This window comes from Ascaphus truei, chromosome 13, assembly GCF_040206685.1.
Source record: "Ascaphus truei isolate aAscTru1 chromosome 13, aAscTru1.hap1, whole genome shotgun sequence".
Classification (NCBI taxonomy): Eukaryota; Metazoa; Chordata; class Amphibia; order Anura; family Ascaphidae; genus Ascaphus; species Ascaphus truei.
Genome location: NC_134495.1, coordinates 19,194,731 through 19,266,819, shown reverse-complemented (window position 1 = coordinate 19,266,819; position 72,089 = coordinate 19,194,731). Strand labels below are relative to the sequence as shown.

General features: G+C 48.8%; 1 protein-coding gene across 1 annotated transcript; it reads left to right on the top strand.

Annotated features, from left to right (window-relative positions):
- Positions 1-12,298: 12,298 nt before the first annotated feature.
- LOC142464574 (uncharacterized) lies at positions 12,299-67,767 on the top strand. The gene is made up of 7 exons (XM_075567945.1): positions 12,299-12,371; positions 13,675-13,773; positions 25,669-25,928; positions 39,917-41,136; positions 56,654-56,801; positions 66,468-66,555; positions 67,543-67,767. Exons 1-4 carry the CDS (start codon positions 12,299-12,301, stop codon positions 40,991-40,993), a joined length of 1,509 nt encoding a protein of 502 aa, XP_075424060.1. The 3' UTR covers positions 40,994-41,136; positions 56,654-56,801; positions 66,468-66,555; positions 67,543-67,767.
- Positions 67,768-72,089: the final 4,322 nt, after the last annotated feature.

Genomic DNA, 72,089 nt, shown 5'->3' with positions numbered 1-72,089 from the left:
TCCTGAGCGTTCTATTCGAGGAGGAACTGCAAGAGATCCATCGTAGTTTCCGGGCGGCCGCAACCGGAAGCAACACCATCCGACGGCCAATCGCAGCAGACACCAGCGCCATGTAAGTGGTGAGATCGCTACTCACAACTAGGGTGGCCAGGTGGCTTCTCCAAAAAGACTAGATACAATGGTGAATGGTGCGACGCGCTCGAGACACAAACACACCTCTCCGCTCCATACTGTTTCCTCCTCTCCTGGGCCCCACCCCCAGACACCTGACACATCCTCCAGATTGGCTGCATTACCCAACAGCAGCCAATCAGGATGGAGGGAGCTGCTGAGCCCCCTAGCAACAGCGCCCTGCTCTCTCCCCACTCAGGGAAATCCCGCGGCCTCCCCAAGCCTCCCTGGATCAACATCCTTCCCATGTTTACTTATTTGGTATATCCCTGTATACCTTTCCTTTCTAAAAAGATGTCCAACCTATTTTTGAACAAATCTATTGTACCTGCCATCACAGTCTCCATGGGTAATGAATCTCACACTGTAACTGCCCTTACTGCAAAGAACCCTTTCCTTTGTTGCTGGTGAAATCTCATTTCCTCCAACCTTAAGGGATGACACCCTACTAGTGCCTGGTAGGTGGGTATAACCGTTGGAGGTAACTTCTAAGGCTAAGTCCCCACTGGCGCTGAGTGCGCTCATGCTTGGAGAGCGCTCTAAGCATGAGCGCCGGGTGTCCTGCATGTTCGCGCGGGAGGGTGGGGAGGCATTGCGGGTAGTTGAGCACGCTGGTAAGTATATATTTTTTTGTTTACCTACGTGGCGTTCGCGGCTGAGCGTGTGTGCACGCGCACGAGCCCGTGTGCACCGCGTGAGCGGGGACTTACATATATAGATATATATGTAAGTCTCCTCCACAAGCGCCGCCCACTCAGCGCTAGCGGGGACTTAGCCTTAGTCTTTGCCCTACCAGTCCAGACATTTTTACCCTATGGTGGTCTTTATGTTTTTTTCCACCCCTACAACTACAGGTTGTACTGTAAGGCAATGATTCTGATTCCCACTTTAAAAATGTCTGCCGTTTCCACACATACTATAGAAGTGCGCCAACACAAAGCAGAACGTGCCAAAATGTCCCGCCAAGTTCGACTTCGCGTAAACCCTACAAAGTCTATTAATAGCGTCCGCGCAGTATTAAAGTGGTGCGCGACAGCCCAAAAATGTACTTGACGCGGCCAGCATGGCTATTATCTATTATATTATACCCTAATAATTTACATTTACTAACACTAATTATAGATAAAAATAAAAAATACACATCATTCAGTTTTAATTTAAACTGTATAAATCAGGTATTGCACATGGCGGCCGACTTACGACGCGCATTTTACTTTTCAGCACTGAAAATTTGACACACAATAAAAAGGAAAATAGGATATTAGTGTATAGGACTGAATGGTGTATATTGCGGATGTAACCCTTTCACTGCCCGGTTTGCAGTGCATTACCCGGCCATTCTGGCAGCGAAGGGCTTTGTTAAGCATAAAAAATAAGAATATTAAAAATAATCATTTTTTTTTTTTTTTTAATCAAAAGAAATTGCATTTCGCCAACATTAAGCAGAAGGTCCCTTTGGGCCAGATTGCCTAAACAGGGCTAAGGAATAAGGCACACGAATGCCTCGTAGCTGAGCATTGCCCTACCAAATGCAGCCCTTCATGTTTCCACAAACCTGCTTACTCATATTAAGCTTATTAGGATACACAGAGACAAGATAAACCCTACTGATTTCCGCCTGGCCCTGATGTCTCGCTGGCAATTACAGAGCAGGAAAGAACAGGGCGCCAAATTACAGCTGATGTAAACCATCTATAGGCCAAATCACAATATGTTTCAGAAGCTGATAAGTAAAGTGCTCTGCAGCGTGATGGATCACATGGTGGAGAACATGCTATGCTTGTCATTTCAGTGTAACCAAGATCAGTGTGCCTGGTTACTGCAGATGTATGAAAATCGGGCCCCACTATAATAATAATAATGTAATATAATAATAATAATACTGTAATATAATAATAATAATATAATAAAGACACTTTTTTTTTTAAACTGCTACCGCAACATGTTTTTCTTACATAGCTCTGGCAGGGTAGGTGGCGCAGTACACCAGTTTTTTTTGCATGTACAATGAAACTCTGCTCCAAAGAGCTTGTAATCTATTGTCGCCGCTCGAGGCGAGCGGAGACAAAGGACTCTAGGATTGGGATCGGGTCCCTCGGCCTGTCTCGTCTGCCTATTTACACTTCTTCTACTTGGCTGGTGATGTTGGAAGAACATGGCAGATTTTGTGGGGGGTAGTGGAGTTTTATTTCTCTTTCTGTGGGTCGTGAATAGTCAGTTTGCCAGACTTGTGAATGTGGGCAAATGTTCTGCAGATCTGATGCCAACAGCAAAGCAGAACAGGTTTTCTGGGTACTCCATGTGTGGGCTAGTAAAAAACTGGTCTCTTAGCCACACGTGCAGTATGGTGCCAAAGTGCAGCTGCCTACACTTTTTCTCCTGTATAATAGATCTCTTCTTGACCTTTAAAATGCTGTTTTTGTTTTTAAAATCCGGTGCTCCGTTCAGGAGCTATACGCGATTGAAATATTAAGTGTCCGGGAAGTTAAAATGGAGCTGTCAGCAGTTTCATCTAAAGGTGACCATGGTAACCTCAGACGCTAGAGATTAAGAAAAGTGACTTCGATCACTGCCAGTTATCCCCAACCCGCGGAGTGAGTGGCGAGGTATGATCATTATTATTGCTAAAAACAGACAGGAAAAGAGTGAGCAATTCCACACGAATATTCCCAGAAAGGTTTTTTTTTTTACCAAATCTGCTGTCATCACACGTTAATTTTTTTTTAAAAAAAAACCTGCAAATTAGGTCATTTCACTGTCGTGTTACACCGTGAGCTCTATAATTATACAACTGAACACCTCTTGGGCTTTTAATTTCAATTATTCCCAATCTAGTGTAACTTTTCACAGTCCTATTTCACCGTTAGTTAGTGGGTACACCTTTAAATATATATATATATATATATATATATATATATATATATATATATATATATATATATATATATATATATATATATATATATATATATATATATATATTCTTAGCATGTTTAAAAATACATGTGGAGACATTGAAATCGGGGGGTGGCCAATTCCAATCCTCAAGGGCCACCAACAGGTCAGGTTTTCAGGGTATCCCTACTTCAGCACAGGTGGCTGAGCAACCTGTGCTGAAGCAGGGATACCCCTAATACCTGACCTGTTGGTGACCCTTGGAGGACTGGAGTTGGCCACCCCTGATTTAAATGAACGTGACGCTGGCTGAGATGGTGCACTGGTTTCTCCACCTCCACAACCGACAACATGTACGTAATTGTTTTTAAACGTTTTCATTGGTTCACGCTTGTTTTAACCTGTTTGCTGTGTGTTCCGTGACACCACTCTAGAACTGTGTCCGTTATGTTCCGCGATAAGATCGTGACATAGCCTTCACTATACCTTGGGATATAAATAAGAAAAGAGCCATCCCCTGGCTTTGGGATATAAGATAAGCCATCCCCTGGCTTTGGGATATAAGATAACCCATCCCCTGGCTTTGGGATATAAGATAACCCATCCCCTGGCTTTGGGATATAAGATAACCCATCCCCTGGCTTTGGGATATAAGATAACCCATCCCCTGGCTTTGGGATATAAGATAACCCATCCCCTGGCTTTGGGATATAAGATAAGCCATCCCCTGGCTTTGGGATATAAGATAACCCATCCCCTGGCTTTGGGATATAAGATAACCCACCCCCTGGCTTTGGGATATAAGATAACCCATCCCCTGGCTTTGGGATATAAGATAACCCATCCCCTGGCTTTGGGACACAAGATAACCCATCCCCTGGCTTTGGGATATAAGATAACCCAACCCCTGGCTTTGGGATATAAGATAAGCCATCCCATGGCTTTGGGATATAAGATAACCCATCCCCTGGCTTTGGGATATAAGATAAGCCATCCCCTGGCTTTGGGATATAAGATAAGCCATCCCCTGGCTTTGGGATATAAGATAAGCCATCCCCTGGCTTTGGGATATAAGATAACCCACCCCCTGGCTTTGGGATATAAGATAACCCATCCCCTGGCTTTGGGATATAAGATAACCCACCCCCTGGCTTTGGGATATAAGATAAGCCATCCCATGGCTTTGGGATATAAGATAAGCCATCCCCTGGCTTTGGGATATAAGATAAGCCATCCCCTGGCTTTGGGATATAAGATAAGCCATCCCCTGGCTTTGGGATATAAGATAAGCCATCCCATGGCTTTGGGATATAAGATAAGCCATCCCCTGGCTTTGGGATATAAGATAACCCATCCCCTGGCTTTGGGATATAAGATAAGCCATCCCCTGGCTTTGGGATATAAGATAACCCATCCCCTGGCTTTGGGATATAAGATAAGCCATCCCCTGGCTTTGGGATATAAGATAACCCATCCCCTGGCTTTGGGATATAAGATAAGCCATCCCATGGCTTTGGGATATAAGATAAGCCATCCCCTGGCTTTGGGATATAAGATAAGCCATCCCCTGGCTTTGGGATATAAGATAAGCCATCCCCTGGCTTTGGGATATAAGATAACCCACCCCCTGGCTTTGGGATATAAGATAAGCCATCCCCTGGCTTTGGGATATAAGATAACCCACCCCCTGGCTTTGGGATATAAGATAAGCCATCCCCTGGCTTTGGGATATAAGATAACCCACCCCCTGGCTTTGGGATATAAGATAACCCATCCCCTGGCTTTGGGATATAAGATAAGCCATCCCCTGGCTTTGGGATATAAGATAAGCCATCCCCTGGCTTTGGGATATAAGATAACCCACCCCCTGGCTTTGGGATATAAGATAAGCCATCCCCTGGCTTTGGGATATAAGATAACCCATCCCCTGGCTTTGGGATATAAGATAAGCCATCCCCTGGCTTTGGGATATAAGATAACCCATCCCCTGGCTTTGGGATATAAGATAAGCCATCCCATGGCTTTGGGATATAAGATAAGCCATCCCCTGGCTTTGGGATATAAGATAAGCCATCCCCTGGCTTTGGGATATAAGATAAGCCATCCCCTGGCTTTGGGATATAAGATAAGCCATCCCCTGGCTTTGGGATATAAGATAAGCCAGCCCCTGGCTTTGGGATATAAGAGAAACCATCCCCTGGCTTTGGGATATAAGATAACCCATCCCCTGGCTTTGGGATATAAGATAAGCCATCCCATGGCTTTGGGATATAAGATAACCCATCCCCTGGCTTTGGGATATAAGATAAGCCATCCCCTGGCTTTGGGATATAAGATAACCCACCCCCTGGCTTTGGGATATAAGATAACCCATCCCCTGGCTTTGGGATATAAGATAACCCATCCCCTGGCTTTGGGATATAAGATAACCCACCCCCTGGCTTTGGGATATAAGATAAGCCATCCCCTGGCTTTGGGATATAAGATAACCCATCCCCTGGCTTTGGGCTATAAGATAACCCATCCCCTGGCTTTGGGATATAAGATAACCCATCCCCTGGCTTTGGGATACAAGATAAGCCATCCCCTGGCTTTGGGATATAAGATAAGCCATCCCCTGGCTTTGGGATCTAAGATAAGCCATCCCCTGGCTTTGGGATATAAGATAAGCCATCCCCTGGCTTTGGGATATAAGATAAGCCATCCCCTGGCTTTGGGACACAAGAATTGTATTAGTCTCTTTGATGCAATCTTTACAGAACCCAATACATTTGCATATGTAGTATTATCTGAGGTTTCTAAATCTAAACTTGAAGATGACACAGAGATTAATACGGTGCGCCATCACTTATGCATTTGTAGTGTTACCCGAATGGTGTACATTTTGATATATGTATCAATTGTTTTTATCGCTGTTCTTTTTATCTGTACTGAAACTAATAAAAAGAACGTCTAAAAAAAAAAATGTGGAGCTACACGAAATTAGATTTATAATGCAATCGGTGAGATCTATGTGTGGCCATATTGAATTTGTGATGTCATCACTCCTGACAACTAACTCTCCGGGTCACTGTGTGCTAATTGTCCAGTCCCGGTGCTAGATTTCCATTTGCTGGTCTTGCTTTGGTATAACACAGTATACACACATTTATAGGGACAATGCCTCCTAGAACCAAAATGTATTAATATGTTTAAAGGGTCTCATTTGAGTGACCTTTTTTTCACATTAGGAGACCTTTAATTATTTTAACCACACATTAAGTAAGTTATGGTGGGTAAAAAAGTGACGTAAACCCTCCACAGTATAGCATACAGCGAATGGAAATATCACGTGTGAGCACGTTCGCATGCCTCAGGCAGGTCTGCAACCCTGCCTTTCCCTCTTATATCCTAGCATACAGTGCTTCCACTGCAGCTAGGGATTCTGGGAAATGGCATGCAAATGAGCACACAGAGTCACCTTTTGCTTCAAATCCATTTTAATATGGACCCCTATTTATTTATTTAAGAAAATATTTTTTTTGTTACTTTGTTAAGATTATTGATGCAGTGAGGCTTAATTTTCACTGGCTGTTCCCTTTTGTCTGTCACTGTGTCCAACAAGAGTTTGCACAGGCAAAGCCGCTCTCACCACCCTCCCCCTCTCTTTGGTGACTCTTTCATAAGGACAGGGTGTGCTAAAGCAAACAGCGGCACCAAAGAGATGCAATTTGTAATTCATTTCCGGGGAATCAAAAGAAGCCAAATGTTTGCTTTTAGCACGGTTACTTTAGTTTAAGGAAGCCAATTAGATTGTTGCATTGTTTACAAAAAGTTGCTTTTTTGACTACAATCGATTGCAACTTTAAAGAAGACCTGAAACCTCACTACTACAATAATGACTATCCAATGGCGTCTTGTAGGGTTGCCAGGCGGCTTCTACAAAAATACTGGACACAATGGTCAAAGGTGCAACGCGCTCGAGACACACACACACACACACACACACACTTTTCTCACCTCTCTCCAATCCATGTACCCTCCTCCCTCCGAAGCCGGTCAGGTCACTATATCCAGAGAGGTAATGCCCGACAGAAGAGGAGGGAGCTGCGGAGTCCCCAAACTGGTGCACGACCGCACCGCAGCTCAGCCCAAGGTAGAGAGGGGGGGGGGAGGAGGAAGGGGGGGGAGGGAGGGGGAGGGGGGAGGGGCAGAGAGGGGGGGAGGGGCAGAGAGGTGGGGGAGGGGCAGAGGGGGGGGAGGGGCAGAGAGGGGGGGGAGGAGCAGAGAGGGGGGGAGGGGCAGAGAGGGGGGAGGGGCAGAGAGGGGGGAGGGGCAGAGAGGGGGGGAGGGGCAGAGGGGCAGAGAGGGGGGAGGGGGGGAGGGGCAGAGAGGGAGGGAGGGGGGGAGGAGGGAGGGGGGAGGGGCAGAGAGGGGGGAGGGGCAGAGAGGGGGGGAGGGAGAGGGGGGCAAGGGGCAGAGAGTGGGGGAGGGGCAGAGAGGGGGGAGGGGCAGAGAGGGGGGAGGGGCAGAGAGGGGGGAGGGGCAGAGAGGGGGGAGGGGCAGAGAGGGGGGGAGGGGCAGAGAGGGGGGGAGGGGCAGAGAGGGGGGTAGGGGCAGAGAGGGGGGGAGGGGCAGAGAGGGGGGGAGGGGCAGAGAGGGGGGGAGGGGCAGAGAGGAGGGGGGGAGGGGCAGAGAGGAGCGGGGGAGGGGCAGAGAGGGGGGGGGAGGGGCAGAGAGGGGGGGAGGGGCAGAGAGGGGGGGGAGGGGCAGAGAGGGGGGGAGGGGCAGAGGGGGGGGGCAGAGAGGGGGGGAGGGGCAGAGAGGGGGGGAGGGGCAGAGAGGGGGGGGGAGGGGCAGAGAGGGGGGGAGGGGCAGAGAGGGGGGTTGGGGCAGAGAGGAGGGGGGGATGGGGCAGAGAGGAGGGGGGGAGGGGCAGGGAGGGGGGGGCGAGGGGCAGAGAGGGGGGGGCAAGGGCAGAGAGGGGGGGCAAGGGCAGAGAGGGGGGGCAAGGGCAGAGAGGGGGGGCGAAGGGCAGAGAGGGGGGGCGAAGGGCAGAGGGGGGGCGAAGGGCAGAGGGGGGGGGCAAAGGGCAGAGAGGGGGGGGCAAAGGGCAGAGAGGGGGGGGCGAAGGGCAGAGAGGGGGGGCGAAGGGCAGAGAGGGGGGAGGGGAGGGGGGGAGGGCAGAGAGGGGCGGGGGGAGGGGGGCGAAGGGAGGGGGCGAAGGGAGGGGAGGGGGGCGAAGGGAGGGGGCGAGGGGGAGGGGGAAGGGGGGAGGGGGGCGAAGGGGGGAGGGGAGGGGGGCAAAAGGAGGGGGCGAAGGGGCGAAGGGAGGGGGGATGGGAGGGGGAGGGGGGCAAAGGGTGGGGCCGGGGGGCAAAGGGCGGGGCCGGGGGGGCAAAGGGCGGGGCCGGGGGCAAAGGGCGGGCCGGAGGGGGCGAAGGGCGGGCCGGAGGGGGCGAAGGGCGGGGCCGGAGGGGGCGAAGGGCGGGGCCGGAGGGGGCGAAGGGTGGGGCCGGAGGGGGCGAAGGGCAGGGCCGGAGGGGGCGAAGGGCAGGGCCGGAGGGGGCGAAGGGCAGGGAGGGTGGGGGCGAAGGGCAGGGAGGGTGGGGGCGAAGGGCAGGGAGGGAGGGGGCGAAGGGCAGGGAGGGTGGGGGCGAAGGGCAGGGAGGGTGGGGGCGAAGGGCAGGGAGGGTGGGGGCGAAGGGCAGGGAGGGTGGGGGCGAAGGGCAGGGAGGGTGGGGGCGAAGGGCAGGGAGGGTGGGGGCGAAGGGCAGGGAGAGAGGGGGCGAAGGGCAGGGAGGGTGGGGGCGAAGGGCAGGGAGAGAGGGGGCGAAGGGCAGGGAGAGAGGGGGCGAAGGACAGGGAGGGTGGGGGCGAAGGACAGGGAGGGTGGGGGCGAAGGGCAGGGAGGGTGGGGGCGAAGGGCAGGGAGGGTGGGGGCGAAGGGCAGGGAGGGTGGGGGCGAAGGGCAGGGAGGGTGGGGGCGAAGGGCAGGGAGGGTGGGGGCGAAGGGCAGGGAGGGTGGGGGCGAAGGGCAGGGAGGGTGGGGGCGAAGGGCAGGGAGGGTGGGGATGGGGCGAAGGACAGGGAGGGTGGGGATGGGGCGAAGGACAGGGCCGGAGGGGGCAAAGAGCAGGGCCGGAGGGGGCGAAGAGCAGGGCCGAAGGGGGTGAAGGGCAGGGAGGGTGGGGGTGAAGGGCAGGGAGGGTGGGGGCGAAGGGCAGGGAGGGTGGGGGCAAAGGGCAGGGAGGGTGGGGGCAAAGGGCAGGGAGGGTGGGGGCGAAGGGCAGGGAGGGTGGGGGCGAAGGGCAGGGAGGGTGGGGATGGGGCGAAGGACAGGGCCGGAGGGGGCGAAGAGCAGGGCCGGAGGGGGTGAAGAGCAGGGCCGAAGGGGGTGAAAGGCAGGGCCGGAGGGGGTGAAGGGCAGGGCCGGGGGGTGAAGGGCATGGCCGGGGGGGGGGTGAAGGGCATGGCCGGGGGGGGGGTGAAGGGCATGGCCGGGGGGGGCATGGCTAGGGGGGGGGGAAGGGCAGGGCCGGGGGGTGAAGGGCCTAGCCGGGGGGGGTTGAAGGGCCGGGCCGGGGGGGTGAAGGGCCGGGGGGGTGAAGGGCTGGCCGGGGGGGGGGGGGTTAAGGGCCGGGCCGGGTGAAGGGCCGGGTGAAGGGCCAGGCCGGGGTGGGGGGGGTGAAGCGCCGGGCCGGGTGAAGCGCCGGGCCGGGGGGGGGTGGTGAAAGATCCCTTCCCCTGCGGTTACTTACCTTGCACCGGGCTGCGCTCCTCCTCAGGTTCCTCGGCGGTCTCCGTTTCCCCCGGCGAGGCGGAGCTGAGACGCTCAGGTGAGGAGGTGGTGTGGGCAGCCGGCCCGTACAGCTCCCGACTGAGAGAGCCGGAGCAGCGCTCGCAGGGATGGTGAGCTGGGGGCGCGGCCTCTAGGCCTGAAGGTGAGAGCGGCGAGAGCGTGCTCTGGGGGGGGGGGGGGGGAGCGGTCTGTGAGAGGGAGCTCCGGGAGAGAGGGTGATGTTGAGGTCCCGAGTGGTGATAGGGGGTGGTTCTGTTGTTGCGGGCCAACCGCCGGGAAGGGCGGGGGGGTCAAGGCCGGGCAGCCGTTAAGGAGTGTGGAGTGTGTGTGTGTGTGTTGAGGAGGGTGGAGTGTGTGTGTGTTGAGGAGGGTGGAGTGTGTGTGTGCGTTGAGGAGGGTGGTGTGTGTGTGTGTGTGTGAGTGTGAGTGTGTGTGTGTGTGTGTGTTTGTGTGTTTGGCCCGTCACTCCGCCACAGGCCAATGAGAGGTGTGCGGGGGCGGGCGGCCCAAGGGACCAATGAGATTTCCCCTAGGGACACCGGACATCCAGACAGGCATACAGTGCAGGCAGACAGGCATACAGTGCTTTCACTAATATAGTATAAAGACAGCGTTTCCCAAACTTTTTTTCCGTGACCCGGTTATTTTTTAACTTCTTTTTCGTGACCCACTAAAATTTTTATCACCTATACTGGCCTATAGGGCCTGCACAGACACACACACAGCCACTGATATATACACACACACACACACACACACACACACACTGATACACACAGACACACACAGCCGCTGATACACACACACAGCCACTGATACACACACACACAGCCACTGACACACGCAGCCACTGACACACACAGAGCCACTGATACACACACGCAGCCACTGACACACACAGAGCCACTGATACACACACGCAGCCACTGACACACACCCAGCCACTGACACACACGCAGCCACACAGACACTGCTACACACACACACTGATACACACACAGAGACACTGCTACACACACAGAGACACTGCTACACACACAGAGACACTGCTACACACACACACACACACACACACACACACACACTTGCACTGATACTGATACACACAGACACTGATTCACACACAGATACACACACACACACACACTCGCTCTCCCCTATACGCACACAGACAAAAACAGTGAATTACAGGCAACGACGGATGTGAGTGACTGGAGGGGGGGCCAGGGACACGTGGGTGGGAGGGGGCCAGGGACACTTGGGTGGGAGAGGGAGGGGGCCAGGGACACTTGGGTGGGAGAGGGAGGGGGCCAGGGACACTTGGGTGGGTGGGGGCCATGGACACTTGGGTGGGTGGGTGGGGGCCAGGGACACGTGGGTGGGTGGGGGCCAGGGACACTTGGGTGGGTGGGGGCCAGGGACACTTGGGTGGGTGGGTGGGGGCCAGGGACACTTGGGTGGGTGGGTGGGGGCCAGGGACACTTGGGTGGGAGGGGGCCAGGGACACTTGGGTGGGTGGGAGGGGGCCAGGGACACTTGGGTGGGTGGGAGGGGGCCAGGGACACTTGGGTGGGTGGGAGGGGGGTAGGGACACTTGGGTGGGTGGGAGGGGGCCAGGGACACTTGGGTGGGTGGGAGGGGGGTAGGGACACTTGGGTGGGTGGGAGGGGGCCAGGGACACTTGGGTGGGTGGGAGGGGGCCAGGGACACTTGGGTGGGTGGGAGGGGGCCAGGGACACTTGGGTGGGTGGGAGGGGGCCAGGGACACTTGGGTGGGTGGGAGGGGGCCAGGGACACTTGGGTGGGTGGGAGGGGGCCAGGGACACCTGGGTGGGAGGCAGTGACTGGGTGGGGTGACTTACCTTGCCGCCGGACGCTTTCCCCTGCTGCCCCCGATATCCCCTGCTGCCCGGGACGTGAGGTGGGCTTGGGGGCACGGGAGGTGGGCTCGGGAGGGGGTGCCATGGGAGGTGAGCTCGGGAAGCTGGCCGCGGGGGGAAGCACGCCGCAGTAGGTGCTTGTACTTCCACCCTCCCCCATGTAACGTGCGGGCCGCAGAGGATCTGGTACTTCCTCCTCCGTCCCACGTTGGGAGCGGGGGGGGAGGAAGGGAGCGGGCCCTGCGCAAGCGCGCGGGACCCCGGGGGAAATCGCCGCCATTGTTTTTTAACTTGAGCGGGGGGGGGGGGGGGGGAGAGACACCGCCGGCCAGCCTCGCTGCGACCCGGCAATTTTGGTGTCGTGGCCCGGTGCCGGGTCGCGACCCACCATTTGGGAAACGCTGGTATAAGATATATATATATATAGATAGATAGATAGATAGATAGATAGATAGATAGATAGATAGATAGATAGATAGGTAATAGGTAATATCTGATAGATAGGTAATATCTGTTGGACAGAAGATAGTTGGAACAATTTATGATACTGCAATTTTGATGTGTGTTGAGCATGACCCCTCATCTCTCCGACTTCTGCTTCTTCTGTGTAGTACAAGCCTGCCCTCTCCTCACCACATTGGAAGGTTAGTTATGACTGAACCTCAATACACCCAGACCTATTAAAATCCAGTAGTATGAAATCCAAGCTTTGGTGAGATCTAAATCAAACATTCCCTCCCCTCCCACCCCCCTTCTGCCAGCCTTTTCTAAGAAAAAGAATCGTATCTCTCTTTTTTTCCATTGGAACCATTGTGTTATTATCACATTACAGAGATATACGAGTGCGGCACTGAAGTCTTAAAAGATATTCATTATTTAGGAATGATTTTACAATAGGCAAGATTTAGCTGAGAGGGAGAAAAGAGGGCGAGGGAGAGAGGAGGGAGGAGAGAGGGTGGTGGAGAGAGAAGAGAAGAGAGGAGGGAGGGTGATGGGTAGAGGAGAGAGGGTGGTGGAGAGAGCAGGGGATTAGAGAGGGTGATGGAGAGAGAAGAGAGAGTGATAGAGGGAGGAGCGATAAGAGAGGGTGATGGGGAGAGGAGAGAGGGTGAAGGAGAGAGGAGAGAAGGTGGTGGAGGGAGGGGAGAGGAAAGAATGTGATGGAGAGAGGAGGGAGGAGACAGGGTGGTGGAGAGAGGAGGGAGGAGAGACGAGAGATTAGAGAGGATGATGGAGAGAGGGTGGTGGGGAGAGGAGAAAGGGTGGTGGAGAGAGCAGGGAGGAGGTGGGTGGAGGGGGATGTAAGGGGGACATACTGTTTACGCTGGTAAAATCGGAAATTCGATGTTTAAATTTTTTTTCATCGTTATGATTATACCTTTTGTTTGAAGTGTGGAAAAGCTGAAAGAAAAGCATTGTTTAAAATTGTTTTTGGAACGACTTCTTTGCTTTGTTTGAATGAATGAGGAGAGGTGTTTGTTGGGTGCTGTTTTTATTATCTTTATGAATAAAGATAAAATGTTAACCTTTTTTTTGATGCCTTTTCTCTGTCGACTCTGGCAGCTTAGGTGTTCTGCTCGAACAAGAGTTAAAAAAAAATTAAAAAATAAGCATTTTCTTCCCACTTTCTCTAAATAGAAAAAGTTGGACTGACTTGATCCAGGGCTGTCACCATGACAACCTTTTCAGGTAAGGCTCATTAGGCCTAATCCTCTAATTACTAACTACCTCGTCAACGGGGGTTATAATTAGTTCAGGGACACAGTTAACCTCTCATTAGAAATGCCTGGACGCACTTATCCTGCACACAAAACACTGACAGGCTTGGCAATTTAGCCCAGCTACAAACCGAGGCTTGCTCTTAGCTTATCTCCCGAGGGCCTAAACTGGTTCGGCCATTAGCCTGAGCGGCTGTCATAACAGTTTACCAGCGCCGCTTGTCATCAGGACCGACGCCAACCGTCGAAGTCCCCTCTCCATCAAACAAGAAGCAGGGAAACGCCAGCGAGCCGCCTGCCATCTTTGCTAAGAAACAAGGGGCTCCTTGTAAAGTTGGTGGCCATCGTTGGTGAAACTTGAGTGCGTGGCAGGCTCTAAAACCTTTCTGTGTACCAACATTGTAGTAAGCTGAGCTTTTCTAACCTGAGTCCATAGAGAATTCAGCCGTGCGGAGGCGCGCGGAGGCTGAGGGAAAGCAGTTGCTTTCCCTGGCCTTAGTCTGCACGCCGTCCGGGGGCGTGTCGGGGGGGGGGGGGGCGAGCCAGTGACGTCAAGGAGCCGGTTCGCCCAATGACGTGACCGGCCCTGCGCTCCCGTGAGCGCTTAAACGAAAAAAATATTGTCGGCTATGCCTCCGCACGCCTGCGGAAGCGTGCGCGAGCCCCTGCTAAAGCTGCTCTCATTACGGCTGCAGGGGCTCATTGACAAGCCCCAGTGCGGGTCAGCGGATAAGCGCTGACCTTGGACTCAGCCTTAGGTCGCTTCTTGAAGAAGAAACCTATAAGGTCTTGAAAGAACTGTAATGTTGGTATCCTAAAAAGGTATCAAAACCTACAATGAACCTTATAAACAAGTAAAAAAATAAATAAAAATTGTGACGTTTGATGTCTAAACGATATTAAAAGTTGTAACTAGGGGTCCTGGCGCTGAAAATAGCGCCGGAGAAGTGCCCCTCCCCCCAGGCTTCAAAGATGTAAAAAAAAAATTTGAAAAATAAAAACATTTCATGTTTTAACACTTTGCGTGCTGGAGAGATCTCAGTACCAGAGTACCACAGCCCTTCCGGCACAGTGCGGTCACGCAGATGCTTCCAATGGTGATCACGTGACGGCGGCGGCCATTTTCCTCTGCCGTTAACTCAAAGGCAGATTGCGTCCTGCAGTGCCAGACCCCATGACGAGTTAAAGGTGCATGTTTAGGTTAAAAAGCTAAAACGGTGACACATTTTGACGCAAAACCTGTCACTTTCCCGCCCCCCCTTTTATGTCTTAGCATCAATTACGGTCATTTATCAAAGTCTTTCGCCTCGGGCCAAACATATTGCACCAAATGTATTAGGGAAAAGCGTTGCCATCGAAAGCAGTGGGGTTCTCTTTTTGGGTAAACATGGTGCGTTATTTTTTTTTGGGCACGACTTATGCCCCAAGTTTGCAGCCGGGAAACTTTGATAAAGGACCACAAATTTACCCAGGTTCTGCCTTCCAGTTTTCAAAACATGCAGCATGGAAGAGGGGAAGGGGCGATACGGCAGACACTTCAAACACTTCAGGAGTAATCCGCATGCCTTTCTTTGCTTGTCTGAGTTTTGGGGAATGAACCATGCTTATTTCACTGTAACCACCCTGTGGGGACTGCTAGTCAGTATAAGGGGTTAACAGCCTTAATGGGATCACTCAGGTTATTCTCCTCCTCATCATGTGATGCAGAAGGGATGTCACTCCTTTGTATGTCTTGTGACCAGTGATGTCACCATAGGGAGTATAGAGGGTATATATAGCTCCATCCAATGTTCTAGAAACAGGTTCCTCAGAGTTCAGAGTGAAGCCACACAGTGAGTCCTGTAAATAGGTTTGTGTGTATAGTTATGTGTATTAAGGATGTCCTGTCACCATTTATTGTTTTCAGTTAAGGAACGTGCCCTATATAGTTAGAGTCCATAGTAATGGACCAAGATTGTTCTCTGGCCAGAAAAGGAGTGAGCGTGTGCTCAGCAGGGAGTTCTCAGAGTAGAAGCTCCGGAGCATAAATCGGATCGGCCCGACCGGAAGGTCCTAAAAAAACTCCACATCCGACAAGTGTAGACTAAGAATGCCGTGCGCCGAAACGGAATAGTGATCCCACAGAACAGTGTGTGTCCCCCCCCCCAACAAGGGTCCACCTCAGAGAGGGCATTATTGAAGCTATGCAGGAGATTGTCAATCTAACCAATACTAAGGGAAACCAGCCTCAGTACCTACCCAGTGTAGGAGTGAGACCTACCAGGGGAAGAAGCACCGAGTAACCATATTGTTTGACACCAGTTAGTGTGTAAAGTTCTGTCTGTCTGTTCTATGGCGAGCATTATGAACGGATGTTGAATAAAGCTCTTGATTGTACTATAAAAGTTCCTGGCTCCCATCCTTATTCTATCTGCATATCCACGCCCAGCCTGCACCCACCCAGCACCCTGAAAAAGTATGAGAGACTGAGCACATATATACACACATACATACATACATACATACATACACACATACATACATACATACATATATCCAACTCGATATAAACTCCGCGCTGGTATTTCTTCGCTGGATATACCTCATAGAGCAGGCCTGCACAACATGCAGCCCACCCGCCTGGCCTCTCTGTGCGGCCCGCGATGACTCCAGCCGGGCGACAGTTAATTAAATAAATAAAATAAAAAAAGTTTAAAAAAATGGTGGCGATTCATCCTCCCCCCGGGTTTTGCGGTGCGCGGGGGCAGCAGCAGCATGGAGGAGGATGCGGCAGCCGTGACTATTTTTTTCAATAGCAGGATGCCGGGGGGCGGGTTGGAGGTCAGAGCATGCCGGGGGCGGGGCTTAGTAGCGGGGAGGAGAGGATATGCTGATCTAAGAGGGAGGGGGGTGGGGGTGTGTGTGTGGGTGTGAAAAACGGGCTGGTGCAGAGGTGGGGGGGTGGGCTGCTGACGTGATGGTGGGTGGGCTGGTGGCATGTGAGGGGGGTGGGCTGCTGACATGTGAGGGGGGGGGCTGCTGACATGTGAGGTGCAGGGGGGGAAGTGATGTGAGGTGCAGGGGGGAGAGTGATGTGAGTTGCAGGGGGAGGATGTGATGTGAGTTGCAGGGGGGGGAGAGAGTGTCATATTGAGGGGAGGGGGAAAGAGTGTCATATTGAGAGGAGGGGGAGAGAGTGTCATATTGAGGGGATGGGGATAGTGTCATATTGAGGGGAGGGAGAGTGTCATATTGAGGGGAGGGGGAGAGTGTCATATTGAGGGGAGGGAGAGTGTCATATTGAGGGGAGGGAGAGAGAGTGTCATATTGAGGGGAGGGGGAGAGTGTGTCATATTGAGGGGAGGGGGAGAGTCATATTGAGGGGAGGGGGAGAGAGCCATATTGAGGGGAGGGGGAGAGAGTGTCATTTAGGGGAGGGGGAGAAAGTGTCATATTGAGGGAAGAGAGACATGGGGGGATGCTGACTTGTGTGTGTGGGGGGGGGGGGGGGTGCTGACATGGGATGCTGACTTGGGGGGGTGGCTGCTGACATGGAATGGGCTGGGGGGATGTGGAGGGGGTATTGTGTGTTTGATGTGGAGGGGGGTATTGTGTGGGTGAGGGGGAGAGATGGGGGTATGAGAGATAGATGTGGAGTATCGTAAAGGTTGATAGTGAGGGGTTCCGGGGGAGATATGAGGATGATGATGATGAGAGGTGCTGGAGGAGAGATGATGATGATAATGATTTAACCCGTGCGGCCCAATTTTTTTTCCTTGGAGCAGTTCGGCCCTTCTCACTTTACGAGTTGGGCAGGCCTGTCATACAGTATGAAGGAAATTGCATATCAAGTCTTTTTTTAATATAAAAATGTAAAAAGACAAAGGTGATGAGTGTGAAAAAAAGACATGCGTCCATCAAGTTCAACCTACTGCATGCTAAATTTAGACGACAGATACTTTATCCTATATCCATACTTACAGTATATTGATCCAGAGGAAGGCAAACAAAAATCCCCAGTGACATATCATCCAATGATATCTCATAAGGAGAAAAATAAATTCCTTCCTGACTCTAAATATTGGCAATCGGATTACTCCCTGGATCAACATCCTTCCCATGTTTACTTATTTGGTTTTTCCCTATATACCTTCTCTTTCTAAAAAGATGTCCAACCTTTTTTTGAACAAATCTATTGCATCTGCCATCACAGTCTCTATGGGTAATGAATCTCACACTGTAACTGCCCTTACTGTAAAGAACCCTTTCCTTTGTTGCTGGTGAAATCTCATTTCCTCCAACCTTAAGGGATGACCCCAAGACTTTGTACTTCCCTTTGTCTCACTCACAAACATCAGACTATATATATCTTTACAGAAAACAAAAGAACAAGGCGCACAACGCACATAGTGTATTAAAGTGTAAAATGTGACTTTATGGTTAAAAATAAATAATTCTGCGTACATCAATTAGGAAATAAACAAGCAGTTGGTATATAGGTTTACCACACCAGGAGAAGACACTGTGCGACACCCTCAGATGGATCGCAGCATGCACTGGGTCTGCAGTCGTCTCATCAGTCTCTTCCAGCGTCCTCTGTTAGGGGATGGTAGATGGATGGGTCCTTTGTAGAGAGAGCCCCACAGCATACAGCTCACAGGTAGGTAAAGAAGCCGTAGGATTCAGCATCCATGGAACACTGCAGCATTTGCCGCCACTCCTCGTTGGGCGCTCAGCGGTGACGTCACTAGTCGCACCTCAGCTTCCGCAATGCTTCTCATGGAACGCACGGCGTGCGTGTCAGTCCAGAGTTGTAAGGCAGCGGGGAGAGATGTTTCGCCAGGCAAATGACTAATAAACAGTGTCCAAACAGTGTCCAGATTCCTAAGGATTAGAGGTGTCTATGCTCTTCTCCCCTCATCCTTTGTGAATCTGGACACTGTTTGGACACTGTTTATTAGTCATTTGCCTGGCGAAACATCTCTCCCCGCTGCCTTACAACTCTGGACTGACACGCACGCCGTGCGTTCCATGAGAAGCATTGCGGAAGCTGAGGTGCGACTAGTGACGTCACCGCTGAGCGCCCAACGAGGAGTGGCGGCAAATGCTGCAGTGTTCCATGGATGCTGAATCCTACGGCTTCTTTACCTACCTGTGAGCTGTATGCTGTGGGGCTCTCTCTACAAAGGACCCATCCATCTACCATCCCCTAACAGAGGACGCTGGAAGAGACTGATGAGACGACTGCAGACCCAGTGCATGCTGCGATCCATCTGAGGGTGTCGCACAGTGTCTTCTCCTGGTGTGGTAAACCAATATACCAACTGCTTGTTTATTTCCTAATTGATGTACGCAGAATTATTTATTTTTAACCATAAAGTCACATTTTACACTTTAATACACTATGTGCGTTGTGCGCCTTGTTCTTTTGTTTTCTGTCTAGTGTCTGGGGTGTCGAGCCACCCCCAAGAAAGGCTGCAGACCCACGATTAGTGCAAGATCCACATCTAAGGTCCACAATATTGTTTGTTAATCACGGTGCACTGTTCACTTGATATTTGTTGTTCACCAGTAATTAGCTGCGCACTATCACCCCTTTTTTTTCCACTATATATATCTTTATTTGTACAGCGCCATCCTTTTATTTAGCGCTTCACACAAGCGATAGGCAGAAAACGAAATATTAGGAGACCTATTGAGAATCAGGACTGCAAACATAAAAGGAAATAATAGGAAAAGTCCCTGGCCCGAAGAGCTTACACTCGAGGTGCTCCATTTTGCCATGATTTATTTATGATTTGCTGAAGATTACTGGAAACGGGATTCGGGGACGACACTTCTCATAGTGGAACCAACAGATCTCGCGGGAGGTGTTACTACCTTGATGGAAATCAAAGGATATGGGTTATTATGGCCACAGGGACGGGAGCCTTTTATCGTGGATTTAATTGGGATTAGAATCTAGTTATCCTACTGTCGCGTACGGCACACCTGTGAGTGCGTGACCTGCATATGGGACAAAGGTGAATATACAGCTCTCACGCTGGCCGACTTTTCATTTTCGCAAAGGTCCCTCAAATTAACAATATCTCCCCTCAATCCGTCCCCATATACCACCTGTCACAAACAGGACACTGGTGAGCACGTGACTTGGGTATGCAATCAGGGTTAATGCACATGGCTACTCTTGCCACTCACCTTTCTCCTGCGCAAGGTACTTTCAATAAGTTAATATTAAACCCTATCTATCCATAAATATCTATCCACTGCAACCACCCAAAAAAACATGCAAAATATGTCAATATATATCTGCCAGGGTCTCAGGTCCCTGTTTACTATAGAAAAAAACTATGCACTTAACACAGGAACCTGATGTCACAAAATGTGTCTGAAAATGTAACCGCTCTACAAAGTGTGCACCAGTTCATTCAGAGCCGCAAAGCATTATTTATTAAAGAATTGTTATTAAAGAATTGTTATATATATATATATATATACTAGCTGATATACCCGGCGTTGCCCGGGCGTGGAAGGGCAGGGGGCATGGAGTGGAAGGGCGGGGGGGCCAAGGGGCGTGGAAGGGCGGGGAGGGCAGGGGGGCAAAGGGGAGGGAGGGGCGGGGGTGCCAAAAGGCAGGGAGGGGCGGGGGTGCCAAAGGGCAGGGAGGGGCGGGGATGCCAAAGGGCAGGGAGGGGCGGCGGTGCCAAAGGGAAAGGAGGGGCGGGGGGCCAAAGGGCAGGGAGGGGCGGGGGGGCCAAAGGGCAGGAGGGGCCAAAGGGCAGGGAGGGGCGGGGGGGCCAAAGGGCAGGAGGGGCCAAAGGGCAGGGAGGGGCGGGGGGGGCAAAGGGCAGGGAGGGGCGGGGGGGGCCAAAGGGCAGGGAGGGGCGGGGGGGGCCAAAGGGCAGGGAGGGGCGGGGGGGGCAAAGGGCAGGGAGGGGCGGGGGGGCCAAAGGGCAGGGAGGGGTGGGGCGGCCAAAGGGCAGGGAGGGGCGGGGGGGCCAAAGGGCAGGGAGGGGCGGGGGGGCCAAAGGGCAGGGAGGGGCGGGGGGCCAAAGGGCAGGGATGGGCGGGGGGGCTAAGGGCAGGGAGGGGCAAGAGGGCAGGGAAGGCAGGGGGGCAAGAGGACAGGGAAGGCAGGGGGGCAAGAGGGCAGGGGGCAAGAGGGCAGGGAGGGAGGGGGGCAGGGAGGGAGGGAGGGGGGCAAGAGGGCAGGGGAGGCAAGAGGGCAGGGAGGGAGGGGGGCAAAGGGCAGGGGGGGCAAGAGGGCAGGGAGGGAGGGGGGCAAAAGGGCAGGGAGGGGGGCAAGAGGGCAGGAAGGGAGGGGGGCAAGAGGCCAAAAGGCAGGGGGGCAAAGGGTAGGGTGGCAAAGGGCAGAGGGCCAAAGGGCAGTGGGGCAAAGGGCAGGGGGGCAAAGGGCATTAGGAGGGAGGGCAGGGGGGGCAAAGAGCATTAGGAGGGAGGGCAGGGGGGGCAAATGGCATTAGGAGGGAGGGCAGGGGGGCAAAGGGAATTAGGAGGGAGGGCAGGGGGGGCAAAGGGCATTGGGAGGGAGGGCAGGGGGCAAAGGGCAGGGGAGGGAGGGCAGGTGGGGAGGGCAGGGGGGGTAAAGGGCATTAGGAGGGAGGGCAGGGGGGGCAAAGGGCAGGGGGAGGGAGGGCATGGGGGGCAAAGGGCATTAGGAGGGAGGGCAGTGGGGGCAAAGGGCATTGGGAGGGAGGGCAGGGGGCAAAGGGCATTGGGAGGGAGGGCAGGGGGGGCAAAGTGCAGGGGGGGCAAAGTGCAGGGGGAGGGAGGGCTGGGGGGGGCAAAGGGCAGGGGGGGCAAAGGGCAGGGTTAGTCAGGGATGCGTTAAATAACCCATTCCCCTGCGTTTACTCACCTTGCACACGGCCGTGCTCCTCTTCCTATGGGTACCGGCCGCCCTCCTCCTCCACCTCGGGCTCCTCCGCGGAGAGGCTGAGACGCTCCGGTGAGGAGGTGCTGCGCCTCCCGCGGAGAGAGGCGGAGACAGCCAGAGGAGAGGCGGAGACAGCCGGAGGAGCGGCCTGTGTGAGGGGAGAGCCGCGTGCTCTGTGTGTGGGGGGGGGGGGTGAGCGGGGGGGGGTGAGCGGGTGAGCGGGGGGGGGGGGTGTGAGCGGGGGGGGGGGGCTGGGGGGGTCAGCGCCGGGTGAGGGAGTGACCTATGGGTGGTGAGAGCCGTGGGGAGGTGAGAGTCCCCTGCTGTGTCCCGGGCGCTCGCTCCGCTTCCCCGCTGACTGTAGCGGCGCCGGGGGGGGAGGAGGAGGGGAGGAAAAAGCACGAGAAAGTGGGAGACGCGGGGAGAGGAGGTGCGCGCGGGTCCCGATGAGCGCCTGTGTGTGTGTGTGTGTGTGTGTCGTCACTCCGCCTCAGGCCAATGAGAGGTGTGCGGGGGCGGGTGGGCCAAGGGAGCAATCTCATTGGCCTGGCCCAAGGTCCAATCTGATTGCCGCTAGGGACACAGGGAGGGACACAGGGAGACACATACAGACAGACAGGCAACGACACATAGGACACTTTGAGAAATATATAGTAGAAGATATATATATGTGTATGTGTATGTGTATATATATATATATACACACACATACACATACACATATAGTGCTTTAGATTACAGAAAAAGATTATTTAAAGAACATACAATTACAATAAATGCAAAACAGTTTCTTAAAATACAGCCGTGGCCCCTTTTATTCTCCGACATCTCCGAATTTTTTCGGGGATTTTTTCCGAATGCCACGCACTTCACCGCGTTCATGCCGCATTCATGCCGCATTCATGCCGACGTCACCCGCGGTTGATGTGTTTATTGATGTGTTTATTGATAATGGTTCGGATTTAATTGGTTGCAATTCTTCGCGTATACGCAGACTGTGAACTGACGTACTGTAGGTTGAACTGCTACAGTATTAGACTTTGAAGACAACAGCTCGCGAACGCCCACATGAGTTTTTAGACGGTATTGCAGTATTGCAGACAGTGCTAAGAATATGCTAATATTACGAGCGCTAAAATACCGGAACATATTCCGAAAAAAAAAAAATATACTGCATCTGCCCGCGGTTATCAGAGTTGCGCCGCTACGGCCGCTTTAGGATAAAGGCGGCCGCAGCTGTAATAGCATAAAACATAAAATCAGAAATCCCAATACAGCATGTTACCATATGTCAGGGTTTTCCCCCAGAGAGATCCCTGACTTAGAAATATGAAAATTCACATGTTTGATCCCAAACACAACTCTTCTCCCATTGAAAATCATATAGTATAAGCCCACACCTGTCATAAATCAGGTGCTTGGTTGACGGTTTTACAACTTAGAAAACACCCTGTCTAAAAAGACATTTAAAATCTTGATTCAATATATAAACACTCATAACTTAATTTCCCCAATACTTAGACTACGTATAAAATTTGACAGCCTAACGTCTATTTTCACAGGAGAAACAGTTATCTGCCCTTGGCACCTCTTACCCGTGTGGTATGATTTGATTTGTCTTATTGCCACAATGTCACATACAGTATGTACCTGTTATTATACAGAATAGATTATGTCACATGATATTCTCATTTTTAATATTCTCATTTTTAATAAAGTCCTCCAACTAAGCAGTGACCTGATTATCACGTCTCTGTTTAGTTTTCTTTGAGGCTGACAGCCTAGTATCTGGCAATTGTTTATAGCCTTCTAAACAACACATATGACACTTTTAATGAGCCATCAGTGATTTCCCCCCCCCCTCAATCAAGCCAATATATTGTACTTTTAAGACAAACAAACTAGGCCCTGAAGGGTCGCGGCCAAGGTGACTTTAGAAAGTACTGGTATGGGCATTATTCCAGACCAGGAGTGGGCATCGCCATTCCTCAAGAGCCACCAACAGATCAGGCTTTAAGGATATCTCTGCTTCAGCCCAGGTGACTCAATCAGTGGCGCAGTCTTCGACTAAGCTACTGATTGAGCCACCTGTGCTGTAGCAGGGATATCCTTAAAGCCTGACCTGTTGGTGGCCCTGAGGACTGGCATTGGCCACTCCCGTTCTAGACGTTATTTGCGGAATGTCTTTGTAGAGCTCCTTCTAGAATTTAGTTAAACAGTGTGTGTCCCATAAAAAACTGGAAATATATATTCTTTTATTATATTTGTGTGTTTGTAAAGTAAGCCAATCTTCTTCAAATGAAAGTGGGACTGGCAATTTGGAGAAAATGTAAATAAAATAGACGTTTTAAAGCCAAATTAAAAAAATTTTTGTCCAATTAAATCCATACAGGATTTAAATGATATTAATGATCGGATATATAGGTTAAAACGAAGGGAATAATACTGCTTAAATCAGGTTATCAGAATTTGTATTGGTTTTTTTAATTGAAATCGACATTTACATCTATTTTTTAGACTTTTGTTTTATTTACGTACCAGAACACCCTCCGTCTCTGTACGTTCTTCCTACTTACCAATTAGATTGCAAGCTCTTCGGGACAGGGACTCCTTTTCCTAATGTTACTTGTATGTCCCAAGCACTTATTCCCATTATGTGTTATATTATGATGTCCCGTGTATCACTGCTGTGAAGCGCTGTATAAATAAAGATATACATACATTCATTAGAAACTCTGGCAATGTTCCTCCCCACGAAGTCTGCGAGTGGGGAGACTGACTGTGGGGCTTATTCTGTAAGGCCGAGTCCATAAAAGTAGAAAAATGGGATAAATCCCAAAAGGCGGCGCTCCAACGAATGAGATACAACAATGTTGATGTATATTGTTAAACAAGGTATGGAGATAACTATTACAATAGTGGTAGTATTGGACCCAGTGCTTTAGCAGGAGTGTATAGTCAATGATTGTCTTATGGTGAGGGACTGTTTAATGCCTGTTTGGCACCTCACAAGACAGAAAAAACTCTTACCTGCTGCACTGTAGTGGTCTATAGGTCCCTCTTGAATCCATGTGTAGGGAATTGCAATACTCACTGAATATGTTGTTCACTCCATAATGCGTGCATCACGCAGAGTAAGTAGAAGAAAGCTTAAAATCCAAGGATTTGCAGCGGAGCACAGCTGAGGAATGGGGCCAGCACCAGCAGTTGAGGGGTTAAAAATATGTTTATTGAAACATGGTTTTACACAAAGGGGAGACAAGACAAACCCTGACGCGTTTCAGGCTATGCAGCCCTTTGTCAAAGAGTACAATCACGTCCATAAAAGGACAGGCCGTGCTGAGGCGTGCGGACGCTCAGCGCTGAGCCCCTGCATCCTCAATGAGGATGCCTTGAGAGGCGGCTCACGCGAGCGTCCGCAAGCGTGCTGACGAGTTGGAGTTTTCAGCTGAGCGCCAAGCTGTTTTTCAGCGCTGTCGGCTGAAAACCTCCAATCACAGCACAGCAGTGTCAACGTCACGGCGTCGTGACGTCGGCGCCGTGACGTCGACGTCAGTGCGTCGCGGGTGATTGGCCCAGCGACGTCACTGCCCCGCCTCCAACCATCTCCCCCCGTCTCCGATCGCGCCCGCTTGCTCGCCTGTATGGGCATGAAATCGCGCAGATTTCAGCAGGCGAGCCTCAGCGTCAGCGCGGCTCGGAACTCCTCACCCCTCTATGGCCCGGGCCTTAGGTGTGATAACGTGCTATTGCATGAAAGCCCCATTGACTTTAATAGTCTTCTGCACTGATCACCCTTTACACAATAAGCCCCTTTAAATCTTGTTTGCAACTTCCCCCCCCCCCCCACTGCCCCCACTCAGATTTATGCACACCCACTGCATGTCAAATAGCCAACTAGAAGGAGATGGGCAGGGCAGAGATGAGGGCAGTAATATTCTCACTGGTCCCAATGTTTGCAAACATTTACAAAATATAGTTACAAATGCACCAGTCACCTAATTCTATTAACCCTGTCACTGCCAGGAAAGCCAGCAATGCCTTGCCAAACCCTCTGACAGCAATTGAAGACGCAGGGCCCTGTTAATTATACTTCCCCACGCCGGAGAAGATTTCAACCCCATTCGTTTGAATGCATCCTCTGTTTACTCTGAGGTCTGGAGAGCGATTTTTATAAGATGTTTGAAACAGGGCCGTAGAGTTGAAAACAATACGTATCGGACGGTAACCCAACTCCTTTGGTGAACCTGGGCGCTACAACCTCATGTTGGACGGGGGGGCGGGGGGGAGGTTCGTTTTTCTTGGCATAACACGTCGGTGAGTTTCGTTCCGGGTCTCTCTTCACAGCTGCCACTTTGGCTTTTCCCAGAATGCTCGTCTCCACAGAAGCTTATCCGACATGCCCCGTCAGCTCCTCAAACACCTGGAACATTATAGCAAATTATCCATATACACCCAGCCAGATGAAGAGGCTTCTCATAGAGACATCCTATCGTCCTAATCAAGCTGAAATTACATTCGCCTTCACCTGCTGCAGAAACCCCGGGATTCAGACGCACGAGATAGGAAACACTAATCGGAATTTCACCGGCATTTTAAGAGCCTGGGTGTGTATATATATATATATATATATATATATATATATATATATATATATTTTATTCACAAATAGCCACCTTAGTCAGTCGGTATACGGGACTTTAGAAAGCAGGAGAGTGGGGGGGAGGGTAATATATTAGAGATTTTTTAATGTAGTAAAGCACCACTGTTTTTTCTTTTACTTACACACTTCTGTTTGTTTGCGTTTAGAAACTCTCTCTCCATTTCTGATTTGTGGGGGGGGGGGGTATACATTTTTGAGGTTAGGGGAAAAAAATGAAGTCATTATAGGAAATATAAATTGCTTCTGACGGACAGTATCAAATTGTATGAAATTGCTTTTAATGGGATTTAATACAGATATGGATCTTTTTTTGCCCAATAATTTCACCACTTCTGCCTTGATGTTTCTTAAATTGAACACAGCACCACTACTTTTTTTTTTAAAGTACTGCAGACTTGCTGGGTAATATTTGAATACAAAGACCAAATCCCAGCCAATGTTTGGCTGCAGAGGCCTCTTCAATTTGTTTTCCAAAGGGGCCAGATCCATTTAAACTGGGCGCAGGAGGCCCATAAAAGTATTGTAATATAATTTTGGATACCTTTTAAAGAGGCAATCCGCACGGCACTTAAAAAAATAAATAAAGCTTCTTCTTTTGTTTAATATATGCAGCCTTTGATTACCTTTCTTGAAAACGAATTCCCTAAGGTGCTGATCGTTCGGTCTCCTGCAATCGCTCAGCAAAAAACCTTCTTCCCAGGGTTCACTAAATGACTGCCTTTCAATCAGTGTAACTCAGCGGTTACAAAAGTATGTATTACGAAGGTAACATTGTCTATTGTTACAGTTTGCAGCTCAAACTGCTGGGAATATTGGCGACAAATGATCACAAATAGGAAAGTGTTGCAAAGCTCTTGCACTGCTGGGGAGGTGGGCTAAAGCCTGCTATAGAAATCAAAGGTTGCTCAGTATATTAAAACCTCATTAAATCTGCAGACCAAGAAATGTTCTGTACCATGAGAAAATACTTGTAGCTTTAAAAAAAAAATGAATAATATTTTAATGTATTATAATGTAACAAGCATTTTTTGTTTCTATGGCATCCATTTACAAAGTCACACCCCCTTCCTCTTCTGAAACAGGCTCTGGCACACCCCTTTTTGAGCCCTGCCCTCTCTCTAGCAGTGCACCAATTGTATCTAGTAACTGCCTGGTCACATGATCTTCCCCACAGAACTTTGCATCTTTGGTCCTCTTCTGCTGCACTGACAGCCATTTAGTGAACCCCCGAGCCGAATCTTCACCGATCGATCACAGGAGAACGGATTGATCGGCAACTTAGCTAATTACTTATCATTGTGTGGATTGTATTGCTGCACATATATAAGGGGGGGGGGGGGGGTAAATAACATAAAATAAAACGGCAGCTTGAACTGCTGCTATAAAAATGGCATTAAAGAATTAATTTAAAAAAATAAAAATGTAATAAGTATTCTACAGAACTGATTGTTTTTTTAAACACACACGTAGGATATTGCATGGATTGCACTCTTAAAGCCTTAAAATATGACTATATACGTCAACGTTTTGCCAGCATGTATAACATCTGTACCACAGATATTTACATTACCCCAACTTACAAGTGCGTTTCCGTGTAAGAAAAATTGCACTGCAATTAGCAGGAGCAGACAGTCCAACAGCCACTTAAGGGCTCTACGGTGTCCCACATTGGACACGTGGGCCACCAGTTGAAAAGTTTCAACTAGAGTCCATTCTCACAGCCTCATTAACCCTTCGAGTGGCCGGAGAGGCCGTGATCACGTGATTGCTCCGTCAAGTGAATCATCCTGAGATACCCGCCAGTAAAAGTTCCCGGTCGTTTTTACCAGGGTGATGTAAACGGCCATCCATATGGAAGCCGCGACCAATGACATTGTGGCTTCCTATTGGTTTGACATTAGGCAGCCATTTTGTTTCCCCTGGAGGGGGATTTCAAGCCTGGCAACTTCACTGGTAAGTAACGGAGTGGTCGCCGGAGCTGAAAATCATCGGCCTCTGCACAGTTCCCATTGCTGTCAAAAACATAACGGATAAAAAAAAAAAGAGTGCGGGGAACTGCTACTTTAATGATATCATGTTTTTAATTATAGTTCTTTTTAATTTTAAAGTGCATCACAAGTGCAGTTTATAGGTAACTATATTCCTGCCACCTCTGTGATTGAATGGGAAGAGTGCTTTGCTGATGCTCTACATGGCAACCGTCAAAGGAGAGCAGAGGATGGTATTGTTGATATCTTCCCACAGAGGCCCAGGTACACTAAGGGTTGCTAAGCTTTACCATATCCTCAACTCACATTCAAGTCACCTCCCTCTAGCGAATCTTGGCCAGAGTGAGTAACTGGCTGAGGCTGGAATCGAACTCACAAACTTTCGAGAAGGATCCAGGATCGACTCCCACGACCAGCTTCTTGCAATCTTTACATTTTTATGAATCTATCGTCACCTAATCGTACTTGTTAAATTCTATGAATAGTACATTTCTTCCTCAACATCCAGGCTTTTAAATTAGGTGATGCAAAAATAAACACCAACAATTTCTCTATAGAAAAAGCTCTAAGGATCCCTGAAAATGAATATGTAATTACTGAGTATTACCCGCAATACTCTATTTATCTGGAAGGTAATTTTTCAATGTAAAGTACATTTATATATACAGTATATATATATATATATATTTATTTTTACTCTAACAAAATTTCCCTCAACCTTCAGTAGTCAATTCATTCCCCCCCCCCCCCCTAATATATCTATCTCCCTGCTGGCTTTCAGATGTCGGCCAGTAAGGAGTTAAGCCCTTTGCCGCCAGGCGCCCACTGGCAATGAAGGGGTTAACCCATTTCTAAATATTTAATGGCATGCAAATTGCATCGCGTCTGACGTTACAGTAAAAGGTGAAAGGTTCTAAGTAGTCCCACATTTTCTGTTCTCCAATTAAGCAGCTGTGTTTAATGGACACATCAGATTGAAGTCAGAATTGATAAATGCTCCTTTTGGGTAAAGCAGGATTTTTCTTGCCTAGAAAACCCCCTCTTTTAAAACCCAATTAAAAGAGGTAGAAAAACAGCGGAATATTCAGATGCTTCTAAAAAGCAGGATGATAAAAGTAGATGGAAATTAGAGTCAGCGCTAATTATTATAATCAGTTTAATTATAGTGTGCAACGGGAACGCACGGGACGCATCCCACCTGTTATCAGCCTGTATTATCTCCAACGTGGAACACGCGCCACTTTGGTGCGCTTGGCAGGTCTGTAGGGTGGTGAAGCTGTATCTCGCAGCTCTCCCTCGCTATAAGGAGGTGTCTCCAACGTACTGTACTTTTATACAAGCCTGCAATATGTTGCATGTGCCTTCTGCAGTGAGGGGAAGTCTCGTTAAGCATGTCCTGCTTACTTGGAAAGACCGTCACTCACTATTTAGATAGCAGTCTCGCTCATTGGATAGCAGGATCACTCATTGGATAGCAGGATCACTCATTGGAAAGTAGTCTCACTCATTGGAAGGCAGTCTCACAATTTAAATGGCAGTCTCACTCATTAGATGGCAGTCTCACTCATTAGATGGCAGTCTCACTCATTAGATGGCAGTCTCACTCATTAGATGGCAGTCTCACTCATTAGATGGCAGTCTCACTCATTTGGATTTAGTATGTGTTACGGAAAATGAGTCCCACTTGTTGATAGTGAGTCTCACTCATTGAAAGATCATTCCAATCATTTGGAGTAAGCCTTGCTCATTAAGTCGAAATCTCACACACATAATTAAATTAAGATCTATTTATCTATCTACACGTCTATCTATCTATTTATCTATCTATCTAAATCTCACCCACATAATTAAATTAAGATCTATCTATCTATCAAATTATCTACCTATCTATCTTCTTATATATCTATATCTATCTATCTACTTATATATCTATCCATCCATCCGATAGAGCTACTGTATATAAACATACACACCGGACTATGAACACACATACTATACATGTATATAATCAGTATCCATCTATTACAAAGATAGATCGATAATAGTTACAGCTAGTTAAGTAGATGGATGTATATTGAAGATAGATTGATAGGTAGATGTACAATATCCCCCCACCCCCCCCCCCCCCCCCCCACACCACCACCCACCCACATCCAAATATATAACTGCAGTAAATGTTTTTAAAGCATTGACTTTTCCCATTAGGGCTCAGCATATCCTGTTAAAACCGGCAGTGTGACAGTCTCTAAATAAATTTAAAAAAAGAGCAGCGTACCATTTTTTCGATCAAAGGGTAACAAATTACCTTTAAGAGCCAGTGTCCCCGAGCTAACAGAGTTTGTTTTAGGTAGTCTGGCACATTTCTATCTAAAAGCATATTTTCTTCTCCCCCAACGGGCGCTGTAGTACTCCCAGCTGTCGCAGACCTGTGCATTTGGAACAGCTATATAAATTATGTAAATAGTAGTGGATGAGTGGTATTAAGCAGAGCTCGAGTTGTAGAGATGTTCAGGGGTTTTATAGGCAGCTGCGGCTTTATGCGTCTAACCAGGAATCTTTATGTCCTGGCTTTGTATGACGGTGACACACAATCAACATCAAGAGGGATACGTATGAATATTAAGAACGAAAGAAAAAAAGTATGTATATGCAGGTGTATTATTGTGGCGCCAACCAGATACGCAGTGCCTTACAGTGTTTTCAAACATTACAATACAGGGAATATAATAATACCAATGGGATGAGGGCATAAAGACATTAAAATAAAGGCGAAGAGTGGTGTCTTATGTCAATCTTGGTCACTTGTTGTTCGAGCGTCCTATACCTATTTGGCATAGAGCAGGGGTGGCCAACTCCAGTTCCCAAGGCCACCAACGGGTCAGATTTTCAGGATATCGCTGCTTCAGCACAGGTGGCTCAATCGGTCTCTGCTTCAGCACAGGTGGCTCAATGAGAGGTTCAGCCGAAGACCTGTGCTGAATTTGGGATAGCCTAAAAACCTGACATGGTAGTGACCCTTGAGGACTGGAGTTGGTCATCCCTGGTATAGAGGTTCACAGCACCGCAGATCAGCAAAGAGAAATGGGAATTGTGGCAGTAACCGACGCTGATCTGCATTCTGCTATCCCTATAATTCCTACACTAACTGCTACTATAAAGTAAAAAATGTGCTTGGGTCACAAAAATCCAAAGGCAGAATAGAGGGCTGATGCCACTATAATGTCAGCTACTATAGAGGAAAGGGGCCTGGGAGTCAGTATTTCAGGTGACTTCAAAGTAGGAGAGCAATGTAGCACAGCTATGTTGAAAGCCGGCAGGGTGTTGGGTTGTATAGGGAGAGGTATTGGCAGCAGAAAGACGGGTTGGTGATGCTACGTTATAGACCATTGGTGGGACCTCACAGAGAGCTCTGCCCAATGGGGGAGACAATATCTCCAGAAGAACGTAAATAAATGAGAGATTGTGCAAAGACGGGCTACTTAAATGGTGCATGAGACTTATCAGGAAAGATTAAAGGGCCTTCATATGTGCAGTGTGGAGGAGAGACATGAGAGGGGGTATAGGATTCAAACTTTCAGGTACATACACTAAAGGGTTTCCACAAAGTGCCGGAGGGAAGCGTATCTGAGAGAAGGAGAAGAGCTAGAACAAGAGGTTATTCTCTGACGCTGCAGGGCGGGAGGATCAGAAGTGTGAGGAAGTACTTCTTTGTGGAAAAGGGGTTGGATTGATGGAATGGCCTCTCAACCAAGGTGGTAGGAAATTAAAAAAATGCTCCTCCCCTAACTGCTCCTATAACCGCTCCCTAAACCGCTCCTATAACCGCTCCCTATAACTCCTCCCCTAACTGCTCCTATAACCGCTCCCTATAACTCCTCCCCTAAATGCTCCTATAACCGCTCCCTATAACTCCTCCTATAACGGCTCCTATAACCGCTCCCTATAACTCCTCCTATAACCGCTCCTATAACCGCTCCCTATAACTCCTCCCCTAACTGCTCCTATAACCGCTCCCTATAACTCCTCCCCTAACTGCTCCTATAACCGCTCCCTATAACTCCTCCCCTAACTGCTCCTATAACCGCTCCCTATAACTCCTCCCCTAACTGATCCTATAACCTCTCCCTATAACTCCTCCTATAACCGCTCCTATAACCGCTCCCTATAACTCCTCCCCTAACTGCTCCTATAACCGCTCCCTATAACTCCTCCCTTAACTGCTCCTATAACCGCTCCCTATAACTCCTCCCTTAACTGCTCCTATAACCGCTCCCTATAACTCCTCCTCTAACTGATCCCATAACCGCTCCCTATAACGCCTCTTATAACCGCTCCCCTAACATCTCCCTATATCTCCTCTCCTAACTACTCCCTATAACTCCTCCCCTAACTGCTCCTATATCCAGTTCCTATAACTCCTCCCCTAATTGCTCCTATATCAAGTTCCTATAACTCCTCCCCTAACTGCTCCTATAACCAGTTCATATAACTCCTCCCGTAACTGCTCCTACAACCACTCCGTATAACTCCTCTCCTAACTGCTCCCTATAACTCCTCCCCTTACTGCTCCCTATAACTCCTCCCCTAACTGCTCCTATAACCGCTCCCTAAACCGCTCCTATAACTCCTCCCCTAACTGCTCCCTATAACTCCTCCCGTAACTGCTCCTACAACCACTCCGTATAACTCCTCTCCTAACTGCTCCCTATAACTCCTCCCCTTACTGCTCCCTATAACTCCTCCCCTAACTGCTCCTATAACCGCTCCCTAAACCGCTCCTATAACTCCTCCCCTAACTGCTCCCTATAACTCCTCCTATAACTGCTCCTATAACCGCTCCCTATAACTCCTCCTATAACCGCTCCTATAACCGCTCCCTATAACTCCTCCTATAACCGCTCCTATAACCGCTCCCTATAACTCCTCCCCTAACTGCTCCTATAACCGCTCCCTATAACTCCTCCTATAACTGCTCCTATAACCGCTCCCTATAACTCCTCCCTTAACTGCTCCTATAACCGCTCCCTATAACTCCTCCTATAACTGCTCCTATAACCGCTCCCTATAACTCCTCCTATAACCGCTCCTATAACCGCTCCCTATAACTCCTCCCCTGACTGCTCCTATAACCGCTCCCTATAACTCCTCCTATAACCGCTCCTATAACCGCTCCCTATAACTCCTCCTATAACCGCTCCTATAACCGCTCCCTATAACTCCTCCCCTAACTGCTCCTATAACCGCTCCCTATAACTCCTCCCTTAACTGCTCCTATAACCGCTCCCTATAACTTCTCCACTAACCGCTCCCTATAACTCCTCCTCTAACTGCTCCTATAACCGCTCCCTATAACTCCTCCCCTAACTGCTCCTATAACCGCTCCCTATAACTCCTCCCCTAACTGCTCCTATAACCGCTCCCTATAACTCCTCCCTTAACTGATCCCATAACCGCTCCCTATAACTCCTCTTATAACCGCTCCCTATAACTCCTCCCCTAACATCTCCCTATAACTCCTCCCCTAACTGCTCCTATATCCAGTTCCTATAACTCCTCCCCTAACTGCTCCTATAACCAGTTCCTATAACTCCTCCCGTAACTGCTCCTACAACCACTCCGTATAACTCCTCTCCTAACTGCTCCCTATAACTCCTCCCCTTACTGCTCCTATAACCACTCACTATAACTCCTCCCCTAACTGCTCCCTATAACTCCTCCCCTAACTGCTCCTATAACCGCTCCCTATAACTCCTCCCCTAACTGCGCCTATAACCTCTCCCTATAACTTCTCCCCTAACTGCTCCCTATAACTCCTCCCCTAACTGCTCCTATAACCTCTCCCTATAACTCCTCCCCTAACCAATCCCCGAATTGCTCAATGACACATGCATGGAAAAAAACTGACACAAAGTAGCTGCCAGCTAGAACACATTAATGCAACATAAAAGTGATTCTCTTACTGTAACCCAAATGTCACACTTCATTTAGAAAGAAAGGTCACCCTTCTGATCATTTGTCATAGCCCCTTGTTTATCTCTTGTGATTTGAACGTGCCTACACTACCAATGCTTGGAGACTGTTCCGTGCATCCACTACCTTTTTGCTGAAAACCTATTTTCCCAAGGCTTGAATATAACAAAGAGATAAAGTGAATTCAAATACGTTTCCTCCCTTCAAAGACTTAGGATGTCTTCAATGACTGGCAGTCCCCAAATATCCCCCCCGATGTCCCTCCTCTGCTCTCAAGAGTTTACCATCGAACAAGCAGCGACTTGCCCACTTCAGAGACCAGCTTACCCACGACGCCACTCCCCGTTCAAACTCCCGGCCAGGCAGCGGAATCCCGGGGAATGCGACACTGCGTGCCAACGGGCATTGGACATCTGCTGGGGTGGCGTAGCGCCCACACACATACACACACACAGTGTTCTGCCAACTCCAGCAGGAGAGAGCTGCGTGCTAACCATGCATGGGATGAGATACGGCTGGCATCAGCGGGCAACACGTGCTTTATCTCATGCCAAGAGATCTTCTGTTGTGTGTACATGCTAAAGAACCAGGGATTCATGCTGCTCTTATAATACACAAGGCCAGGGACATCTGTGTCATAATGCCCCCTCCCTTCCCCCATCGGTGATTACTACATGAAGCCAGTGGCTGCCAGAAAGACAAGGGACCTTAGACTAAAACTTAAATCAATGCGCATTTTTTTGGTTCTTTGGGTCCTCTTTCATCACTTCTTATTATATACTGATTGGGGGACAGCTCCAGATAGCGTTACATCACATGCATAGCCTAGCTGGCTGATACTATACCTCTCGGATGCACTGACCTTGGCCCCTTGCAGAAGCACTTACCAGAACACCCTCCTCCTGTCTCTCTAAGTTCTCCTCTCTTAGGCTTCGGCCATGTTGCCTGCTTGCTGAGCATGTTGCCTGCTTGCTGAGCATGTTGCCTTGCTTAGGCTTCGGCCATGTTGCAGCACTGAGCCCCTACAGCCGCAATTAGAGCGGCTTTAGTAGGGGCTCACCTGCGCTTCCGCGCGCTTGCGGAAGCGCAGGTCTTAGGGGAATTTAAAATTCCCCCACTTGCCGGCGCGACAGGCCGGTCACGTGAACGGTTTGCCCAATGAGGGCGAACCAGCTCCGTGACGTCACTGGCCCGCCCCCGGCCAGTGACGTGCCCGCCCCCGGCCCGCCCCCTTACGGCGAGCAGCACAAGCAACCGCAAGGCCAGGGAAAGCACCCGCTTTCCCTGAGCCTCAGCGCGCATCAGCACGCCAGCAGTAAGCATGTCCGAGGCCTTACTTCTCAGATCAGGGCTGGGCAACACCAGTCCTCAAGAGTCACCAACAGGTCAGGTTTTCAGGATATACGTGTCAATCATATTAGCCATGTGATCTGGATTTTAAAAATGATCATGACAAATTGGGTAAAACGGTAAATTTGGGGGGGAAAGGGCAACTTTTTTTTAACTAAAAAAAAAAACAAACCATGGCATTGTCTACAAATTTCGCACAACTATTTGCAAACAGAATCCTGGCCAGATTTAAAATAAACATGCAAAGCATTTGGTCGCTGTGAAGCCATTAAAACGTTAAAAAAGATTTTGGTCTGATATATATTATTGTAAAGGTGGGATGCAGCTGTATGTGACACATTAAACGTCCCTGTCACTAGGTGCGACTGCAGAGTTATAGCCATTTAAAGCAGCAGTGCAAGCTGGCGTTTTTTTTTCTTTTTTTCACCCCTTTAATATGCGCATCAATACCGGTCTCCTGCGATCGATCCGTTCTCCTGTGATCGATCGGCGAAGATTCGGCCCGGGGGTTCACTAAATGGCTGTCAGTGCAGCAGAAGAGGATCAAAGATGCAAAGTTCCGTGGGGGAAATCATGTGACCAGGCAGTCACTAGATACAATTGGTGCACTGCTATACAGAGGGCAGGGCTCAAAAAGGGGTGTGCCAGAGCCTGTTTCAGACGAGGAAGGGGATGTGACTTTGAAAATGGTTGCTATAGAAACAAAAAATGCTTGTTACACTATAATACATTAAAATTGTCATTTAGAGTTGATTTTAAAAAAAAATGCTTCAAGTATTTTCTCAAAGTACAGAACTGATTTATTTAAAAAAACACAAGTAGGATATTGCTTGGTCTGCAGCATTAAGGCTTCACATATTGATCCCCCACTATGGGATCCCAAATACTCCTGTGGCTGTTGGATAATTACAAGGTACAGTAACCTGCTAAGAGGAGGGGGAAAAAACAATTGGTTTAAATGTGTGTGTTGTGCGAGTTTAACCTCCCAGGAGGGGCGTGATGCAATTTTGGGTGGTGGACTTGCGGTGGCATAAAAAAAAATCATCCACAAACATCATCATCAACAATGCGAGTAACAATACAATCCTTTGCCTTTCCTTATTGGACACCAAGGGAGCAGCCAGAGAAGTACATAGAAGACCTCTTCACTGCCCCAAAGAGCTTGCAATCTAATCGTCTGCTGCCTGAAGCACAGGGATGTAAAGGGGAAGGTGTGCCAAGCGCTGCACGGGGCAAGTCTGCATATTATGCATTATGCGCACCTGCTGAGGATTTGCCAATATTATACCAGATGTAACCACCTCAATAATTAACCAGCGTGCCGGAGGGGCCACGGCACAAGAGCGTCACAGAAAAAAGGCTGCGTTTAGGTTTTTCTGCAACTTGATTGGTTTTGGATTAAAACTATATATATATATATATATATGAACAGTTTTAAAGACAGCGCACTTTTTCCAGCACACCTAAATTGCTGCTGTGCTGGTGACGTGTGGCAAAATGTTGCACCAAATATCAATATTGATTAAGAATGTTAACTGAAACAACCAGTGCTAGCCTATATAAGAATTTTTTTTTTATATATTACAAAAAAATAATATAATAAAAAATCGTAAAAAACCAAACAAAAAGTAAAAAATGTGCAAATAATGTAAAAAAGATATTGCAATAAATTACTAAACAATAAATACAAAATATATATTGAAAAATCCAAAACTGAACTATAAAAAATACTTAAGTCCAAATGAAGTCCATGAATGAATAAAACAAAGGTCCAGGCTGCTTCTTCTTGGGCTCACCAAGTTCCCATAGTACCTATTAGAAAAAGAAAAGAGAAAAAGCGCCCGATCCTTGTGTAAAATCAGATGAACATTTTAATAAATCACGGACAAGACAAATGCACACTTACAATTTGTCTGATAAAAACAGGCATTGTATGGGACCTGCCCATGCACCAAATGAAGACTCCACGGTCACCTCCGCTCTGCAATCTCCAGAATGGTTCTGTATCCAGTGTTTGAGAACGCCGTTTGCTCCAGGCTGGATAATGTTTACTTGTATGGAGCTTCTCAGCAGCGTGCGTCCGCCATTGCTCACACGCATGTGATACTGGAACCCGGAAGGACTTTGCTTGCGTCTCCACGATCTCTCTCTGGTGCCAAGGCAGGTCAGCCACCGTAGTTCCAATGTTAACTGTCCCTATGCGTTTCTTCCGCCTTTCCCCTGATGAAATCCGCAAAGGCGGAAGAAACGCGTAGGGACAGTTAACATTGGAACTACGGTGGCTGGCCTGCCTTGGCACCAGAGAGAGATCGTGGAGACGCAAGCAAAGTCCTTCCGGGTTCCAGTATCACATGCGTGTGAGCAATGGCGGACGCACGCTGCTGAGAAGCTCCATACAAGTAAACATTATCCAGCCTGGAGCAAACGGCGTTCTCAAACACTGGATACAGAACCATTCTGGAGATTGCAGAGCGGAGGTGACCGTGGAGTCTTCATTTGGTGCATGGGCAGGTCCCATACAATGCCTGTTTTTATCAGACAAATTGTAAGTGTGCATTTGTCTTGTCCGTGATTTATTAAAATGTTCATCTGATTTTACACAAGGATCGGGCGCTTTTTCTCTTTTCTTTTTCTAATATATATATATATATATATATACAGTGGTTGACAAATCACCAAAAAATCTACTCGCCACACAAAAAAATATACTCGCCACCTAGTACCAAACGTATGCTGCTTGGGCCAATAGTTGCTCGCCACGATGTTAAATCCACTTGCCCGGGGCGAGCAAATGTATAGGTTTGTCGAACACTGTATATATATATATATATCCCCTCTTACTACTATGCCCTGACTGACACCTGGTGCTGAGGTTTATTGCTCTCGCTATGCCACATGTTGCTTACGATCAGACAGCGGGAAATAAGTACCCGGCGGGTGTGGTACAACTGCTTTAATATATTCGTTATCCAGTTCTAAAGACCTTGTGATCCTCTGCGAAGGATCACTATACTCATCATACATATATTATAACACATAACAGTAACGCCGCGCAGGTGTGTGTTAGTGTCAGGTAAAAATGGACCACCCAAACCTGGGTATATGGGCCTATATGATGGTGGTGGAACCACCGTGAGAGCTCTTAGTGCATTTAAATGTAGCAGGCCTGTACGTCACCAAGGTCTCCGGTACCACTTTAACTGCAGTCATTGAGGGTTGCCTGTGACAGTGCTCGACACTCCGTGCGCTTTGCTGCAAAGATACTGTTCTCCCTCCATTGAATCTCTGCGCTCTCCCTCTCTCAGCGGGACTCAGGCTGGCCTCAGGCCTATGCAGCTCTGCCTCCATTTGTCATGGCCGCCCCTCTTAAAGGTTCCTCTCACTCTTAGTCCCACCTCCTCTTCCACAGTCTTTGCCATTGGCAACTACTATGTATCAGTGACATGTGCATAGCACACAGGAGAGAAACCTGCTAGGGGGCTGGGTGAATGTGTTGCTTGCATCACACCGGGCCCATGGAGGATTTCCCAATAGGCCAGGCCTAGGGGTGGCAAAATTTTGCGGCGGCCGAATTTGGGTTGCAGAATGTGCGATCGGCAACGTGACGTCACAGAATGGCAATGGGATGGCGCGGCGCTGGAGAAGGAGGGCGGCACCAGGTAAGTGCCTAAGGGCAGCATTTTTTTTTAAATCCGACACTGTGCGTAGTTAATTCTCCTTGAACACGAACCTCCCATTTAAAATCCTACTTCGCTACCGTTTTGGGCCGAACCGTTCTGTAAGAGGCGCAGCGCACTTCCACGTCCTGGCGCTGGCTCTGCAACTCCCACAACACACCACTTAGATTGAAAGCTCTTCCTCCCCCATGTTGGATTTTATATTACGTTTGCGTACACCCCTTTTGCGTTATATCGCTCTGTATTAAAGGAGCAGTTTTTCCTACTGCCCTTTTTTTGCCCCTGCCCTTCTTCCTATGTATACAAGAAAAATGGTACGCCAGATAGGGTTGCTAGGCAACTTCTCCAAAAATACAGGACACAATGCTGAAAGGCGTGACGCGCTCCACACGCACATCCACACCTTACCGCTCTTTCCTCCTCTCCTTGGCCCCACCCCCAGGCTCCTGACACCTCCTCCTGATTGGCTGCATTACCCATCAGCAGCCAATCAGCATGGAGGAAGCTGCCCAGCCCCCTAGCAAGAGCCCTGCTCTCCCCCCTCTCAGGGAAATCCCGCACCCCCCTCTCTCCCCCCAAGCCGGTCAGGTCACTATGTCCAGAGAGGTAATACCGGTCACTGTGTCCAGTATTAACTCTAATTATTTACTGGAGAGTGTCCAAATACAGGACAGTCCGGTTCAATGCTGGACAGCTGGCAACCCGAGGCCCAGGGGGATCTGCTGGTTTAAATCTTAATTACTTTAAAAAAAAAGAGCTGCAAACACAGATAGGAATCTACTATATATTTCTGAAAGCACTGTATGTCTGCGTCCCTAGTGGCAATCTCATTGGTCCCTTGGCCCGCCCGCCCCCGCACACCTCTCATTGGGCTCACACACTCACACCACCCCCTTGGCCCGCCCCCCACACCTCTCATTGGCCTGAGGCGGAGTGACGGGCCAAAGGTCCAAAAAAAAAAAAAAAAAAACACACACATATCTCTGTCCTCTCCCTCCCCATCACACTCACCTCCCCCCCTCCCCGGTGCTCACCTCCCTCCCGCTCCACTCCCTCCCCGGCGGGGGGACACGCGCCCACCTAAGACGCGCCCGGAAGCCGCTCCACTCCCGCACTCACCTCCCTCCCGCTCCACTCCCGCACTCACCTCCCGTTCCACTCCCGCACTCACCTCCCGCTCCACTCCCGCACTCACCTCCCGCTCCACTCCCGCACTCACCTCCCTCCCGCTCCACTCCCTCTACACACCACTCCCTCCCGCTCCACTCCCGCACTCACCTCCCTCCCGCTCCACTCACCTCCCTCCCGCTACACACCACTCCCTCCCGCTCCACTCCCGCACTCACCTCCCGCTCCACTCCCGCACTCACCTCCCGCTCCACTCCCTCTACACACCACTCCCTCCCGCTCCACTCCCGCACTCACCTCCCTCCCGCTCCACTCACCTCCCTCCCGCTACACACCACTCCCTCCCGCTCCACTCCCGCACTCACCTCCCGTTCCACTCCCGCACTCACCTCCCGCTCCACTCCCGCACTCACCTCCCGCTCCACTCCCGCACTCACCTCCCTCCCGCTCCACTCCCTCTACACACCACTCCCTCCCGCTCCACTCCCGCACTCACCTCCCTCCCGCTACACTCACCTCCCTCCCGCTACACACCACTCCCTCCCGCTCCACTCCCGCACTCACCTCCCGCTCCACTCCCGCACTCACCTCCCTCCCACTCCACTCCCTCCCGCTACACACCACTCCCTCCCGCTACACACCACTCCCCGGCGGGGGAACAGGCAGGCTGCCACGCGGCGCCTAAGATAGCGGACTCCCTTCCTCCCTCGCGCTCCATTCCCTCCCGCTCCATTCCCTCCCGCTCCACTCACCTCCCTCCCGCTCCATTCACCTCCCTCCCGCTCCATTCACCTCCCTCCCGCTCCACTCACCTCCCTCCCACTACACACCACTCCCTCCCGCTCCACTCCCTCCCGCTCCATTCCCTCGCGCTCCACTCACCTCCCTCCCGCTAAACACCACTCCCGCTACACACCACTCCCTCCCGCTCCACTCCCTCCCCGGCGGGGGAACAGGCTGCCACGCGGCGCGTAAGATGGCGGACCCCCTTCCTCCCTCGCGGCGCCGAGTGAGAAGATGGCGGCGGCCGGAAGTACAGGTAGGTGTCGTGTGTGTCGCTCCCCCACCTCCCCCCCACCTGCGGCGCCGCACGGAACTGAGAAAGGGCGCATCACGGGACTGAGACGTGTGTGTGTGTGTGTGTGTGTGTGTGTGTGTGTGTGTGTGTGTGTGTGTGTGTGTGTGTGTGTGTGTGTGTGTGTGTGTGTGCGACACTGCCCCCCCTCCTGTCCACTGCCCCCCCCTCCTGTCCACTGCCCCCCCTCCTGTCCACTGCCCCCCCTCTCCTGTCCACTGCCCCCCCTCTCCTGTCCACTGCCCCCCCCTCTCCTGTCCACTGCCCCCCCCTCTCCTGTCCACTGCCCCCCCCTCTCCTGTCCACTGCCCCCCCCTCTCCTGTCCACTGCCCCCCCCTCTCCTGTCCACTGCCCCCCCCCTCCTGTCCACTGCCCCCCCTCTCCTGTCCACTGCCCCCCCTCTCCTGTCCACTGCCCCCCCCTCTCCTGTCCACTGCCCCCCCCTCTCCTGTCCACTGCCCCCCCTCTCCTGTCCACTGCCCCCCCTCCTGTCCACTGCCCCCCCTCTCCTGTCCACTGCCCCCCCCCTCTCCTGTCCACTGCCCCCCCTCTCCTGTCCACTGCCCCCCCTCTTGTCCACTGCCCCCCCTCCTGTCCACTGCCACCCCTCCTGTCCACTGCCCCCCCCGTCCACTGTCCCCCCTTCCCACCGCCTCCCCTCCCCCTTCCCACCGCCTCCCCTCCCCCTTCCCACCGCCTCCCCACCGCCTCCCCCCCCCTTCCCACCGCCTCCCCCCCTTCCCACCGCCTCCCCCCTCTTCCCACCGACTCCCTCCCCCTTCCCACCGCCCCCCCCCCCTTCCCACCGCCCCCCCCCCTTCCCACCCCCTCCCCCCCCTTCCCACCCCCTCCCCCCCTTCCCCCCCCCCCCTTCCCACCGCCTCCCCCCCCCCTTCCCACCGCCTCCCCCCCCTTCCCACCGACTCCCTCCCCCTTCCCACTGCCCCCCCTTCCCACCGCCCCCCCCCTTCCCACCGCCCCCCCCTTCCCACCGCCCCCCCCCCCTTCCCACCCCCCCCCCCTTCCCACCCCCTCCCCCCCCTTCCCACCCCCTCCCCCCCCTTCCCACCCCCTCCCCCCCTTTCCCCCCCCCTTGCCCCCCTCCTCCACCCCTTGCCCCCCTCCTCCACCCCTTGACCCCCTCCTCCACCCCCTCCTCCCCTCCTCCACCCCCTCCTCCCCTTCCCGCCGCCCTTCGCCTTCCTGTCCGCCTTACCGCCTCCCCACCCCCGCCTCTGCCTTTCACCCGCCCTTACTCCGGCCGCCTCTGCCTTTCACCCACCGCCTCACAGCCGCTGCACGCACTCAACAGACACCCGCCACACTCGACACATACCTGCCGCCACACACACCTGCTGCCTCCCGCCCCTACGCACCGACATCACTGACCCACCGCCTCACACCCTAGCAGGACCCCCACTCACAGACAGCACTCACAACCCACGCGCCACCCGCCGCCTCACACCCTAGCAGGACCCACACTCACAGACAGCACTCACAACCCACGCACCACACCCTAGCAGGACCCCCACTCGCAGACAGCACTCACAACCCACGCGCCACCCGCCGCCTCACACCCTAGCAGGACACACGCCTCAAATTTTTACATCACTTATGGCACCAAAATATACATTGTACTGTGGTGTGCTTACAATAAACCATTTTTATACAACATCGTATTACATTTTCTTCCATCTTTCTTTTCAATATTATTATCCAACCTTTACAACAAACAGTCACCTATTGTTCCACAATTTATAAATAATACTACCTATTACGCATTTACATCCCGGGCAACGCCGGATCTCTCAGCTAGTATATCAATAAAAATACACACACAGCGCTGTTTATCGGCTCCAAATGTGAATTTCCATAAGCGTCCAGGCTTGGCGCGCAGACTTGGGTGACGGCGGTTACCTGGTCTCCGAGTTTGGGAAGTGTTTCTGCGCGCTGGGTTTGTGGAAATCAGGCCTCCTGCAGCTGGTCATTAGTGGAGAGATATCATTTACCTTTGAAATGCAATTATTGGAAGGAGCGCGTCGGAGCTGGGCTGTAACAGGCACATATTCGGAGATATTTCTTCCCCCTCTTCCTTTCAGGGCTGAAATAGATATGTTAAACAACTGCTAATATGGAACTAACAACTAATGGTCAATTGGCGGTTAACCCCGCTGTTGCCAGACTGCGTAGGCCCCTCCTGAGAGCGAAAGGGTTAATAAGCGAGAAACGCTGTAGCAAATATATCTCTGAGTCATATAAAGTATGTCCCGCTATTGCTGAGGAAAAATGTGGCGCAAACTCGAAGTCTGCCGTGATCCCGGACTGAGTTTTTTGGAAAACCACGCTGGCGGCCATCTTTAATAGACCCAGGAAGAAAATAGGTTTTGACATCGATATTTCGACAAGCAGAAAGCTATTGCGTCACTGACACTTTGCCCCTAGGAGGGACTGACCCCTTAAACATGTCACTGCCATTAGTACACTTTGCTCCTAGGAGGGACTGACCCCTTAACCATGTCACTGCCATTAGTACACTTTGCTCCTAGGAGGGACTGACCCCTTAACCATGTCACTGCCATTAGTACACTTTGCTCCTAGGAGAGACTGAACCCTTAACCATGTCACTGCCATTAGTACACTTTGCTCCTAGGAGGGACTGACCCCTTAAATATGTCACTGCCCTTAGTACACTTTGCCCCTAGGAGGGACTGATCCCTTAACCCTGTCACTGCCATTAGTACACTTTGCCCCTAAGAGGGACTGACCCCTTAACCATGTCACTGCCATTAGTACACTTTGCTCCAGGAGAGACTGACCCCTTAAACATGTCACTGCCATTAGTACACTTTGCTCCAGGAGAGACTGACCCCTTAAACATGTCACTGCCATTAGTACACTTTGCTCCTAGGAGGGACTGACCCCTTAACCATGTCACTGCCATTAGTACACTTTGTCCCTAACAGGGACTGACCCCTTAACCATGTCACTGCCATTAGTACACTTTGCTCCTAGGAGGGACTGATCCCTTAACCATGTCACTGCCATTAGTGCACTTTGCCCCTAGGAGGGACTGACCCCTTAAACATGTCACTGCCATTAGTACACTTTGCTCCTAGGAGGGACTGACCCCTTAACCGTGTCACTGCCATTAGTACACTTTGCCCCTAGGAGGGTCTGACTCCTTAACCATGTCACTGCCATTAGTACACTTTGCCCCTAACAGGGACTGACCCCTTAACCATGTCACTGCCATTAGTACACTTTGCTCCTAGGAGAGACTGACCCCTTAAACATGTCACTGCCATTAGTACACTTTGCTCCTAGGAGAGACTGACCCCTTAAACATGTCACTGCCATTAGTACACTTTGCTCCTAGGAGAGACTGACCCCTTAAACATGTCACTGCCATTAGTACACTTTGCTCCTAGGAGAGACTGACCCCTTAAACATGTCACTGCCATTAGTACACTTTACTCCTCGGAGAGACTGACCAGCTATAGGATCACATCTAACAGTGCTGCAATGATCCCCAAGAGTCAACATCGACGGTTATCATTGCAGAAATAAATCGTGAAAGGGGGGTGGGAGGGTCAGATAAGAAACAATAAACGGATCATCCCCCGCCTTCAATGAGACTGGCGTCCGGGATATTTATTAGGGTGATAAGAGTCAGCTGAATGAGGCTTTTATTGGGAGCTATTAATTTCTCCTACTGTTTGCCTTTCCTGCTCATTAGATAAACACCTATAACTCGTCCCCTATCTCTCCCCGCACCTGATGTTTTGCTATTCACAGAGTCCTCTCCTTATCTGGGATTGCTGTTTGCCCGCCCTGTGTTCACACATGGTGGGGCCTCTCTGTGCTTCGCATGCTCATTCAACGCTGCTCCGCATAATCCCCCAGCATTACCAAGACTGGCTTTTCCAACGCTTTCGGTAAAGCCAATGCTGCAACACCATTAAGCCGTTTCCCTGGCATCCTAAAACCATTCAAGGAGACGTCCCTCTTAGAAGCAAAGTGAACTAACGGCGGTAACACAGTTAGGCCCATATCCTCCAAACGGTGCTAAGCTTTAGCACGACTTTACGCTCATTCATATGATTGGGGCGTAAAAGTGTGCTAAAGTTTAGCACCCTTTTGTGGATATGGGCCTTAATTGGTTAAATGTAGGTCAATTACACCACTGTCTTAATCAGACCAGTTTAAGTATTATTATTTAAAAAAAAATATATTTTTTAGAACGTTTATTTATTCTTTTGCTGGGAAGAGGGTTCAAATAGAAGGGGGGAAAAAAGGGAGGGTGGGGGTTACACGAATCTACATACATCCTGACAGTAACCCACTAATACAGGGGGGCTCAACTCTAGCCCTCAAGCCCCTCCAACAGGCAAGGTTTTCCCTGCTTCAGCACAGTTGGCTCAGTCATTATGACTGCAGCACCTGCGCTGAAACAGGGATATCCTGAAAACCTGACCGGTTGGTGGCCCTTGAGGACTGGAGTTGGCCACCCCTGCACTGATATCACAAAGTTCCAGAAGGCGCAGGGGTGAGTGCGGCGAGAGGGACAGGGGTGGGAGGCGGGGTTTTTTTGTAGCCATTTGTGACCTCCCGATCATTGCCCCCTGGGAAATCTGGGCATCCTAAGGGTCCGGCGCCCAGTTCAGCTCGATAGTAGGAGACCATCCACGTCCCCTCGCACCCATCCTCGTCAACCAGGGGTCCCGGGTTTCGCTAAAACGATGCCCTCTGTCATGTAGGAAGCTGGTCAGCTTCTCCGTAGACATTATAGACCATCTTGTTTTAATGATTTGGGCCAAGCTTGGAGGGGGTTGCTTCCACATGCTTGCGAGTAGGGTTGCCAGGTGCCCAGTATTGAACCGGACTGTCCTATATTTGGACACTCTCTCCAGTAAACAATTAGAGGTAATACTGGACGTGTATGTGTATACCGGTATTACCTCTCTGGACATGTATGTGTCCGGTATTACCTCTCTGGACATAGTGATCTGACGAGCTTGGGGGGCCGCCAGACTTCCCAGAGTAGGAAGAGAGCAGAGCTGTTGCTCAGGGGGCTGGGCAGCTTCCTCCATACTGATTGGCTGATGCTGGGGCAGCCAATCAGGTGGAGGTGTCAGGAGCCTGGGGGTGGGGCCAAGGAAAGGAGGAAACAGCACGGAGCGGAGAGAGGTGAGAGGGGTTTGTGTGTCAAGCGCGTTGAGCGCGTCGCACCTTTCACCATTGTGTCCAGTATTTTTGGAGAAGCCACCTAGCACCCCTACTTGCGACACAGCACCTGGTGGCCGCCACAATATTCATGGCTAGTTCCTGTTGGGCTATGGTAATGCCCCCAAATGACTTATTAAGTCATGCTTAGCACGGTGTCAAGGGGAGCCTAGTTCTGAGAGTAGTGTTAATCAGGTTGGAGACCTTTCTCCAAATATTCTTTATCATTGGGCAAACCCACCAGATGTGGTACATTGTACCGGGCTGTCTGCATGCTCTGAAGCACAGAGGAGAGGCAGAGGCACACATTTGATGCAGTCTGTCTCTGTACGTTCTTCCTACTTACCTATTAGATTGTAAGCTCTTCGGGGCAGGGACTTCTTTTCCTAAATGTTACTTTTATGTCTGAAGCGCGTCTTCCCATTATGTGTTATGTGTATTATTTGTTACTTATATGATTATGTCACGTGTATTACTGCTGTGAAGTGCTATGTACATTAATGGCGCTATATAAATAAAGATATACATACAGTCTATTTGGGTAGAGGTACCATGGGTACAGTACTTTGTAACCATTTTCTTTGGTAGGAGTGTTGATGGACCCTTTAACTACTGCCTCTTTTTTTAAATATTTGTATAACTTTGAATGTCTTTTTGGAAGCTAAATGCTTTGGGTTTTTTTTTATTGTACAATCTCTTAGGATAAGACAGTTTATAAACTCTTGTAATTATACAAGGACATTGGTTTGAACTAATTATGCTGCAGTCATCAGCCACAGAGATAAAGTCTAACAAAAGTAAGTACCAGATAAGATAAGAATTCAATGGACTCAAATAAACTACAGTGTTTGTCAACCAAAGTTTTTTCTTTACCCTTAATGAGAAGGGAAGAGGGGGGCTTTGCCAGTGCAAATTCTTGTTGAACACACAGTGACGTCAGACTAAAGGGAGCAGACGGAGGAAACCTAACCCCTCCCATGTCTCAGCTCACCGGGTTTACAAACTAACTTAAAAGAATGATTTACAAATAGGTGTCAGTTTTTGGTAAAAGAAAAAGGCATCAAGGGGTCAGATGTGACCCCTTAAACATGTAATTTCCATTATTACACTTTGCTCCTAGGAGGGACTGGCCCTTTAACCATATCACTGCCATTAGTACACTTTGTTCCTAGGAGGGACTGACCCCTTAAACATGTCACTGTCATTAGTGCACTTTGCTCCTAGGAGGGACTGACCCCTTAAACATGTCACTGCCATTAGTGCACTTTGCTCCTAGGAGGGACTGACCCCTTAAACATGTCACTGCCATTAGTACACTTTGCCCCTAGGAGGGACTGACCCCTTAAACATGTCACTGCCATTAGTACACTTTGCTCCTAGGAGGGACTGACCCCTTAAACATGTCACTGCCATTAGTACACTTTGCTCTTAGGAGGGATTCTCCCTTTAAAATGGGGAACCATTGTACACTTCTTGAGAACTGTTTTTCAGCTCAGCCCAGATCACTGCATCCTTGGAATCACTGCTTCATTGCCCGAGTCCCTAATAACTGTGGACGCCTGCATGGCATATTCTGTACCTTTGTTACTCCACTATCGTGTTAAAAATATCCAAATCTGTTAAGGATACTGCAGCTCCAACATCAGACGGCACCAGCATTCAATGTCACCCTGCGCGTTTATGTAAAAGAGCTGATTTCGCCCCGCGTTCAATCTTAAAGCGGCTATCCATGCCAATTTTTGTCGTCATTTTGTTTTACATTGGATTGAAGAAGGGGGTATCCTGAGGCTGAACCCCATTAATTTCAGCTCCGGGGATCCCTTGCTCCCGGAGATACTTACCTCTGTAAAGGGGAAGGGTTCCCCTAATGCAGGGTTCGCGTATGGCGGAGTTTCAAAGCTCCCACGCCTTGCGAGCCAATAGGAAGCCGTGATGTCATCAGGTTGGGCTTCCTATTGGCCCATGTAATGCGGGAGCTTTAAACTTTAAATGGCTACTGGCACCCCCTACGGGGGTGAGTATCTCCAGAAGCAGGGGATCCCCGGAGCTGAAATGAATGGGGTTAAAATCTATGTAAAAAATAAATAGAATAAAAAAACGCCACGAATTGCTCCTTTAATATGGTGACAATACATGGGTACATGATTAAATGAACAGAAGTTACTGTATGCAGTAAATTCACAGACATTTCATGAACAGGTGGAGATAATATATGATTATGTAGCAGTTGCAGACGAGATTAAAATGTGAGACAGCTGAAGTCTTGAAAGAACGTTGACTGGTGGCGGCTGTGAGAGTCTCCGGTAGGTTGTTCCAGTTGTGAGTTGCACGGTAAGAGAAGGAGGAGCGACCGGGTTCCTTGCTGAACCTTGGGACCTTGAACAGTCTTTTGGAGTCTGATCTCAGGTGATAAGTGCTGTGTGTGGTAGGGGTGAGGAGCGTGTTCAGATAGATGGGTAGCTTGGCCAGAAATTATTTGAAGGCAAGACAGGAAAGATGAGCTTTGCGCCTAGTCTCAAGTGGTGACCAATCTAGTTCTTTGAGAATGTTGCAGTGATGTGTGTTGTAATTACATTGGAGGACAAAGCAGCATATTGAGTTGTAGAGGGTATCTAGTTTGCTAAGGTGTGTTTGGGGTGCAGTGCCATATACTATGTCCCCATAGTCAATAACTGGCATTAGCATCTGCTGTGCGATACGCTTTCTGACAAGCAGACATAGGGAGGATTTATTCCTATAAAGTACACCTAATTTGGCATAGGTCTTGGATGTCAGGGTATCAATATGCATCTCGAATGTTAAATTGTCATTTTGGTCCTACGTGGTACTGGCCCTTTAATCCCCTAAACATGTCAAAGCCCCTCTGCCAAGGGGCCAGCAATTGAAACAGCCTGAGATGTCATTGCATGGGTTACCTGCTCGGCCACCCTGCAGAGCACAAACCAAAGCAATGGACTTCAAGCACTTTGCTGTGTGCCGACTTCTGCAATCCCCCTCCCCCAGGTTACAAGTATATGCAGCGCTGTCAGTAGGCTGGAAAATGAGTCTCTCTCGCAGGTGTGAGTAATTAAAATATAATCCCTAATGGGACAGACCTTAACGAGTTTATGCCACTGAACCTGATGCTATTAACCACATTAAAAGTGGAAATCAATGATACAGAATGACTTCTCTGCATATCAAATATATACATATATATGCACATGCACACATAATATTTATATTTATATATTTTTATATATATATATATATATATATATATATATCACACACACAGAAAAAAATATATATCTATATCTATATTTTTGAAACCGTTGTATGTCCCTGTGTCTAGGGGCAATCTGATTGGTCTGTCACTCAGCCTCTGGCCAATCAGATTGCTCCGTGGCCCACCCCCCTCTCATTGGCTTGCTTCTGTGGCCCCGACCGGCCCTCCTCCTCGCACCGCCGCCCGGCCACTCTCTTCTTCTCCCTCTCCCTCCTGTTCTGTCTCCCGCTGAGTCCCCCTGCCCCCGGGTATCACCCCCACCGGGTATTGCCCCCCCCTGCCCCCGGGTGTCACTCCCCCCTCCCTTTCCCCGGTGCCCCATTGTCACCTGCGTGGTGCACGTGTGCTCCGAGCCGTCCAGCGGCCTGGCGGTGTGCGCACGCTGCGACTGCTCCCGCTCCTCGGGCGGCACACTGTCCTCCCGATGCCGGCTCGCGCACGCTCCAGGTCGCACGGCGGCCTGCGCCGCCCCCCCCCCCCCCCCACGCCCAGGACCGACCGGGCGGAGTGCCCAGATTGGAAAGAGGCGCCTTCTGGACCGGTGGGAGCTCGGAGAATGGACGGAGGGTAGTGGTGTCCCCCGGTGGGGGAGGGGGGCGAGGCTGTGGCATCCTCACTGCAGGTGTTTTTGGTGCCCGAGGACATGTGTCTCACAGTGTGTGTGTGTGTGTGTGTGTGTGTCACTGTGTGTGTGTGTGTGTCACTGTGTGTGTGTGTCACTGTGTGTGTGTGTGTGTCACTGTGTGTGTGTATCACTGTGTATGTGTGTGTGTGTCATAGTATGTGTGTGTGTGTGTGTCAGAGTATGTGTGTGTGTGTCACAGTATGTGTGTGTGTGTCACAGTATGTGTGTGTGTGTCACAGTATGTATGTGTGTGTGTCAGTGTGTGTGTGTGTGTCACTGTGTGTGCGCGTGTGTCTCGCTGTGTGTGTGTGCGTGTGTGTCTCACTATGTGCTGTGCAGGGGAGGAACAGAGCTGCTCAGGGGGGGGGGGAACGGCGACAGGAGCGGCGCAGGGGGGGGGGAGGAATGGCCGGCGCTGTGCAGGGGGGGAGGACTGGAGCTGCGCAGGGGGGGGAGGCAGAGAGGGACGTGGAGGGAGCAGGAGGTTTTGGTCCCGGGCAGCGCCGGGTCTCTCAGCTAGTATATATATATAAAAAAACACACGGAATATATATATATATATATATATATATATATATATATATATTACACACACACAATATACACACATAATATATATATATATATATTATCTATTTTTCATTCATTAATAAATCCCCCATTTTGGTAATGCACTAGGTAATGCACTATATATATATATATATATATATATATATATATATATATACAGTATATATATATATATATATATATATATATATATATATTACACACTATTATAAACTTTCTCTGTTACAACTATTATCAGGGTATGTAACTGACACAAATAGTACTAATAAAGTTAAGTTCAACACAATTAATCTTGATACATTTTGAAGCTATTATATATCATGATAATACTTTGACACAGTGGAAGAACGTGTTACAAACGTCGTCCCCCCGCCTCTCCCCCCCTCTCCCCCCGGATCCCCCTCTCCCCCCCTCTCCTCCCTCTCCCCCCTTCCCTGCTCTTCGCGTTTGATGCCGAATTTCTTTGGTGGCTCTTTAACTGGCTCTTCAAAGGGGACGGACAGAAAAATAATTCCGAATCCCCCATTGGTAATGTCATTTAAGATCAATGAAAGAAAACGTACAAATATTTTCTTGCTACAGTATTTGTTTTTGCCGTAGGCCCTGGTGGCCAGACGCAGAAGTTTTAGACATTGGTCTAAACCGTGTCCCCCGAAGTCACCGGTCCCGGGACACCCCTTCACCCCCCTGTCGCCGGCCCTGCTTCCCGCCTGCACCTTGTGGCAGCCCAAGATATATATTTTTTTCCTGCAGAAAAGCAAGATATCCGTTTTTCACAGGGTACAAATAAGTAAAACAGTTACTTTAACCCAAGACTGCAGTCCTCAAGGGCCATCAAGAGGTCAGGTGTCAGGTCTTCAGGATATCCCTGCTTCAGCACAGGCGGCTCAGTCGAAGACTGCACACCCTGTGCTGAAGCAGGGATATCCTGAAGACTTCACCTGTTGGTGGCCCTTCTGAACTGGAGTTGGCCACCCCTGCGTTAACTTTTCGGGTGCCCCAGGCTGTAGCCATTCTGTCATGGAGTCTGCAAATCCAGGGGCTGGGAATCTAAAGGGTTAATGGAGCAATTCATGGATTTTTTTCATTTTTCCATTTTTTTTAAACACAGGATTAAAGAAGGGGGTCTCCGGAGCAGAACCCCGTTAATTTCACCTCCGGGGACCCCATGGTTCCGGAGATACAGACCTCCATAGTAGATGCCGGTAACCGCTCCAGCTGAGGCAGCTGGGCTTTAAAGTTTAAACCTCCTGCGTCACCCGAGCCAATAGGAAGTCGCACCTGATGACGTCACGGGTTGCTATTGGCCAGCAGGGTGCGGGAGCTTTACAAAGCGGCCATTACAAGAACCCTGCTAGCAAGTTGGAGCGGCTACGGACACCCCCTACGGAGGTATCTCCAGAAGCAGAGGGTGTCCGGAGTTGAAATGATAGGGGTTAAGATTCGAAGACCCCCTGCTTCAATCTTATGTAGAAAATGGCCGCTTTAACCGAGGAAATCGATTGCACAATACATTGCTTATCACCTTTCCTTTTACCCGACTGCCCCTTCACAAGTGCCGTAGTGACTCCAAACTCGATGAGCTGGGCTTTCCTTTATAAGAATTGGAAGGGGGCAAAAAAATCACAGCGGCGGCCATATTTAAGAGGGCCCGAATAAACTCAACATTGAAATGTTCTTTGTGGATATGGTAGAATGTGGTTGGGAACAGAAATGAAAAAGAAAAGAGTATTATTTGTGGGGTGGGGGGCAAAGTGGTTGGGGCTTCACCGCGACGACCTGCAGGGGTCCCCAGCCATAAATGGGAGAGGTCACCATTAACTCTTTCTCTGCCGGAGTGCCCAGCAATGCACGCGTTTAGCCAACAATATAAGGGGGGAGGGGGGGGGTTATTCTACATCAGCCACAGTCGGTCGGGTCGTTGGCAGACGAAATTCTCTGTTGACTGTAATATCGGGAAATGTAGACTAAGCCCCTAACAGTATTTGTACTAGGAAAGCTTCAAGGAGGCGATTCATCTGCTTATTCCTGGTGAAGGACTCAAAGACTGTAAGCCATTACTCACAATAACTATATTCCAATGATCACATCAAACTGCCAACATAAGGTGCTATTTCACTATAAAACACACAGGAAAAGCTCCATTAGCAGGACGATAACCCTTCTACATACCCAGCGAGGTAACAGAACCGTGAGTTAGAGCTCCCTGAGCTGTATTTACATAGGTCTGTCGTATCTGGGGCTTTGAATCACATATGGCACAGAAAGGTCAGTGCTGCTCAGCTCTGGCTTGGAATGAACACAATGCAGTGTATATATATATATACACACACATATATATATACACACACTATACACATATATATATATACACACACACACACTATACAAATATATATACACACACACACACACATTCACACACACACACATTCACACACACACACACACACACACACACACACACACACACACACACACACACACACACACACACACACACACACACACATATATAAAATCATTGGGGAGGGCTTCATCCAGCAGTGGATCAACAAGGGCTGAAGATGAACATTATATATATATATATAAAGCAAAAAGTGGCACTGTGTGCTCATTTGCATGTCATTTCCCAGAATGCCTTGCTGCAGTGGAAGTGCTGTGTGCTGGGTGATAATGGGGAAAGGCGGGGTTGCAGACCTGCCTAAGACATGCAGATGAGCATACAGTTGTATTTACATTTGCATATATATATATATATATATATATATATATATATATATATATATATATATATATATATATATATATATACAAGGGAGGTATAACATTGGTAGTGTAGGAGCCTTGGCGTGGTTCCAGCTTGACGTGTTGACAAAAATATTGACCTAAATGACCCATACTGATGAGAAAAAAATATATAGAAAATAACTAAATACTTTGGCACGTTGGATGTGAATTGGGGCCTCTGTTTACTGTTTTATACTCGAGGTCACTTTCCCAGTAGCTCTCCAGTTGGCACTATTAAGTGAGGAGAGAAAGAGAGGCGAAAAGGGAGGCGAGAGAGAGAAAGAGGAGAGAGAGAGAGAGAGAGGAAAGAGAAGAGAGAGCCAGGAAAGAGAGAGATGAGAGAGGAAAGAGACAGAGAGAAAGAGATAGAGGAGAGAGAGAGACAGACAGAGAGAGAATGAAGAGTGTCAGGAAAGAGAGAGAGAGAGGAGAGAGGAAAGAGACCGATAAAAAGAGATAGAGGAGAGAGAGATGAAAGAGAGAGAGAGACAGAGAGAGAATGAAGGGAGTGCCAGGAAAGAGAGGGGAGAGAAGAAAGAGAGAGACCGACAGAGATAGTAAAGAGAAGAGAACAAGGAAAGAGAGGGAGGAAAGAGAGACAGACAGAGAGAGAGGGGAGGGAAGAAAGAGAGAGAGAGAGAGACAGACAGAGATAGTAAAGAGAAGAGAGAGCAAGGCAAGAGAGAGAGGAAAGAGAGAGAGAGAGATGTATTACAGCAGACGGGGTTAGAAAGTGCAATTATTTTGTAACATGCTGATGGCCCGTTGCAGAGCTCCCTGGCAGTGAAGAAGTTAACAGTATTCATGTAGCAGTTTAACCTAGCAGCTCAAAAAATGAATAACTCATCAGTGTAATTAGCTTCCTTAGAAAGATTGAATCATCCTTTAAGTAATTGTCTTGCTTATCTTGTGAAAAATGAATATAAATCGCATTTTGACGGGGACATTGTAACCTTGTCTATCAGCTGTTCATGTTTATCTGTTTGGCTACTGATATTGAGCAAAAAGGAATATGGAACGGTATCTGTTACCTTACCATATCTACTATATAGTTTGGGAAGCTGTGTGTCTGGGCGCTAGGCATTTGGACACCTCCTAAGATATCGGAACCACATTTTGCATGTTGGTTCCTGAGATCAAGGAGCCGGTTGTGTCTATGGTTGGAAGTTGGATACAGTCTATTGTTAATTCTGTGCGTTATTTCGAGTTGCTGCACTCTATGCGTATGGGCAAAAAGAATATCGGACAGCAATGGTCCACCTGGTTCTTTTTCCTTCTCCGTGCTAATTACGGTCCGCCGTGACCTAAGATTGTCCGATAGGAGAGAGCATTTACATCTGTGATCTGAGCGCCAGGCAGGGATACCCATGCACTATGAACCGACATGACGGAAACATATAGACAGATACCAATAGCGGATTGGAATATGTGGTGACTCTCTCATGAACATTGGGCACTATAACTGCAACATACTTGTTTACACACACTACCACTTGTGTCTATGTACACTACAGTATACCTTCATTTATGAGCGTAACTTCACAGGTATTGTATGAGAGATCAGTCATAGTCTACGTACTCAGAACTAAGCCATTTGTGACTATATATATGATATTATGCTTGGCATTTGACCTCTCTGACTATTAACTCTTTATCAGCTATATCACTTATCAGTCACCAGCAGTGTAGTTAACTACCAGTAAGGGTGCTGTCCCTATAGGGGATAAATACCCGGTGTGTGCTCCGATCCTCTTTGCTCTTCCTACCACTCTCCTATACCATATGTCGCAGTAGACCTAATGGGGACTATCACACACATCTTAAACTAAACTATTATGTTTCTATGAGATGCTCAGATACTAATACCCTCCTCTACAGGGATTTTTTAAAATCTTTATTACCTTTATTATTATCTATTGTATTTTGTCTACTTATATTGTACCTATCAATTAATTGTAATAACATTTCATTATTTTTGTTTTTAACATTTCTGATCCCAACGGTCAGTCATTTTGACTGCCACTTCCAACTATCTGGTGGACCATTGCTGTCCGATATTCTTTTTGCCCATACGCATAGAGTGCAGCAACTATGAATTCTTTCAATCCTATTTGGATCAACTCTGTATTAATTAATACCTTCCCTAATTGCACCATGCTTTCTTGTGTACTACTATATATGACCTATTATGGGGACTTAACCTACAGTGAGCGGTCCGACTTACTCTTTTTCTGTTTTCTATGAGTTATTACAATTTCGGAGACAAGCAAGTCAGCCACTGTGTGTTGTATCGGGTGGATATGTATCATATAATGAACATAGCCTGGTGGCAGATAAGGACAGTCAGACAGCTGTAAAGTTTACACAGAGAGCAGACAAAGAAAGAGAGGAAGTCGGTTGGCACGTGAGGAGAAAGTAAGGATGGTGGAGAAGGAGGGAGCGGCGGAAAGAATTGGGGACATCATAAGGTATTAAAGGAAAATGATGGGAGGGAGAGAGATGAGGGGAAGGAGAGATGAAGGGAAGGAGAGAGATGGGGGGGGAGAGAGAGAAGAGCAGGAGAGAGGAGTTAGGGGGGGGGTGGTGAGAGGAGGAGGGGAGGGAGGAGGTTGGTTTCTTAGAATTCCAGAGCAACGCCGGGTACTTTCAGCTAGTAGCATATAAAGACCTCACCATTCCGTGCAGCACATAAGCAATCCCCATAGGACCATGGATAAGTCAACCTGCAAGCCGACAGCTGGTTCCGCCAACGGGCGCTTTCTCTAGCCAAATCACATGACATCATAATGACCAAGCAATTCACATGACCCCAGAGTACAGAAAACCTTGCTTAAAACAGTAATCCCCCGTACTTGATTGTTTAAGGAATTTGGACTTTGGACTCTTCTGGAACCGTGGTATATTGTAGTTGTAGCCCCCCCCCCCCCCCCCACACCCCTCCCATCCCCCCTACTTCCTGGGATTCTGACATTGTCTAGTTGCATGTGTTTTCTCTCCCATTTAGGAACTCACACATGCTGCCAAATTGGCTTTGGTCCCACAGCCAATAGAAGGCCCCAACCTCATCGGGGGGAAGTGACATTGTGGCTTCCTGTTGGATGACCCTGGCAGACATCTTTACATATCCCGCAAGAACACCGGCATCGAAAAGAGTGAGTATCAGTGAAATCAGGGGAGTCACAGAGTTACAAACAGAACTGTTCTGCTGCAAAGGACCCCTCATATTCTGTAAAAATCTATACAAACAATGGTGGTGAGGAGGGCAATGCTGCCTTTCATTTTCAACAAAACTGTATTAAAAAAAAGGACATTTTCACTTCGCATTACGTTTGTTTCTGGAAACAAAGGGGTTAACGTTGCTGAGCATTCCGAACAGAGTTCACTGAGTGTCCTGCTTATGATTAAGGAGATAGGATCTTTCTGTGATACCCTGCAGACCATGCTTTCATTAATAATCACGTGCCAAAGGCTTCTTACGCCGCGCTAGAAGCAAGTTAGTATCATATATATATATATATATATACAGTGTTCGACAAACCTATACATTTGCACGCCCCGGGCGGGTGGATTTAACATCGTGGCGAGCTCCTATTGGCCCAAGCAGCACACGTGTGGTACTAGGTGGCGAGTAGATTTTTTTGTTCGGCGAGTAGATTTTTTTTGGTGATTTGTCGACCACTGTATATATATAAACTAGCTGAGAGCCCCGGCGTTGCCCGGGATGTTTGTGGTGTGGGGGTGGCATTTGGGTGGGGAGTGGTCCACGCGGCCCATGGCGGTGGTAGTGCTGCTGTGGCTGTACTGATGGTGATTGTATTGGTGTGCTGATTTGGGAGGGTTTGGTGCTGATGTGGGGGTGCGGATGTGGGTGTGCCGATGGGGGAGGTGCGAAGGTGCCAATGTGTGAGTGCTGATGGTGTTGATGGGGGCTGGGAATGGTGGGGAGCCGAGAATGGCAGTGTGCTGGGGGGGGGGGGGCATGGGATACCGGTGTGCTGATGTGGTGGTGCTGGGGATAGTGTGTGTGTGTGTGTGTGTGTGTATACATGTGTGTATACATGTTTGTGTGTGTGTATACATGTTTGTGTGTATACATTGTATGTGTGTGTGTGTGTATAAGTGTGTGTATACATGTGTGTGTGTGTGTGTGTGTGTGTATAAGTGTGTGTATACATGTGTGTGTGTATGTCTACATTTGTGTGTGTGTACATTTGTGTGTGTATACATGTGTGTGTATACATGTGTGTGTATACATGTTTGTGTGTGTATACGTGTGTGTGTGTGTATACACATGTGTGTGTATACACATGTGTGTGTATACATTGTGTGTGTGTATACATTGTGTGTGTATACATGTGTGTGTACATGTGTGTGTGTATACATGTGTGTGTATACATGTGTGTGTGTATACATGTGTGTATACATGATGTGTGTGTGTGTGTGTGTGTATACGTGTGTGTGTGTATGTGTACATGTGTGTGTGTATGACTCCATGTGTGTGTGTGTACGTGTACATGTGTGTGAGTATACGTGTACATGTGTGTTTGTGTACGTGTCTGCGTGTACGTGTGTGTGTGTCTACGTGCGTGTGTGTGTCTACGTGCGTGTGTGTGTGTGTGTCTATGTGCGTGTGTGTGTGTGTCTACGTGTGTGTGTCTACGTGTGTGTGTGTACGTGTGTGTGCCTACGTGTGTCTGCGTGTCTACGTGTGTCTGCGTGTCTACGTGTGTCTGCGTCTACGTGTCTGCGTGTCTACGTGTGTCTGCGTGTCTACGTGTGTCTGCGTGTTTACGTGTGTCTGCGTGTTTACGTGTCTACGTGTGTGCGTGTCTACGTGTGTCTACGTGTGTCTGCGTGTCTACGTGTGTCTGCGTGTCTACGTGTGCCTGCGTGTCTACGTGTGCCTGCGTGTCTACGTGTGTCTGCGTGTCTGCGTGTATACATGTGTCAACGTGTGCCTGTGTGTATACGTGTGTCTACGTGTGTTTGTATACGTGTGTTTGTATACGTGTGTGTGTCTACGTGTGTGTCTACGTGTGTGTATATGTGTGTGTGTGTGTATACGTGTGCCTACGTGTGTGTGTACATGTGTGTGTATATACGTGTGTGTATATACGTGTGTGTGTGTATATACGTGTGTGTGTATACATGTGTATACGTGTGTCTGTGTGTATATGTGTGTCTGTATGTATACGTGTGTCTGTGTGTATACGTGTGTCTGTGTATACGTGTGTCTGTGTGTATACGTGTGTCTGTGTGTATACGTGTGTCTGTGTGTATACGTGTGTCTGTGTGTATACGTGTGTCTGTGTGTATACGTGTGTCTGTGTGTATACGTGTGTCTGTATAGGTGTCTGTATAGGTGTGTGTGTGTCTACGTGTGTGTGTGTCTACGTGTGTGTGTGTGTGTCTACGTGTGTGTGTGTGTGTGTGTGTGTGTGTGTGTGTGTGTGTGTGTACGTGTGTGTGTGTCTGTGTACGTGTGTGTGTCTGTGTACGTGTGTGTGTGTTTGTCTGTGTACGTGTGTGTGTGTGCCTACATGTGTGTACATCTGTGTGTCTACATGTGTGTGTGTGTCTACATGTGTGTGTACATGTGTGTGTGTGTGTGTGTGTGTGTGTCTACGTGTGTGTGTGTCTCTGTGTATGTGTGTATATATATATATATATAGAGAGAGAGAGAGAGATGTATATAGTGTGTGTGTGTGTGTGTGTGTGTGTGTACGGAGGGATCAGGCTGGAGATGAAGGAATGTGTGTGGGGGGGGGGGGAGCTGCTTACCTTGCAGTCGGCAGCATCTTCCTCATGCAGGCCGGGAGATGGACCCTGCAGTCATCTGGTACGGAGGGGCAGGGATCGGACGGGAGCCGGACAGAGGGCATGTGGAGGGGGGGGGAAGCTGCAGGGAGAGCAGCACAGGGCATGTGGAGGGGGGAGGGGGGAGAGCAGCACGGGGCATGTGGAGGGGGGGAGAGCAGCACGGGGCATGTGGAGGGGGAGTGAGCAGCACGGGGCATGTGGAGCGGGAGTGAGCAGCACAGGGCATGTGGAGGGGGGGAGGGGGAGTGAGCAGCACGGGGCATGTGGAGGGGGGAGGGGGGAGAGCAGCACGGGGCATGTGGAGGGGGGGAGAGCAGCACGGGGCATGTGGAGGGGGAGTGAGCAGCACGGGGCATGTGGAGCGGGAGTGAGCAGCACGGGGCATGTGGAGGGGGGAGGGGGAGTGAGCAGCACGGGGCATGTGGAGGGGGGACGGGGAGTGAGCAGCACGGGGCATGTGGAGGGGGAGTGAGCAGCACAGGGCATGTGGAGGGGGGAGGGGGAGTGAGCAGCACGGGGCATGTGGAGGGGGAGAGAGCAGCACGGGGTATGTGTGGGGTCCCTCCTGCAGGGCGGGAGCCCCCCCGCTGGCCTCCGCCTCGAGGTGAGGCGGCGGTGCCGAGGAGCGTTGCAGGCGGCGCCAGGTAGGCTGGGCTTTGCTGTGAGGGGGGTTGGGAGAGGTGAGGCGGTGCCGAGGAGCGTGGGTATGCCCGTGGGTATGCTGCGGCCGCTCCCACGTGGATGTGAGGCAGGAGGCAGCATGTTGTGGCCGCTCCCCCGCTGTGTCCCGGGCGCTCGCTCCGCTCCCCTGCTGACTGTAGCGGCGCCGGGGTGTTAGCTTGGGGGGGGGGTGAGCTTGGGGGGGGGATGAGCTTGGGGGGGGGGGTGAGGGGTGTGTGTGTGTGACACTGTGTGTGTGTGTGTGTGTGTGTGTGTGTGTGTGTGTGTGTGACACTGTGCGTGTGTGTGACACTGTGCGTGTGTGTGTGTGTTTTTTGGACCTTTGGCCCGTCACTCCGCCTCAGGCCAATGAGAGGTGTGGGGGGCGGGCCAAGGGGGTGGTGTGAGTGTGTGAGGCCAATGAGAGGTGTGCGGGGGCGGGCGGCCCAAGGGACCAATGAGATTGCCGCTAGGGACACAGCCATGCAGACATACAGTGCTTTCACAAATATATAGTAGATAGGCAGATGGCACACACGTAAAGCAAAAATAGGTGCTTGTCCCATACAGGAAGTATGCATAAATAGACTCCTTACCAGGTAGATCCAGGATCCCAGGACCACAAAGCAAGGAAGAGACAGCACATTGTGCTGTCTCTTCCTTGCTTTGTGGTCCTGGGATCCTGGATCTACCTGGTAAGGAGTCTATTTATATATATATATATATATATATATATATATATATATATATATATATATATATAATTATTATTGTTTATTTGCAAAGCACCGATATACTCCGCAGCACAGTACAGGGGGGGGGAGGGTAACGGAGTTAGGTGTATTACATAAGCAGAGTAATGTGCAAATAAGGACAAACAAACATACAAAAGGTAATGAGGTCCCGGCTCGTCGGGAGAGCTTACAATCTATATACATAACAGTAAATAAAGATATTGGGAGACTGGCTTCTGAGCTTGCTAAAATTGTGTATAGACAATTTTTTTTCTTTCACAACTGGGAATCCTTGTCTGGACATACAATCTCATTACAATCCTCATTTCAAAACCTGGCATATGTTCCAACGTTAAAGGCTCTGTGAAAAACAAGAAATACAGCACAAATCATAAATATCGCCCAATATTCTGCACACGCAGCTCTTTCTGGGGACTGGAGGGTTTTTTTTTTTTTCACCTCGCAGGGGGAAAATAATGTAGATGAAATTAAATCTCGCTGTCGCAATGAGCTGGGCTGGGTCACGGCAGGTCCTGTGTATTAACTGCTACAGTGACCTTATGACAAAGGCCCTGGCAAGCTAAGGGCCTTTATGGAGGTGCTAGGTACTCATAAGCACTTGCTTCATTTTTTAGGAGCAGATCAATCCGTCGGACCCCCGGCCCTGCGTGGGTTAAAGGGGCGAGAACATTTTGCCTAAGAGACAGTGAGATAATAGTTACTGCTTAAAGAGATTTCTTTTTGTGATTTGTTTTAAAATTTTAACATAGGATCGAAGCAGGGGGTCTCTGGAGCTGAACCCCGTTCATTTTGGAGATACTTACCTCCGTAGGGGGTGCGGGTAGCCACACTGGCTTGCTAGCTGGGGTTCGCGTAATTTTCAAAGCACCCACACCCTGTGGGCCAATAGGAAGCCGTGACGTCATCAGGTGCGGCTTCCTATTGGCCAACGTGTGACGCGGGAGCTTTAAACTTTGCCGAGATACCGGCACCCCCTTCATAGAAGTCTGTATCTCGGGAAGCAGGGGGTCCCCGGAGCTGAAATGAATGCGGTTCAGCTCCGGAGACCCCCTGCTGCAAACCTGTGTTAAAAGAGAATAAATAAAAAAAGCGAATGAATTGCTCCTTTAAAAGGGTCAATACACAACTGCATGTTTATTTACATTTTTATGGGCTTTTTCACAATATTGCACAGTAGGTTCTCTGTTTTCTGTCCTGCTCACTGATTTGTTAAAACATAAATGAATACGGCTGCTAACCCCTTCTCAGTAGACCTCAAAAACCCTTATTCATCAGAGAAAATGCCTATAAAGTTATGATGAGGTGGTATTTAACCCCCATGAGACTAGCTAAATTCATCCCAGAGTACCCAACTACATGTCCGAAAGGATGTGGAGCACAAGCCACATTTATACATATGTGGTGGGGGTGTCCACTCATAGCAGCTTATTGGCTGGAAATCAAAATGTGGTCACAAAGGTTTTTCGGTTTGGACCTACCAATGGATCCCTGGTTATTTCTTTTAAACAAACCATATTACCGCCTCACGAGACATGAAAATAAATTACTGTGCCACATAGCTTCAGCCGCAAGACGCGAATTAGCGGCAGTATGGAAGCAAACAATTATTCCCTCAGTTACCAAAAGTAAAAATAAAATCTGGCAGATTTGCTACATGGAAAAACTGGTTAGTCTTAATAACGACACCTACACAGATTTTCAGAAGGTGTGGTTACCTTGGATTCTGAATGAAAATTAACCAGAAATTAATACCCACTTAATTTTGTTGTAATAAAAAAAAAACCATTTGATATTTATATTAAATGTGTGATAGAATATTTTAAGAAGTCTTGTTAGGTAAAATTGTAAATGAATGTGTACTTTTTCCCATCTCTATTTTTTGTACCCTTCCCTCCCCCCCATTTTTTATTTTCTTCATTCCCCCCTCTCCCTAAAAATTTTTAATAAAATTTTTTAATAAAAATTAAGTTTAAAAAAAAAAAAAAACCTTATTCGACGAGATTAAGATCAGGTGTTTGTTTCTTCTTTCTGATAAGGAGCTTTGCAGTCTGCATAGGAAACACCTCTGTGCTGCCCGGCAGGGTGAAGAAAGTGACAATGAACAGCAGCAGTCGCCATGTGGACACTCTACTGCAGGCTTCTGGCCTTCAGAAATAAAAACTCAAGACAGCTAGGAAATAAATAAAAAGTGGTGTTAGAGGGGCCTGCACTTTTAACGGTACAGGAAACGAGTCGGCAGGGCAGGAGTTGGTAATAACAAGAATAGTTTGGCAGGGAACTGGTTTTTTTTAACGGCAAATGCGGAACAAAATCTGCAATGTGCTCTTCCTTTGGTTTTTTGACACCGACCCCCTTCGGGGCAGCGAGAGACAGTAGAATTTGTGAGCTAGGCGCATCACAGGGTAAACGTGCTAGAAAGAGACACTCCCCGCCCCGAGTCCATTAGCAGAAGAAATGCAATATCATGACATCAACTGGATGTCTTAAGGCAACTTGATTTTCTTGCCCATCGATTACTAGAGTTTGATATATCAGCTCTTTCATACCTCCTAAGACATATAAAACAAAAAAACAATGACAGTGGCATGTTCGATGGGTTAAATCTAAGTGATTAATGTATATATTTTTTTTAATTAGGCACTTCTTTAACCCAGGCAGTGCTGGAAAAGCTGTGTAATGCGGCAGGCATAAGCTTATAGGGCTCCGTGTTGAAATGGATTTGAAGCTAAAGGTGACATTGTGTGCTCATTTGCATGTCATTACCCAGAATCCCCCTGGCTGCAGTGGAAGCACTATATGCCAAGAGATAATGGGGAAGACAGTGCAGACCTGTCTGAGACACGTGAAGGTGCTCACACGTATGATTTGTATTTGCTGTACACTGAAACCATGGAGGATTTGTGTCCCTTTTTTACCCAACATAACCATAAACAAAAGCTTGAGAATTTTTGTACCATAGTCTCTGACATCTCTGGGTGTTTGTCAGTCCTGAGATCTACGTGTGTGAAATTGTTTAGAACTTTTGATCTCTGTGTATAAAGTAATTATTCATTGTGAAGCCATCATTAGTGAAATAGATAAGCAGAAGCAGCTGATAAAATTGGCTCCCGGAGAAAAGCAACATACTTTCAACTTTCACAGGCTAGGAATAAGGCAGCCCCTGAAACGTGAAACCCATTTATATTTCTAAAATAAAACAAAAATGTTTTCTCATCTCATAAAACTAGAGGCCATAGTACACAGTATTATTTGCTGCTAATCTCCATCTTCCTATATTAAAATGAATATATTACATGACATTGTTACGTTAAATATTGTATAACTGCTAATGAGAATTTCATTGAATTCTTGTTAAATAATTAAAAAAATTCTAGAAAGGAATGAATGAATGCGGTGAGAAAGCAGAAGTACAGGTTTCACTTTTTTTATTTTATGTCTTTTTTTATTACAGGATTGGAGCCAGGGGGTCTTTGGAGCTGAACCGCATTGATTTTAGCTGCGGGACCCCCTGCCTCCAGAGATACTTACCTCCGTGGGGGGTGCCGGTATCTCTGCAGTCACTGTGTGGCTAATATAATGGCGGTTAAAATGTCCCGCGTCACGTGGACCAACGGGAAGCTGTGACATCATCCAGTGTGACTTCCTATTGGCCAGCATGAGCGGGACATTTAAACTCAAAAGATGGAGGTAAGTATCTCTGGAAGCAGGGGGTCCCTGCAACTGAAATTAACACAGTTCCGGAGACCCCCTGCTTCAGTCCTGTAATTGAATTTTTTTTCTAAATTATACCCATATTGCAACTTTAAAAGCTAAATCATAAGTCATTACGAAATGTTCTACATGGAACTAAAAGGGACATGCTAATAACTTCAGGGAACATACTGCAAGACACAGGTTGAAAACTCTGGCACGTTGAATCTGATCTAGAACAGTGGATCTGCCTAGGAATGCGATATTGTTCTAGGCCAGTGGTTTTCAACCTTTTCTTTTGTTAAGGAACCCTATAATTATATTGTGAAATTCAGCGGAAACCCCAACCCTCTCTAATAGTGTGTCTGAGATCAGATGCATTGTTAGGAACCCCAACCCTCTCTAATAGCGCGTCTGAGATCAGATGCATTGTTAGGAACCCCAACCCTCTCTAATAGCGCGTCTGAGATCAGATGCATTGTTAGGAACCCCAACCCTCTCTAATAGCATGTCTGAGGTCATTTGAAAATTGTACCAAACATAGAAGAACTTACAATGCATCGGATCTCAGATGCGTTATTAGAGAGGGTTGGGAGTGTTGCATTGTAATGAACCCCAACCCTCTCTAATAGCGCGTCTGGGATCAGATGCATTGTAAGGAACCCCGACCCTCTCTAATAGGTGCATTGTAAGTTCTTCTACGTTTGGTACAATTTTCAAATGAACTGAAAATTGCAGGGAACCATTTAGGGGTGCTTGTGGAACCCAAGGGTTCTTAGGAACACTTGTTTATCAAACCCACTGTTCTAGGCACTCAGTAGAGAGAACACATGGCTCTAGAAGCTGCGGTTTTAATGTTGAAGATAGAAAGTGGGGAAAGAGAGGGTTGATAGGGAGTTCCAGAAAAAGGGTACATCAAGGGAGAATAATATTAGGAAGGAAGATCATTACCCTATAATAGCCAGGCAAATAACATAGAACCAGTAGACTACAAAGCACAGAACTAGAGTAAGGTCTGACACAGCAGAAGCACGGGATACATGATAACACTGCCTCTTCTTGACTTGTCTGTCTGCTCACACGTTGTCCTTTTATATGTACAGCAAATAAAAATATGTGTATTGTGGTGCATTGGCATGTCTCAGACAGGTTGCAACCCTGTCTTTCCCCATTATTGCAAACAGTGCTTCCACTGCATCCAGGGATTCTGGGTAAATAACATGCAAATGAGCAAGCAGTGAGTCACTCTTTACTTCCTTTTTATATAGGAAGCCAAACCAATTGACCACTCAGGGAGTCTATAAGTCAATGGTGGCCAACTCCAGTCCTCAAGAGCTACCAACAGGTCAAGTGTTCAGGATATCCCTGCTTCAGCACAGGTGGTGCAGTCCTCGACTGAGCCACTGATTGAGCCACCTGTGCTGAAGCAGGGATATCCTGAAAACCTGACCTGTTGGTGGGCCTTGAGGACTGGAGTCTTTGGTTAAAGTAACTGTTTTACTTATTTCTACCCTGTGAAAAGTGGATGTCTTGCTTTTCTGCAGGAAAAATATATCAGGGGCTTCAACAAGGTGCAGGAGGGTAGCAGGGCCGGCGATAGGGGAATGGGGTGTCCCGGGACCGGTGACTTTGGGGGACAGTCATAATGACTGAGGGCTGGAGATGGCCACCCCTGATATACTATACTGTAAGTAGTGGTCTTCCCAAGGCAGCTGTCCAGAGTGCTACATAGCTCATTCATAGGAGCTGACCAAGGTGCTGAAACTCTACCTGAGCCTGTAGCCCAACTTATTATTAACGTGTGTAGACGATACGATTGAAATTACTTAGTAATAAACATATTTATTATTGGGCAGCAATCCTCACTATCTAACCCTGCCCCTTTTTTTACAGGATTGGAACTAGAGGGTTCTGCTGATCAGAACAATTTTCAGCTCTGGTGGTTCCTTGGTTCCTGTGATAATCACTTGTGTTGTTACAGGTATTATTATTCCTGTTTTTTTTAAGGGGGATTTAAATGGCCGTCCAATAGGAAGCCACATCAGAGGATGCTGCGGCTTCCTATTGACCCGTGATGAATGACCCTGAGATGTTCAAAAGCTTGTAACATTTCAACGACTTGTTGGTCCAATAAAAGGTATCATACCCCCTCCTCCCTACCCCTCCTGTGTTACTACATGGAAGAAAGGATCAACACAGCCAGCCACCCTTCTTTGGTAACATTATATGTGTTAAACCAATAGAATTCTGCGGGGGGGGGGGGGGGGAGTTAGTAATGCCATCACTTTAATGGAAAATTTACTTTTTATACAGACGTGATCGTTCAACACTCCTCTTCCCCCACCCTTGGGCGCCGTCCATTGAGGTCTAACACCTTGTTAGCATATATCTTTCTCCACTAATATCCTCATTACACTGCACTCTCAGTGTCTGAATCCCGGCCAATTTGTCAATAACTTTTTGGGCCAATTTTTGCTCTCTGGTTGAGTTCCAAGCTCTTCATAAATCAGCTCCATTGTGTAAAGCTGGGGGGAGGAGGCGCTGACAGGAACAGGTTAACCCCTTCACTGCTGCAAAAGACCTGGCAGGGGCGATCCTGATGTGTGTTTCGGGCCCCAAAGTTAAAATTGTGCCCCCCTGTACTAAACTCTCCACTGCCACCGGGATCAGATAAAGATTTTTTTTGATTTTTTTAATAACTCAGATTTTATTGTTTTTTTTTTATTCCTTAGCATATTCCAACAACATATTGTCTGGCATATTCAAATTTAACCCGTCCAATCCATATAAACGACAAGACATATAACAAATAGACAAACTAACAGAACAGGAAAGATTTTTAACACCCGGCAAAAGCATGTTAACCCTTTGGATGCCCTGTGATGTAACCACGCTTAGTGTGGTCTGGTACCCCCGGGGGGGGGGGGGGGAGGCGGCTAATGACAGTGGCTTTCTGCTCATTTTCTAGTTGAGATCGGCTTCTGAGTTTCTTTGGAGAGCGCTGACCGCTGTCTGACCGGCAAAGGGCGCTTTTCATTTACGTTCTCCCATCATCAGGGATGTTGCAATTATGTGATCGTGCTGTGCTGGAGAGGATCTGGGCCCTCAAAGTGTTAAACATACATCTTTAAGATAGCCTATATATATATATATATTTTTTTTTTAAGGTTCAATTACCTACATGTGACTCAATAAATGGATCGTTGCCATTAGTTCAATTCGGTCTTAGATGGCCCTGATTTTTCAGGAATTTCTGTAGCCAAGCTTCGGTTAGGGACGGGCAGAGCGGGCAACGCCCTTTGTCGGTAGCCGTTTCATCCTTTTCAATGCATTGGTTGCTATCTCTGCACAGAGAAGCCAGAATCATAACCAACAATAAGGTTATAACAACCAAACATTTTCTTACATAGCGCTGTCGCTGCCCCAAAGAGCTTACCATCTAAGTTCTAGTGCCCGAGCGAGCCACAGAGAAGTCACACACTCAAGATCACCAGCAGAGCTTACAATGAGCTTACAATGGTGTTCAACCCAGGGGGGTAGTGCTTTTACCACTGAGATACTCTCCAAACTCTCTGGCAGAAGAGGTTTTATGAATAAGCAACATTATAAGAGCATCAGTGACCAACATTTCTCAATAAGTGCTTGAAGTTATTTCTCTTGCGGTCCTTCCCTCCCTCTCTCAGGCTCTTAATTATTTCAGCGTGGCTGCCGTCACTTACTGCGCTCAGGCTCTGTACTCCGGCGGTAGGAGCGTGCACAGCGAGGGATCGGAAAGCGTTTTACCCTCTTCCCCTGTGTATGGGAACAGAATGGCAGGTGTCACGGGCCGCTCTGCACTACGTTAATTGCTAGAGAATTACTGACACAATATCAGCTGTAATTACTCCCTACCCTCACCCGTACCTTTCGTAGTAACAGTTGCTGGAACCGAAAAAGTGAAAGCGATGTAACCCTGTCTCTGCCGTCGTTATCACTTCCTGACCCAAGACGTATTCCCAGTTTTCCGTGACGCAGCAGGAGTAGTAACCCACATATTTTATTCTCCGATAGGCATCAGGAAAATACACACCCGGCTTCGGTACCCATAAACTTGAATAGACTTGCGACCAAGTGAAGCTCCGGATAGGCCTGAGGCTCTAGTCTGGGGGTGGCCAACCCCAGTCTTCAAGGGCCACCAACAGGTCAGGTTTGGAGGATATCCCTGCCTCAGCACAGATGGCTCAATCAGTGGCTCAGTCAAAGACCGAGCCTCTGGTTGAGCCATCTGTGCTGAAGAAGGGGCTGATTGAGTCACCTGCGCTGAAGCAGGGATATCCTTAAAAACTTCCCAGTTGGTGGCTCTTGAGGACTGGAGTTGGCCACCCCTGGTTTAGTCTATTCAAGTTTATTGGTACCGAGGCTGGACCTGTTTTTGTTCTGATGCAGAATAAGTTGGGCTTTTAATGATGCGATAATACAAAATACATAATACAAAATAAGGAATGTTCTAAATGTTGAAGGTGATGGCGTGCTGTGACTAGTATTCCAATTCACGCCATGTTGCTGACCACGCGGGCGCGAGCACCCATCTTTCCGGTAGATCCACAAAAGGGTGCTAAGCTGTAGCACGCCTTTACTCCCAGTCGTATGAATAAGAGCTGAGTCGTGCTACAGTTTCTTTGTGGTGCCTGAGGCACAGGGAAGCAAAGTTACTTGTCCAAGGTCACAAGGAGCTGACACTGGGACGCAAACCGGGCTCACCCCTGTTAAGGGCAGTGACATTACTCATATATATATATATATTTAAAAAAAAAATTATATATATATATATATATATATATATATATATATATATCATAGAAAAAGAACAAAAAGCACTCCGTAATAATAGTCACTGGTGTGGGTGCAGATCCTATAATAAAGAATAAGCAATACGCAGGCAGCACTCCAGAATTGAACAAACAAGTGTATTGAAAAAATAAACACACTTGTTTGTTCAATTCTGTCTGGAGTGCTGCCTGCTGATTTAGTTTCCAAACGGTATCGTATTGCTTATATATATATAGATGATAGATAGATAGATATAGATAGATATAGATAGATAGATAGATAAATAGATATAGACACTCCGGAGATAAAGGCACAGTGCTTCTGAAGTAAGCACATAGATCGTGGGAATATAATAAACTAGAGAAGCAGGCACTGCAATCTATACATGACCATTTTATTGTTCCAGCGTTTTGGTTCCGATCGGAGACCTTTCTCAAGAACGGGGGGACCAAAACGTTGGACCAATAAAATGACCACGTATAGATTGGACTGCCTGCTTCTCTAATTTATTTTATATATTTTTATAAATATATATTGTGTGTGAATGTGTATATATAATCCAATGCACAGTCGGCACACCATTTGCAAGTAAATAAGTTTTGGTGCTTATCCCATAAAGCAATAACAGACCATACGATACCGGTTGCAACACGACATCAAGTGACAGCACGCAGGTAAGTAAATCATACATTTTCTATATTTGATAGAAGACACAGGTTTTTGTGTCTTCTATCAAATATAGAAAATGTATGATTTACTTACCTGCGTGCTGTCCCTTGATGTTGTGTTGCAACCGGTATCGTATGGTATATATATATATATATATATATATATATATATATATATATATATATATAAAATATATATATTGTTTATATATATACTCTAGATGAAAGTATGAGGCGTTGCTCGGGAATTCTAAAAAAACTAAAAATACTGAGATTTATAAATCGATGATTGAATGTTGTAGTTTCTTAATGAAAACAACTGGTATGCATTTCTAATCTAATGCTGTGCTTTTGTTTTCAGGCGCAAAAATATTTGTGATGCCATATGTGATATCACCAGTGGTGACATTTGTGATGTCATATGATGACATCCGCAAAGCATGGGGGGAAGGAGTTAAGATTACGTGTCACCTTAACTTCGACATTTCCAGACATATTAAGGGTTTGCTTACACACCTTAAGTACACTTTAACTAAGTTTTTTCAATTGAATTTATATGTATGTGTTCTGTGTGTATGGTGTCTCTGTGTATAAGTGCTACGGTTGCCAGGTGACATCTCCAAAAATACTGAACACAATGGTGAAAGATGTGACACGCTTGAGATACACACACACACACATACGCTCGAGACACACACACGCCTCTTCGCTCCTAGCTCCATGCTGTTTCCTCCTCTCCTTGGCCCAACCTCCCGGCTCCTGACACCCTCCTCCTGATTGGCTGCATTACCCAGCAGCAGCCAATCAGGATGGAGGAAGCTGCCCAGCCTCCTAGGAACAGCTCTGCTCTCTCCCTGCTCTGGGAAATCCAGCAGCCCCCTAAGCCGGTCAGGTCACTATATCCAGAGAGGTGAAAACCTTGAAACTTATATACAGTATATACAATACAATCCAGCCGAATTTGGTTAAAATCAGTGCACTTTTGAAAGGTTCAGCCCTCCATCTTGATTCAAAATGGCGTCCAACTGTAGTTGAACAGACAAAATCCTGCTCCTTGATCTCAGGAACCATCAGGCAAAATGGGGGAACGATATCTTAAGAGGAATACACAACACGTGCTGCTTTGTTAGAAGCTGGTTTGAGTCTTGTACCTGACTAAGGAGAAAATGCAGCAATGATGCCCATGTCGCCCCGATCAGAGCACAGTGATGAAGCGGGAGCAGCCTCACAAGTTCTCGCATGAATATTTCGCCAAAACAAGTTAATTTGCAGGCACAATGAGACCAAAAATACTTGATTAACCCAGGGGTTCTCATCTCCAGTCCTCATGATCCCCCCCCCAAACAGGTCAGATTTTAAGGGCATCCCTGCTTCAGCGCAGGTGGTAGAGTCTTCGACTGGGCCACTGATTAAGCCACCTGTGCTGAAGCTGGGGTATTCTCCAAACCTGACCTGTTGGGGGGGTGGGGGGAGATCTTGACGACTGGAGTTAAGAACCCCTGGATTAACCCCTTGAGTGCGTAGCCTCTGTTTCACTATGTGAGTAGGTTTATTGGCTGTGCACTTTAACCCATGCGGTGCTGAAAATCTGTGCAAGGCTTGTTATATAGTAGTCGCTGGTGTGCGTGCGGGCGGGTGCGCGCCCGGCTTTGCACATGCACGTGGCGCGCGCGTTTCGTTTATATGTTGTAAGCGGTGGCGTGCGCGGCTAGGTTGGCACGGCTGTAGACGTCACAGCGACAGCCGCCCTGTGATTGGCTTGGAAGCGTCTCGCGGCGCGGCAGCAGCAGCGCGAAAATATACATTTTCATGTATTTCCTGGGATCTGCCGCGCCACTGCTCACTGCCGTGCGCGCGTGGCTGAAGTATAGAACTATACTCTAATTGACGTGTGCGCGCACGGTAGCGCACCCGCACGCACTATATTACACGCCTAATGCAGCAGGCATACGCTTATAGGGCTCCCATGTTAAGATGGAGATGAAGCAAAAGGTGGCACGGTGTGCTCATTTGCATGTCATTACCCAGAATCCCTTGC

Bases quoted from the DNA above. Each gene is read 5' to 3' on its own strand.
- LOC142464574 (XM_075567945.1), top strand. From the start codon at position 12,299: ATGACCCCTCATCTCTCCGACTTCTGCTTCTTCTGTGTAGTACAAGCC. The intron at 12,372-13,674 runs GTTAGTTATGAC...GCTTGTCATCAG, and splicing joins TCTCCTCACCACATTGGAAG to GACCGACGCCAACCGTCGAA. The intron at 13,774-25,668 runs GTAAAGTTGGTG...CTCTCTTCACAG, and splicing joins TAAGAAACAAGGGGCTCCTT to CTGCCACTTTGGCTTTTCCC.